The sequence below is a fragment of the Haliotis rufescens genome, unplaced genomic scaffold (assembly GCF_023055435.1).
Source record: "Haliotis rufescens isolate VD_foot unplaced genomic scaffold, xgHalRufe1.0.p SCAF_1, whole genome shotgun sequence".
Lineage (NCBI taxonomy): Eukaryota > Metazoa > Mollusca > Gastropoda > Lepetellida > Haliotidae > Haliotis > Haliotis rufescens.
The window spans coordinates 22,283,993-22,356,081 of record NW_025963779.1 but is presented as its reverse complement, the minus strand read 5'-3'; the positions used below and the strand labels follow the sequence as shown (position 1 = coordinate 22,356,081).

Genomic DNA, 72,089 nt, shown 5'->3' with positions numbered 1-72,089 from the left:
GGGGAGCGGGATCAATCACATGCCCCAGTCCCCAAGCACTCACCTCCCAGGATGGGGCGGGGTTCACACGGGTCGCCGTAGTTACAGACAGAACATACACATCCTCCAGCTTCTTTACAACTATCATCCCGGTTTTAATAACTAAAATATACTTGGAAATTAATACATATAAAACTACATCATTTTGAAAGATTGGCCGTTGCAGAGGATTTCACATTTTACATCAGGCAGACAGTATTATTTGCATAAATCAATGTACGAACTATTAAATCTGTTGAAGATATATTAAATTAAACTATGTGAAAAATTCTATTTGTATTGAATTACAAAAACCCACACAAAAAACAAAACAAAAACAAAGAACATAAACTGAGGTCAGCAGAAACTATAACTCTCAGTTGATTTTATCATATTGTTATTTTCAATTAAAAAATATCGTAAGTTAGCGATATTACATCCAAAATCTGAACTGTACTGGCGCTTAGCTAGCACTTAAAGAATACTTCTCTATGGATTCACTTGAAAAAGTATAATTTGATTTAAAAGTTTTAAAATTAAAAAAGGATTCGCATGAAATAAAACTGATGATGGGTATCTCAGACATTGTTTTCTTTGAAAATCAATTACGTTGCATTTTTAGGCATAAATTTACATTTCAAACATGGCGGGGGTCATGTGGTTACCCTACTCTTCAGTTTTGAACCAATTCATTTTTACACAAAATTACCAAGCCACAAATGATTTTTGTCAAATTTAATAACAATTCTTTCAATTTTCTATTACATAAAAATCAACTCAGTATACCTTCGTTTGCCCCTGACAACGGAATGAGTATTATTAAACAAATAAACGTAACGTACAGTTAGTAAGGTAGCACAGACTAGTATGAAATTTTCGTTCAAACAGTAGGTGGTAACGCTTTTGGTTCAGCATTTGCTTCCATATTTATAATATATAAGTTAAACAAATCAAAAGTATATATAAAACCTGGCTACAAACGGGCCACAGTTTAACGCGAAATAAAGTCTATATTCAGAAATTGAAATAAGGAAAGTTGGTTCTAAAACTGCGAGCACTGTTTCATTACAAAAGTCATGTGTGTGTCGTAGATTATAAACAAACGCTAATTCCAACATTGTGCATGTCAAATACCCAAGATACCAGCTGCAGTACTGTGACACGGTCTCGTTTAGATAACATGAATTACAAATTTAAATCAAATGAATAAATGTCATATTCATTAACACCAAACTTCAGAGGGCAAGTGAAACATTACGAGGTGGAAAATTCAGGTAGTTTTATAAGCCGTCAACATGCATGACACTTTTATGGAAAAAATACATGCATTGTAACAGCGAGTTTAGATATGGCCTGTTGTGCAGGGGAGATAATCAACATTTTAATACCCTATATCCCTTTTCTCTGATACCCTTTCCTGCCCTAAGAGATTGAAGGGGGACGCCTATCTCCACCGTCACTCGTCTCAGGTCGAGGGAGATCGGTAATGCTGCCACGGTAATTGAGGAAACAGGGGGATCCCTCCAATAAAGAAATGATTTTGATATAAAGCCACCGTTTTAAAGATAACTGCATGTCTAAGCTCATTATTTCTATGAAATGTCGCGAGAACGAACGGGAATACAGTAAGGTGGAATTAACCGATACAAATTTTAAAGGGCGTCACCGTAAATGATATCTCCACAGATCACATCAAATGTGCAAGGTTTAATATTAATTAGACATTTAATAACTGCTTCACGAACTGAAACGATAAATATAAAAAAGGCATACTTACATTAACTTCGAAAATAGAAAACAAATTCCCACCATGTACAACCCCATGTGGTCCTATTTTATGTCCTAGGTGATTGGAATATTAATAATGTATTGCTAGTCTCTACAGTTTTTTCACAGACAGTTTTTAAGACAAGTGGAATTAATAACGAAGGGAACACTTCATTCATTGGTCAGGAGAATTTGTTACAAAAGGTAGATATAGTTACATCTCTATCTTCATAGGTTCGGGAATATTTGTCTAAAAAGTTAAAGATGAAATTGTATTGAGAAAATAATTTGTTAAATGCTGGACTTCCTCGTAGATAATTTATATATGAAATATGGTGACAGGACATTCAGGCAAGAAATAGGCATCCCCGTGGACACCAGTTGTGCTTTCCTTCTTGCTGATTTGTTTCTCTATATTATGAATGGAATTTTCTGCTCGGATTGGCAAGCTGAAAGTAAGGACATTTGGCCAAGAAGTTTAATTTATGCTTCAAGTATTTCGATGATCTGATATCGTTTAGTTATGGTTAAATAGCCACTTCCTCACCTGAACTAGAAAAAAATGAGCCCAGTGAAACCGCCTCATCTGTTTCATATCTAGAATTATGCACAAAGATTCAAAGTGACAAAACACTTTCCAAAAAGACTGAATGACTAGAGAGATGACTTCAACTTTCCTTTGGTCAACTATTCCATTATTTCGAGCAATATTTCAGCAGGTCCACATCTTGGTGTCTATATTTTACAACTTGCGTCTACATTTCACGACTTTTGAGGTACGACCAAGCATGATCTTTCCACAAATATTTCACAGAGCGCCATACGTCTCTTGCTCCAAAGCTGTGTGATCATCATCCATGAACTAAGTAAGACTTTCAAAAAGTGCAGGCCATTTCCAAATTTGATGCATCAGTAACCAAAATTATCCCGTGTCTTTTTCAAGTGAGCAGTTGACTTGCCTTCGCATGTGTTTATGACGGGTGTCACCGGTGGAGCAGGATACACTCACCTTTTCACGAACACCTGGTATCATCATTAATTGGTAGTGATTTGTGAATACACGATCTACGAAACCCTTTTCATATTCATACGCTATCTCCGCTAAAAGTCGATTGTATGATTCCGACTATATCAAGGGCACATGCTTATGATAAGCGCATGTTTAGCATAAACACGGAATCGTGCAATGGGCTCTGCGTTTAGCAGAGATTTCACACGATCATGGAAATGGTTTTGTCGCTTTTATTTAACGTTAATACCTACGAGGCTGCACACGTAACCACTGATTGTCGGACCAGGGTGTCAAATGCAGTAATGGAAGTTTTGAAACGCCAACCTAACGTCAATCACACCAAAAACATATATACTTTTGTTAGACATTTCTATTGGTTTTTCGTGAGTTGTAAATGCTTTATAGTGTGCATTATAGCAATCCCTGATCACCCATGTATGCAATGAAGTCTCTCTGGCGCCCACATGGACACGGGTTCAAATACAGAACATGGACAAGACACACATGAATTAGATATGTAGCACATAAGTGTCTCAAGTTACGGTCAGAAGATAGAGTATGTTACTATGAGATTGTGTCACATGTGTGATATGAGATAAGATGATATGTTAACGGGGCATAATATCATATGTTAATGTGAGATATGACGTTAAGATGAGATATTATGATGTGTTAGTGTGAGATACGATGTGTAATGATGAGATAGTATAATTTGTTAATATAACATAGGGCGATATATTGAACGAATTAGTACCATTTATGTTAAGAGCATCACTAGCGTGTAAGAACACTTGGGAGATGATTGGTGTGCCATACATCAACCGACTATTTTGATTTTATTTAGTCTTCGCAGTGAAACTAATCAACAGCTGAAGGATGATGTCACGCGACGACTTCCCCAAAAGAGAACTTTCTGTTATTATCTTAACAAGACATTCATGAAGGAGAATGATATGTTTAAGATGAGGTAGACTGATAGGTCAAAATGAAGAGGAATGAAATGTCAAAATGAGATAGAATGATATGTTAAAAGAGATAGTATGATAGTTTAAAATTAAGTAGGATGCTTTGTTGAAGAGAAAGGAACTGAAACAAGACGATTATAAACACATTAACACATCAACATGTTCGGAGAAAAATATTTTTTATCATGGTTTTATTCAAAAAGTTAAAGTGACAGAGGGCGTAAGGACACTAAATGTATCATGGTCGTCAACAACACAATTGGTCCCTTTATATACTATGGATATACTAACTATGCATAAATGCTAATTATAGGCTTGATATCAATACACTTTTACTTGACAATGGAGGGTTTTATCATTCATAACCTACATTGATCATTATGGAACACCGTTTTTCATGACCAATGACGAGCTACACTTGCACGTTGTTGCAGGTGCGCGCTGTCAGTTTGGTATGTTCTTGTTCGGTATTAAGATGGTTATATTTTTTTTATGATAACTATTGATTCGCTGATTATGCAAATGGTTAAATTGTTAAATATTTAGTTCAAGCAGAGTGAGTGGGTTGACGTGGAATTAACCGAGAGACATGGTGTTATTGTTCAAGTATTTTCAGTGCCTTTAATGAACATATTGGAGTTAACTGGTGAGAGAATGCGTCCTTGTCTTATCCCAAACCGGAAAACTAAATGCTTTTGATCGTTCTGGTGGTGTGTTTACCTTGTATGAATTAACGGAGAACAAAAATGGAATTATATCTTATCTTTACCAAGATCCCTGGGAATGGTAATTTAGATAAAATTAATTTCCTATCCACAGTACCCATCGAACTTTTCTTATCCACAAAACATATAATGACATAGTTGTAATTCAGTGTTAGCAAAGAGTAGATGTATGTTCTACATGATATACAAGTTTGTCTAATAAAGCAGAGACGTGTATCGAAACAGACCAGATGCTATAACATGATTACAGACGTGACAATTTCCAGTTCAATGTACTCAATGGAAGGTATAGTCATATATATTTATATATTGTAGACCTCAACTTGACCTTGCGTCTAAACATTCCCAGAAAAGTGAACCGAAGGCCTTTGAAGGTGACCGGCACCCGTCCATCTAGACGTGTCCGAGAATGTCGCCAAACGTGGGATCCCCACATCGCCTTGTCGCGAGCTGCAGTAAATATTTTGACTTTCTGGCAGATGAAGGATTCCAAAAGGAGGGTAAGGGCAAAAGAGCACGTGCTTTTCACGACCTATGACCTTTGACATTTTTATGAGTCTCGGTGTGAGTTTTCTCCCCCTTGTTAATTAGCCCAGGGTATTGCTGTCCACTTTTATGACCATCGCCGTTTTTATTGGAAGGAGTTATTCTCTAATTGGCATATGCTTCTTGTCACCCGCCAGAAATCAGGGATACAGACGTATTCCCACTGGCGTTACGTCAAATCACTGAAATAGTGCTGCGTTTTAAAATGTTTGTCTTTTTTCTTATCAGTTTCACGTCGACATTAACATCGGCACGTCTTTTGAAGTGTTCCTCCTCTTCTTAAAAGTGACCGAAGTGTGAGAGTATAAGAGAGAGAGAGTATAAAGAAAACGAGATGTGTCAGCACTATACCTGTGGTCAACGTTAAAGACCTGCATCACTTCGGGCTTTCCTCCAACACCAAGCTGTCACGCCGAAATATCTGAAATACTGTTGAAATCGGCGTTAAATCCAAGCCACTCACTTCCTTTGGGTTAACTGGAAATATAATACAACAATTCCTGTCGAAGGTGCAGACTCTCTGCCAATACTGCATCTACAGTTAGTACCTGGCTTTTGATACAATGATAAAAAAATATCGTATTGTAACCCTTTTTGTTCAGGTGCATCTGACTGAAGCCGAATGATATCTGATCGTTGTCTGGACGTCTGTATAGAAAAACAGACCCTACTCTGATTTCCGAACCCATAACAAAGGTATTTCTCTCACAGCGGACCGCGATCCTGAAATGTACAAAAACAGGAATCATGAGATGTTGAATGCGCATTTATTAGGTTTGGGCATATAAAACAATATCACCCGTCGATTGCACATACAATCAAAGAAACGTTTGTCAAAGATCTGTGGCAGACTTTGGAATAAACAAATAATCACTGGCTTTTATCTTCCTTTTTACCCCCATAGGTTTGGCGCTGGGCTCAGCGTGGAAAAGTCTCTCTTTTGTATTAACCGTTATCTGCCATCCGGGTTTCTAAATAAACACAGTTTGACATATTTGACATGAAAGTGTGAAAACTAATGCTTGTGCCCACGGTGGGACTATTTTCCGCGGCGTCAGGTAACAAAACGGCACTGTGTGATATCATAAACAGAAAGTAGTACCAGAATAAGCCCGGATTTGTTTTCCTACACGCAAGATCATGTCATGTGTCAAACGGCACGATAATATTTTGATTTGCGGTCCACGGTCGCAGACAATGGTCTAACCCTTGAAGGAATTCTAGTGGAACAGGGACTTCATTCATCCTATGTGGTGTATACAGGGGCCCTTGACTGGATATCAGTTGGAGAATATACAAGATAGAGCGCTCTAATGCCAATCATGCGTGGAAACGTGATAATCTCATTATTTTGTTAATTTTAGGGATAAAGACAGATCAGGCGACAAAATACACCCCTTCTTGGGTGTGGTTTACTATAGTTGTCACTTATATTCCGTTTAGAATAACATTTTTAGAACGAAAATAAATCCTTGTGTAACTGGTTTGTAAAATAATCCCGCAACATTTTATACACATGTTTGTGGGCGCTGGTTGTGTGTGACGTCAAGACATGTTTAGATGAATGCACATGAAGTAGATATTGACTTAATCATCTTTCGAACAAATTACCTATATTTCACACAAATAAGACATACATTCAAATATGCATTCCGAAGAGTCAAAATGGAACATAAACTCGTTATGTGTGTATGTGTGTTTGTGTGTTTGTGTGCGTATACGTGCGTGCGTATGTGTGTGTGTGTGTGTGTGTGTGTGTGTGTGCGTGCGTGCATGCGTGCGTGCGTGCGTGTGTGTGTGTACGTGCGTATGTGTGCGTTCCCAAAGTTCAGTTCAGTGTACATTAGCGCAACAGTCTTAAAAGTCTTTAATAACCGCCTCTACAACCAAAACCACAACAGCGCAAACCAGAAGAAACAAAAGCGTATAAAATAAACGAAACAAATAAAGATACAAGGTATATGATGAATACAAATTGATCCATTTAAAATAGATGAATAAATTAATTTATGTACGATTTAGTACAAACGGGAGCATAATCTTGCTCGCTTGGCTAGACTTCAAGACGTTGGTAACTTGCCACCATGTGAAACATTCGTTTGGTTGTTGTACAAGAGAGTTATTGTTAACATAGCGCACTTGTATATCAGATGAATTGTCAGCCTATATAGTCTTTGATCACGCGCATGCGTGCTAAGTATCACGCACGTGCAGATCGACCTCATCCAGTAACCATTCACATCACATCACAACCTTCCTTCAGGGTAGAGGTTGATCGTAAATTTGGGAGTGTAGCTTCTAAACGAAACGAAATATTGGCATTAAACACGGCCATGTGAGCCAAAATGGAACGAAAACGAGGGTAGATAATGAGATAAAATTTGATAGCGGTTGTGTACAAGGGTTCCAACATGGCGGAGGATCAGACGACATCCAAATCTTGATAAGACTACGATCTCGAGCTGTAAATAACGGTGGTCTTGATCGGAATAACCTAGCAAGTACCGTTAACTCACGTTTAATGCCACGAGAAGTCCCAGGCTGATATATTCATGTCCAGCGCGGCTGCATCATTAGGTGTAACTCGCCGGCATTGAAGGCTTTTTATGACTTCAAACGAAAAGAAGTAAGACGATCTCGTGCATGCAAGATGATCTCGCGAGATTTGACTCACCACGCTGCTTACGTGTGAGTTTTTGTTCTACAAATTACAATAAAGCAAACAGCACCCACTGTGAGGCATGTTGACGGGAGAGAAATATCCGCGGTGGATTTTAAACTTTGAAAATTGAAACAAAAAAAAGCATGTCTAAAATTTGTTTTCATTTCCGGTAAATGAAGTGCATACTAGATCCTATCAAATCTGTACAAACACATTGCTGTAGAAAGGAAAACATGTTTTTTCTACAACCACATAGTTTTATAATGGACTACATTGCCAAATAACGGTAAACACTGTTTGTGCACCGTCTAGACCATAAGTACAGTAATGAGCATTAAGAGTAAGGATTAACAGGGAAGGTGTTGTCTCCCCTTTCTTGCAGGGTCCATGGGAAATGTTTGGTAAACACGTCCCTGGTATCATCAAATAACAAATTCGTTCACGAACACTTTATTAGCAGTAGACGTGATCATGTAGGTACAGTTAAATTTGAGAGACGACCATGCCGCGATGTAGTAAGCCTTCAAATGAAAGGCCCGTTACATAAATTCGTTTATGCTTAAGACAAATGACAATAATACCTGCATTTTGTTACTTTTAATATCTTATTCTTGTGCATTGTGTTTGCGGACACTGTATATTATTTGAATGGTCAACATTATGTCTTTGTTTAAAGTCTATTCCTGACAATGTCAGAAAATGTTATTTACATGAATTTACTATTGTGTCTCCTCGTGGGGATCCAGAGTGACAATAAGTCCCCAGCAATCTATGCTTGTCGTAACAGGCGACGAAGTGATCAGGTGGACACGCGGGATGACTTGTGTCATCGTACCCCGACAACGTGTGGCCGAGCTCAGTATATCAGTCACTGGTCTGACTGGTCCATTGGTTATTTACCGAACGCCATTAGGTAACTGGATTCTTGCTTAGTTGGGCGATCAACAAAATTAAAACAAACCAACAAATACTAGTGTGTTTTGGTTGGTACAAGTCTATTAAAGCTCTTATCTTGAGATATATTCCAGGGGATCGCAACTGTTTTATCCCTAGTCCGTGAGTCTGTTGTCCAGACCAGTCACCAACCGCTACATACCATAGAAACCGGAAGCGCTGCAGACATATAAAGTGCACAACCAACTCAAACACAAAGCAACACATTAATGTATCTTTCAAACCACGTGTATGAGGTTTGAATCAGTTTACGAAAATAATTCGTCTGCTAAGCTTTTATAATCTTTCGGAACCTCTACCGAATGGCAATCATTTGGCGAGAGAACAATTCACGTTCGGAGGTCGACGTTTTCATGGCAAATATTTGGGAGTGGGGGGTTTGGGAAGGGGAGCACGGGTGATCCATTTGACCTGTGGTACCGCATTTCGCTGTGCAGAATTGTGGCCCTTAGTTGTGCAAGAAAGCTATGATTGTGAATTCATCTCATGTGTTTCGCCATGATTATGTTTCTGGTAACATACACGAGCTCCTGGGTTTTCCCAAAGTGGTACATGTCTAATGTCCCCCAAGGCAAAAATGACGTCACCATCATTTGCATAATGCCTGCAAGACGGATATTTCTTCAAGTATGGAAAGAGGTGGAAATCTGACGGTGCCAAATCCGGGGATTTTGGCGGATGTCAAATGAGTTCTTAGTCACAGTCATACTTTGCAGCCATGGCTTGTGCATAGGTGCATTGTCCTGCGAGAACAACACACCTTTAGGGAGTTGTCCACGTCATATAGCCTGGATATTCTTACGCGGTTGCCTAGCCGATTTGCATAATGTTGGCCGCTAGTGGTCTGACCTTTCTGGAGGTAGTCCACCAGTAGGAGTGCCAGAAAACCGAAGCCATCGCTTTGCCAGCAGATGGAACACGATTTGGACCTTCTTCTTCTTCGGAGAATGTAGATGTTTCCATTTCATTGACTGCTGTTTAGTCTCTGGCTGAAAGTGGCGAACCTGGTCTCATCCATTGTTACAAATCGATCAACAAAATCAGTTGGATCTGCTTCAAAGCGACGTAAATTCTAACGAGAGATGGCGACCCTGGAGCGTTTCTGATCAGGAACACAGCCAGCTGAAACTTTCGTTATTCCAAGATCTATCGGCAATGCGGGAGAATGAGGAAGTGCCCGTGGGGCTGAATAAGGAAGTACGATCTATAGGGTTATCCGGAATGAGGGTGGATGAGGAAGAGTGAGTGAGTAAGTTGGGTTTAACGCCGCTTTTAACAGTATTCCAGTTACATCACGGCGTTTCAGCTTAATGTGGGAGGAAAGCCCGCAGCGATGCAGGTCTCAGACGTTTACCACTTCGGTGAAACCCACGAGCACAGGTATGATGGTGCCGACAAACCTAGAAACATAATCGGGGCGAACCGGGATTCGAACCCACAATCATAGGTCTCTGGCGTGCCCAAGGGACGCAACTCTGCAAAGCGAATCGCGGTGCCTTAGACGACTGGGCCACCCGTGCCCCCGGATGAGGAAGAATACGCGGGTGGATGACAAAGAACGACATAATTGGTCTATCCGTAATGCGGGTAGATGAGGAAGTACAACAGATTAGGTAGATGAGGGAGTACTACACGTTAGGTCTATCCCTAACACGGGTGGATGAGGGAGTACTACACATTAGGTCTATCCCTAACACGGGTGGATGAGGGAGTACTACACGTTAGGTCTATCCCTAACACGGGTGGATGAGGGAGTACTACACATTAGGTCTATCCCTAACACGGGTGGATGAGGGAGTACTACACATTAGGACTATCCCTAACACGGGTGGATGAGGGAGTACTACACATTAGGACTATCCCTAACACGGGTAGATGAGGGAGTACTACACATTAGGTCTATCCCTAACACGGGTGGATGAGGGAGTACTACAAATAAGGTCTATCCCTAGCACGGGTGGATGAGGGGGTACTACACATTAGGTCTATCCCTAACACGGGTGGATGAGGGAGTACTACACATAAGGACTATCCCTAGCACGGGTGGATGAGGAAGTACTACACATAAGGTCTATCCCTAACACGGGGTAGATGAGGAAGTACTATACATTAGGTCTATCCCTAACACGGGTGGATGAGGGAGTACTACACTTTAGGTCTATCCCTAACACAGGTGGATGAGGGAGTAGTACACGTTAGGTCTATCCCTAACGCGGGTAGATGAGGAAGTACTATACATTAGGTCTATCCCTAACACGGGTGGATGAGGGAGTACTACACATAAGGTCTATCCCTAACACGGGTGGATGAGGGAGTACTACACTTTAGGTCTATCCCTAACACAGGTGGATGAGGGAGTAGTACACGTTAGGTCTATCCCTAACGCGGGTAGATGAGGAAGTACTATACATTAGGTCTATCCCTAACACGGTTGGATGAGGGAGTACTACACATAAGGTCTATCCCTAACACGGGTGGATGAGGGAGTACTACACTTTAGGTCTATCCATAACACAGGTGGATGAGGGAGTAGTACACGTTAGGTCTATCCCTAACACGGGTGGATGAGGGAGTACTACACATTAGGACTATCCCTAACACGGGTGGATGAGGGAGTACTACACATTAGGACTATCCCTAACACGGGTAGATGAGGGAGTACTACACATTAGGTCTATCCCTAACACGGGTGGATGAGGGAGTACTACACATTAGGACTATCCCTAACACGGGTGGATGAGGGAGTACTACAAATAAGGTCTATCCCAAGCACGGGTGGATGAGGGGGTACTACACATTAGGTCTATCCCTAACACGGGTGGATGAGGGAGTACTACACATAAGGACTATCCCTAGCACAGGTGGATGAGGAAGTACTACACATAAGGTCTATCCCTAACACGGGGTAGATGAGGAAGTACTATACATTAGGTCTATCCCTAACACGGGTGGATGAGGGAGTACTACACTTTAGGTCTATCCCTAACACAGGTGGATGAGGGAGTAGTACACGTTAGGTCTATCCCTAACGCGGGTAGATGAGGAAGTACTATACATTAGGTCTATCCCTAACACGGGTGGATGAGGGAGTACTACACATAAGGTCTATCCCTAACACGGGTGGATGAGGGAGTACTACACTTTAGGTCTATCCCTAACACAGGTGGATGAGGGAGTAGTACACGTTAGGTCTATCCCTAACGCGGGTAGATGAGGAAGTACTATACATTAGGTCTATCCCTAACACGGTTGGATGAGGGAGTACTACACATAAGGTCTATCCCTAACACGGGTGGATGAGGGAGTACTACACTTTAGGTCTATCCATAACACAGGTGGATGAGGGAGTAGTACACGTTAGGTCTATCCCTAACGCGGGTAGATGAGGAAGTACTATACATTAGGTCTATCCCTAACACGGTAGGATGAGGGAGTACTACACATAAGGTCTATCCCTAACACGGGTGGATGAGGGAGTACTACACTTTAGGTCTATCCCTAACACAGGTGGATGAGGGAGTAGTACACGTTAGGTCTATCCCTAACGCGGGTAGATGAGGAAGTACTATACATTAGGTCTATCCCTAACACGGGTGGATGAGGGAGTACTACACATAAGGTCTATCCCTAACACGGGTGGATGAGGGAGTACTACACATTAGGTCTATCCCTAACACAGGTGGATGAGGGAGTAGTACATGTTAGGTCTATCCCTAACACGGGTGGATGAGGGAGTACAACGCGTTAGGGTCTATCCCTAACACGGGTGGACGAGGAGGTACTACACATTAGGTCTATCCCTAACACGGGTGGATGAGGAGGTATACACATTAGGTCTATCCCTAACACAGGTGGATGAGGAGGTATACACATTAGGTCTATCCCTAACACGGGTGGATGAGGAGGTACTACACATTAGGTCTATCTCTAACACGGGTGGATGAGGGAGTACTACACTTAAGGTCTATCCCTAACACAGGTGGATGAGGAGGTACTACACATTAGGTCTTTCCCTAACACGGGTGGATGAGGGAGTACTACACATAAGGTCTATCCCTAACACGGGTGGATGAGGAGGTACTAAACATTAGGTCTATCCCTAACACGGGTGGATGAGGGAGTACTACACATAAGGTCTATCCCTAACACGGGTGGATGAGGAGGTACTACACATTAGGTCTATCCCTAACACGGGTGGATGAGGGAGTACTACACATAAGGTCTATCCCTAACACGGGTGGATGAGGAGGTACTAAACATTAGGTCTATCCCTAACACGGGTGGATGAGGGAGTACTACACATAAGGTCTATCCCTAACACGGGTGGATGAGGAGGTACTACACATTAGGTCTATCCCTAACACGGGTGGATGAGGGAGTACTACACATAAGGTCTATCCCTAACACGGGTGGATGAGGGAGTACTACACATTAGGACTATCCCTAGCACGGGTGGATGAGGGAGTACTACACATTAGGTCTATCCCTAACACGGGTGGATGAGGGAGTACTACACATAAGGTCTATCCCTAACACGGGTGGATGAGGAGGTACTACACATTAGGTCTATCCCTAACACGGGTGGATGAGGGAGTACTACACATTAGGTCTATCCCTAACACGGTTGGATGAGGGCGTACTACACATTAGATCTATCCCTAACAAGGGTGGATGAGGGAGTACTATACGTGTACATCTTTCAGTAACAAGGGTGAATAAAGAAGGTATGGGTGAACGAGTGGGGAAGTATTTTACATGAAGTCTATCCGTGAAGCTTGGCTGGCTGTGGAAATACCACACATAAGGCATAACCGTTACTGTTAAGTGTTGCCTATGGATACATGTATGTAGCCCTACTCGTAACACGGGTGGGGTGAGGATGTTCTTTACACGTAAATGTATTTGTAACACGGCGGTGAATACTCTTCACTATGCGTTATGTTAACCTTATATTTAACACATTTAATACACTAATAATTGTTAATTATCTCGTTACATGCTGCTTATTCAGATTAGTTGGCATCAACAGTTTGTCTCCATCAGTTCAAAATATTTTTCAGTTCAAGATTAAACCTTTTTCTCATCTGAAACAACTGTAACATGTTTCTCAGAGACGCAATCTTCAAGATTTCGATATATGTTCAAGTATTGGCATTTGCCGAATATGTCGATTATTAGAACGGTTACATAAAGTGTTCAGTCTGGAGTTACCTAATTTCAAGTGTTTGCACAGTTACCATTCATTGAAGTGTGTTTCCCTTCCCACATTTATTGAAGGGGAAGATGGGCGAACCATTGCTTGAGAGGTTTGCACTCCCCACTAAGTGACTAGCACACTGGGTAGAGTTAAATGGAAGGTAGGGTAATCCCCTATGTGGGCTGGGTAGAGTTAAATGGAAGGTAGGGTAATCCCCTATGTGGGCTGGGTAGAGTTAAAAGGAAGGTAGGGTAATCCCCTATGTGGGCTGTGAAATATGGGAAGGAACACCGCAATAACTCCAGGATTGTGGTAGGGGTCCCTGTGACTGTATACCCTATATAAAAGCGCAACAGATAAAACAAACAAAGATTTAGGAAACCACAACGGTTTATTTTATGGGTGAAATGTACATATATAGCAGATGTGTTACTCGTGAACTCAATAAATATATGATGACGATCGCAAAATATACATGATCGTTTGTCTGCTGTAACAACGGCCACCAGATGGAGGGACATGGTAGTAATACTGTCTCGCTTGTACTAGTTCCCGCTGTCTGATGCTCTAAAGCATGTGCAACGCACGGTTGCAGTTTGAGAGTATTCGCAAAAACGGTCGGGAACCAGTTTATCGACGCCATCATTGTAGCGTTATGTGATGGGTCAACATACACCCACATGTACGGTAAATGTGGCAAGTCATAGCTAAAATGCTTTGAATGATTAACTTTAAGATATATTTACCCTTTTGAAAACAAAACGGTGTGATGGCGGACGAATTAAAGAGCGTTTTGTGGTATGAAAGCCCGTTTTGAATAATACAATGAAACAGGCATAAGTGGTTGACATCTGAGAACATTGGTTGGCATATCTGAATATTTGGTTGACATTCTGCTTTCGTCACAACCAGGGTTTACATCGTAAACAACATGTGGTATGGTAAGGCACTGACTTGGGGCATAATTACATTGGAAGATTGGCACATATTTTCGTATGATTGCAAACAAACAAATATCAAAAGAAGAGCACTAATAAATCAACTAACGATTAAAAGATAAAAGTCAGTGACAAAATAACTTTGATTGGCACAAATGACTTATTGGGTGTGGCTCGGAACAATCTATACAAATCACAGATGTACATATTTGGCCGTCGAGACCAGCAACACGATTCTATTTGCGACTAGAGGATTGACTAGACTAGATCCAATAACAAACAAAAGCACTAGCTACAAAATATGGCATAATATTTAACAATATTCTAAACTTATATTACAATATAGTGATCAGGCATCGCCTTCTCCCCTTATAGCGGCGGTTTGAGGTAGTACGAGAAACACAAAATGCTTTCTTCTCATTGCTGGTAATGTCTTTGTGGTCGTCATGGCAATCGTTTTAGTTGCCATGGTAACCAAGCATCAATACTGATAACATAATTCAAACCTTCGTTGAAAACGTTCTCGTATTATCAGCTGCAATAGCGGTAATACTGTATTCCATAGTTTGTGTTAATGTCAGAATGCTTTAACCAAGGCCCGTGAAACAGTTGTCCTATGCGAATGAAAGAACGTCGATCGTCTATCGCAACACAGCAAGGAGACTGTTCGGTGAGAGGCCCGGCCTTCCGTCCTTCATACGGACGTTACTGGATTAAGGCAAAAACAGATCACCATAGTTTTTAGTTGGCACCAACGGACACAGTATTTAGAGACGCGTCGGACCCGTGTAAATTGAGGGTACTGCCGCCGTGAGGGTGACTTGATTCGTTGTCGAGGGAGACAGGGACTGCTTTAGGGGGTGACGGCGCCACCGTGCCGTAATGACCCGGTGACGTCAGCGAGACGGGGCTGCTGAGCGATGTGTTCGATTCTGACTGACTTGGACTAAGTGATGTCAGAGTACCGTTTGGTACAAGGAGATTTGACATTGATCCATTCATTCCGTTAGGTGGCGTTGGTGAGTGGGTGTTCTGGTTGCCATGCATAGACTGAGCAGAAGGTGAGCTGGCAGGTTTAACATCTGGAACAAAATCAATAGAATTAGATATGGCAATGAAAAACATCATACAATATTCAAGTGAAACGGTCGGATCAAAGAAAGTCATTAACTCCAAGTGATAAAACAATATCAACTTATATTACTACATCATTTCCACATGACCTGCTTCTTAAACTATTACACGCGGGGAAAATTGGTACACGCATCCTTGTGGTTTATAAGACGGAGTCGAGTCAGTTGATGAGGAATACAGTTGAAGGGTAGACATGAGAATATCGGACTCTCCATGGGGTTGAGCTAATGCCGCTGCTTTGTCTTGAACCCGAGTGTACATATCGCTACGGGATCTCCAAATATTTACACCTAACCTTTCAGGGCTGTTGCCTCATAACGCCTGGCAACGATGGCCATCAGGAAATGCCACTCAGAAAATCAAATCGCAACGGTGTGGTATCCATGTTGTGTAGCGTTCAAGAGAAACTGTGCAGCTAATTTGGAACATCTACCTTTTGAATATGTTTTTTTCTATTGTTTTCAGAAAGATAGTTTTTAATTTTGAAAGTCTGAAACAATCGGAAGACACATATGTGTTCCTTCGTCATCAATGTAACGAAAAACATCTATTCGCGTGTCTATATAAGTTCATATTGGGCATTCTTCATGAATTTATTTTTGACACCTTAAACATATATTAAAACGTTTCAAACGTGCGTGTTGAAGAATAAGTAATACATCATCCTAAAGGAGCACGTGCCAAGTCGATTAAATTAGTGATTAAGTAGACGAGTCAGAGTAAAGAAAGTAAATAAACAGAAACAAGAAAAAAATGTCCTTCAAATGAAAATAAATATCACATTCCGGTTCATAAAAAATCTGTCTTTTCGATTCCGTTTCAGCCAGACGCTTTAGAAAAAAAGACTGAAAATAGACGCCTCCCAGCGGCAGACTACAGGTCTCCTTCTCAGCAGGGTTAATGGGGTCAATTTACATAGAATAACCCACACACAGAGGGTTAAATCCTGGTTTGCTGGGACAATTGGCTATCTTGAGTCACGGGGGCAAGTTGCGCTGGTGTTTCACTTAGATGGGAGAGAGGCGACACCAGGATATAAAGGGAGTGCTCATATTGAGCAATAGCATGTCACAATAACTTCATTCCTTAGAACATGTAGAGGGTTGCACGAAAAACAGGCCCGAAATAACGGATGTATCATTTATAAGAAGAGCGTTTACCTGATGGTTCGGACTTTATGGGCGTCTTCGTCTTGGCAAGGTTCTTGGGTTTCCTTTTCCGGGTTTGAATCCCGTCTTTCTTCATAGCTAGTGGTCTGTTTACCTGGGGACATTAGATACATTATATTCAATATGGTGGCTATCTACTGAGTCAGCTTAATGCATTAGGGCCCACTTGCACAAAGCAATCTTAGCACTACGACTATCGTAAGTCAATCTTAAAGTATGCCAGTAATAATCGTTGTCGCGCTTAGATCGTCCTGTGCAAGTGGACATGTTCATAAGGTCAATACAAAGGTTAGTTACCGATTGTGAGAATAATTCTCTTTTTATATCCGAGTATTTGTTACGTTTCAAGTCAAGATGAAAGGTAAATTGTCGTCAGTTTCCGTGTTAGTAAAAAGGCAATAATTGAGTGTGAAAAAATAGACAAGGTCAACAACTCACCCCGTGTAGTTTGTAGTAGAGACCACAGGCGTTGCAGACGGGCTCTCCTTCGTTGTTCCGCCTCCACAGTGTCGTTGTAGTGGTGTGACAGTTGGCACAGGAGAGGCCGACTCGTCTAGATGCCGACTGAAAGAAGAAGTAGAGATCTAGAACATGTACAAGTCTTTATGCCGACATTTCTATTGGATATGGAAAGGGTTGTGTCGCTTTACTTCATACGGAGATTTAACATCGACCTAGCTGGACTTTATATAATTGATTCTGTTTTGACTTGATATTATGCAAAGTGGAAAAATCGGTTTGTTTGATCATGATAACACTGATTGGATTTTGTTAAAATACACGTACATCATATTTGAAATATACGATAACTTGTTTAATGAATCTTATGTTTCATTTTAGAGTATAGGAACTGTCCATTTGACAACACCTTCTCACAGTCAACTTAGGCCTGGGAATGGCATGCCATATTTCATATAATGTTATTGTTTTAGGTTTATTTCACATCAACATTACAAAGGTTAGGGTTCATGGCTGTGTGGTTCTGTAACACTAATTGCCACACCCTCAGTCCCCTTTCCCCTACGACTGAATGAGGAACGCGAACCTCACAGGCATGGAACGAAATACTCCCCGCATGCGCTACACGCTGTGAGCACATGAGGCGCCACATCAGGGGTCGGTCTGACCTCTGCGAGTGATCTCCCTTTATCATGCCATCTGGTTTATCTCAAAAGACGGATTCTTCTTCATTTAACAGTAATGTCTTCTTTTCGCCGATAGACCCGCGTCGTGTTTTGACAATAACCGCTTTGGGATCGGTGTTTTAGGGTCGGGCCAAGTGATATAGAACATACGGAGAGTTGGAAGGGGAGGCTTGTTAGCAAAATATTGAGGATTCCATAGTGGAATTACGGCTAAATATTTGTAAATGGACAGTTTGAGACGCGAGGCCTATAACGATTGCTTATAAAACCTAAACAAAACGCTGAATTATACCTTGCCGTCTCAAAGTGCAAGTTAGCAAAAATAAACGTTGCGAAAAGAGTTCTTTATCGGTGTGCGCGTGAATGAATTTATTGCCTTATTCCGCGGAATAAACGCCCAGTGTTTGGAGAGTCCCTCAGGTCCTAAGATGAATGAGCTTGCCAAATTGTGATTTAAATCTCAAGGGTAAAAATAGCCATTATAGTTTCGTCTCGTGCTGAGTTTACGAAATCGGATCCGAATATTGAAAGGAAAAAAATCAAGATGGCAATAAATAAATACAACCGCTTCATTTAGTGCACCTGTAAAACGGATTAATTTCTACATCATTAACTTTAGTTATGTCAAAAAAGGACATTTTCATCTGTTGGTTCCCATATACATCACATGTCTGTACAATGATGATGTTAATTCATCACTGAGCCATTGTTTCATTTTCACTGTTATCATAGTGATATCATCCTCAGATAACGAAAGAATAGGATAAATTTACTGGAAACTTGCTTATAAATATCTTTGGTCAATGATACCAGTAGGAATGAACTTTTACTGAAAGTAACTAACAGTGCTATATAAACTATACTGAAATGAATAAAATCACTATAGTGTGTTTTCATGATTTAAAAAAAAAATGTTTTTTATCTTTATGTGAATCAGTTTTGAACATATCAGGAAAGAATAAGAACAGCATGAAAAAACGGTATTTGTCCAACTCACTTCTAATTTACCTACCAGACGGCGCTGGGGTTTAATCAGGGGGCGGTTGATGCCATTCATCTTATGGTACAGTCCGCATGCATTGCACAGGTAATGGCCTGTTCCATCCCGCCGCCAGAGGGGTGTTGAGATCGCTCCACAGTTGACACATTCTCGGCCCTCCAGATCAGCAAAATAGTCCTGGCCATCTGCAAATGGAAATTCACCTATTTGAGAGGAAGGGGGTCCCCTCCTGTCACGAACATCGTTGCATATTACAATATTTTTAGATATCATTAAGTACAAAGTAATATATAGTGTTACTACAATTTCAGGTAAGAGTTGAATGTGGTGACGGGATAGCAGTATATTTGTATATAATGTCAAGAATACTGTATACATTTCTATTGACAATCAAGAAAAGACGGATAAAGATGTTTTTGAAATGATGATCCGAGCGAGTTACTTTTGACCTAAATGACCAAAGTGCTCTCCCTTTGAAGGAGAGTGACCTCCCTTTAAGCTGACCACATCCTGTTTATGGACTCCGCTGCTGAATCAACGAACGTTTGCTTTCATGTTTATCACGTGATGACAGCCGGTCGGAGGTATCGCATGTGACCTATTTCATCCACATCCTACACTCCTCTGTCAACATTCACTTCGGCCATACGGACAGTGTCCAAAGTAGGTCAGTGCCTTATCTAGGATATCACAATAACACATTTATAATTGTCACTATCTCTGCCCTGGCATTTGTAGAGGGAGGTGTGTGGACATATCCGATATATTATGGTGAAAAACTGGTTATGCCTGACGTTGAATACACAAGTGAGTGGGTGGTTGAATAATAAAGGGTCTTGGTCAACTCTCAAACATGGGTAACACCAAGTTAAGCAAATCTCAACGGCAATGTCACCAGCAATGTGCGTCACACATTGCTCACATATTGGACATTGAACCGTGTCTGCGGCGTGACGAACAAACGATTTTACCACAAGTCTACCCCAAACCAAAGATTCTACTTCATTTAGCTAATACAAATGTAGTTAAAATACAAAAAAAACGTAGATATAGCAGACAATAACACCGGGGAACGTTTGCAATCTTTAGCAAATTAATGTAAAATAGTTTAATTGCTCTAGGGTTTTTTCGATCAGTGTGGTTTTCCTAAGTCAAATGTTCCAAATCAGTATATGGAAAGTCAGTACAATAAATATTATCTAATATTGGCAAATAAAAAAGATGCCAAGCCACTTCAGTAGAACCTATCTAATTCTCTTTAACTTTATTGACAATGACCCGACCACTAACATATTTATGAACAATACACTATCTTAAAATCATATGAATAAGACGCATAGCATATTTATGAGAATACATCCTGTACTACTGAACAAAGCACACAGCATCCTTCCAGGACTTTGAGCTGAAGAAGGAACCTAGTAGATGAGAGGGATACCAGACAGTGTTGCGGCTCGTCACAAACTGTATACACCAGTATATTCACGCCCTCTCATAAAACAAGTAACAAAATTTAACGAACGGGCCGCTTACAGACTTGTCGACAGATATGAAACATGCACATGAAACTCCCCCGTAAAGTAAAAAAGAACCGGAAGTGAACGACAAGAAGCAGACGACACTTTCCTCGACTGTGGACGTACTGAGTCGTCTGGTTGAGACGAAAGTCCTAAGATCAAAGTATATTCCAAAATGGTGTTTTGACAGAAACCTGCTTTCAACGTCAGGCTATAGGATTCAAAGTTTGCAGAAAAATGGTAACACTGAGATTTTGTTGACACTGGTTTGTATACACTGCCAGACACTCTTCCAGCTGACGCGCGTTAACAAACCTGAACGATGTCTGAAGTCTACTCTCATCCTCAAGGAGACAAGGGAACACGACATAACACATATTAACATGAACATACAACATACGATTACACACTGGTCTCATAATCATTTGAGATAAATGGGTTGTGAATATGTTGTTAGAGTAGATGAATTGCTTGTCATCACAACGATGTTTTCTATAGCTGATGCTTTCGGTAAGAATGTTAAATAACGTGTTTGCAATGAACATTTTTTCGGTACCTTAGTCAAGATAATATGGCCATTCTTGAAAGAACGAATTTTTTACGCCTTTGGGGGCTCTTGAACTGTTGCCAAGGGGACTGTTCTGGTTTATTTAGTCGCAGTATTAAAACCCGCAGTGGCTAATTGTAGACGTGTACAGCAAATGATGCAACCAAAATCGCTCGCCATAATTTTAACCTATGACCCAAACTCTCTCGTGAACGTCCATCATTATACTCCCAATTAGCGCGTGATAAGCTTGAACTCTCGCGATCTCTCGTGCGCGAGACGGCGCCAGAAAACGACAGAGGGACACACAGGATTGCCCTTACCACGACAGTTTATGTTTGAAATAATAATTCTCGAGCTATAGTCTCATTCACCGGGCATGTCCTTACATGATGCGGAGGGAGGTATCAGCACTAATGGCGCAAATTACACGTTTATGGCAGGCCAACCGGGACACAATTCACTCAAACTGGCAAAACCCTTAAACTGGAAAGTGTCTGGTCGGGGGATATAATAAATAAGGTTTTGTCAGAGTTTGAAGTATGAACGTAGACGGAGGGCAACTGGCACCCCAACAGGAGGTGAGACCTGTACCCAGTTAATGTGCCAACATAGCAGGAATAATGTGTGAAATTTATAGGAAGTCTCGCGGCATCTCGTGAGAAACAAGAACACAGTGGGATGTGTCAGGTATTATTTATCGTCTGCTTGATGACGTCACACCAGGGTGCATTCTGGGAGGCGTAGTTTAATGTGCCGGGAGACGTAAACGTTTTAATACTGGTGTTTATACAACTGTGTAAATCCATCTCTCATAAGCTGATGTTTACATAATATAACCGCCATAGTTTCTTGAAGTAATGCAATTATTTACATAGTTTGATGTCATAATATTGTGGATTTATTTCTTGCTCTGACACATCTGCGATTGATGACCGTTCATGAGAAAATGTTTGACTTCGAAAAAACGTTAAACTGTAATCAAACTTGATTTAAAAGCGAAATAAAAAAATAACAAGTTCTACAAATATCCAAAGAAAACCACGATGCAACTTAACGTTCAAGTTCACTAGCTTACACAAATAGTGACGAAAGACCCCTCAGTTTACCACTGAATCAAGCAGTGCAACTGTCAAACAGACATCTCAACCTGTCGCTCTATATATGTCAGGATTCCTGCTCAATATGTTTCATAATAGGTACGAAAACAATTTCGTTAAAAGTGTTCACACATGCTAGGCTTGTGAGAGACAGGCTTTAATCCACCTTTAGCAATATTCCAGCGATATCACGGCGGGGAAACATGAAATGCAATACGGCCCTTGGGAATCGAACCACATTTTGTGTGTGTAAGCGAACGCTTTATACACTGGACTACCCAACATGGTTTTGAATACTGAATAGGATATGGCACATTCTCTAAGTTAACTTTGAGGTAACGGTGGAGTAACGGTGGAACTCATCATCTTCGTAATACGCGTGTGGGGTGGGGTAGTGTTGAGGGTGGGGGTGGTGTTATGTCTGTCATCACAGAGTGCAACGATGTGTTTGGTCCATGCTCGCGCGTGCATGTTCTGCGTGTGATTAAAACAAAGATACAGTTATAGCCTCCCTATTTGAATCAATCATATCACTCAGGTGAATGCATGCTTTATGTATGAATTACAAGCATGCAACTGAAATAGCCCCGTGCCATGACTCTGTCAGCACTCGTGGACCTGGATAAGAGATTTATTGTGAGTTTATTTATCTTCTAAGTTTGTTTTAAATCCTGTGTAAACTCACACTTTACGTAATCTGTCGAGGATATCGATATTCGATCCGCTTAGACTACGGCGCGTGACGGGAAGGGTGGAGCACTCACACACAACACTGTCGACAACGACCGGGGATTTGGAGTTTGTTATTGCCCATTCAAGATATCTCCTTTTAAACATTAACCCACCGCATGCATTTTCTTATGCATATATTATATTAATTATATTATATTAATTATATTATATTATATTATATTATATTATATTATATTATATTATATTATATTATATTATATTATATTATATTATATTATATTATATTATATTATATTATATTATCCCTGCCTTCTATGCAAGACCACACACCCTCATATATACTATCACCAATCCTCATATGTACAAGACCAGCCCATCCGTAAACACACGACCACCCACCCATGTATACACAACCATCATACCAAAAGACGTTAAAAGATGGTACTTGTTGTTTCCCTGCCTGACGGTTGGTATTCAGGGGCTAAAACCAGGACCGGTCGGCTCGGAGGCAGTATACTGTGTCTGAATGCACTTTGCTATTAAACCCCAATTCACCTCATCTTGATATACCCGTCCACCCCGTCATTAAATACTAGTATACAATAAGTCAGTCTATATATACACCAGGCAACCCTTACATACACGATCAGACCATCTTCATATCACTCCAATATATGCAATATAGTGTACATCTACAATAGTCTTATCAGAGTACTCACAAGCCACATCAGTCTACAGACACCTTCTGGGTCTGGTGATGAAGTTCTTCATCACCTAAAGTGTAGTGTCTGCTGTTTCAACAACCCAGTTGTTTCACTAGTGTGTATGACATAAACTTAACCACACGAAATTACTTTAATCCCTATTAGTTACACAGGAGCTTCATAAGATTCAAATAGCCACAATTTTCCAGGGTAACACAATTCGTGGAAGACATCGACCCGGTTCTGTGAAGACGATCTGCCAGAGGGACCCCCACGCGGCGATCACGCTCAGACTACGCCTAATTAACCCCAATCAACACATGGTTCCCTGCAAAATTTGGAATCAAAATCATCCGTGAAATGAAACCGCAACAGACACCTTAACTTCTTAAATTGGCGCGGTATTTGATCCTGAACGCAACCCAAGTCATCTGTTGAAGCCGCCCCTGTTGTAGAGGTGGAGATGGTGTGGCGCCCGAGACGTGAGCTGGAGCACTGTCAAGTATTCCAAACTCTCACTCTCATACCAGCCTACCGACAGACAGAAACACGTGGAAAAACTGCAGTGGGGGCATTTTTTAGTTGTGAGTGAGTAAGAAGTGAAAACGGCTTCATCTTCCATGTCGCATCTACTCTTGGCGAATGTGTGACATGTCAGAAAGACAGGTGTCGAGCATAAAAAGAGTGGTGTATTTCATAGTTCAGGGCTAATTAAAAAATGTGATGACATGATTCAAGAACCAAGGAATAAAACTATTTATCACATTCTATCGTCTTAGCAGGCGCTACTAGTAAATGCAGGCATGTTTGCAGCGTTGTGTATGTTTCTGTGCATGTTCATATGCACATGGATGTGCGTCTGAACTCTTGCACTCGTATTCGTACGTGTGCATGCAATATTGAATGGCAGCACAGAGCATGGCTCTCAATGTATACCTGTATGTGTGTATATGTATATGAATGTATAGTGATGCCTGTAAGTAATTGGGTAATCATGACTTATATGTTGTATGTAGTCTGTAACCTATTAGTGCTAAGTTGGTCGTAACTCCCATACTTTATCATAGGATTACGATCAACGTAGCACTAAGATCGCTTTGTGGAACAGGACCCTAGTGTGTATGTCTGACTCATCTTGTTTCACATAAATGCGTGAATGGAATATACATCTGTGATGCGGTTTAATTTAGTTTTAATGTTTTGTTTTAATTTAGTTTCAACTTTGTGTTATGTCAAATTAAGTGCTAGTTTACAATATTTTACTGTAGTATTTAAATGAGAATTGATGTCTCATAGGCCCACGAGGCCAGGGGTTGTTCACCCATTGCACTGAAACCCGAAGCAATTGTATTTGAAAGCACTTGATAAATAAATAAATGTTCTTCTTCATCAAAATTCTCGGAGTCAATTCACCAAATATGTGTATATTGAAAGAATAGGTTTATATGTTCGATGTTCAAAATTTCCAGTAGGTTTGAGGACGTTTCTGTGTTAGATAAATGCGTATTTCAAAATATTGTTTCAGAAAATCATTGTTGTCGCTGAATCGTTTGAGATGGTACTAGAGTTAGATATACTGAGCGATACATTTGTTGTCGCCGCCTAAGCATAAGCCTTATTTGACATCATTTGTCATTAGGACAATATTTATCAGCTTGAGAAAACAATAAAACCCCAGCGTGATGTACGAGAGCCGTGAATCACGTCGATTCCGAAATAAGGGATAGGTCGAGACCAGTAATAGCCATTTTCATGTATGCAATGTAACTCTACAAATCCACAACAATAAATCCAGCCCCTGGAACAATAAATAAGCCCGGTGAATAGGACTATGTTGACCACAACCGCAGCACGACGTTGTGAGGATATCAATCCGCGATCTATCAGGGAGAAGTTATTGTATGAAAATGTAAACGCCTGATGGCGGAGACAATAGCTCCTACCCGAACGCTATTGTAAATGACGCGAGCGAACACACCGGAAAGATATATGTAACGGAATGAGCATGGGTATTTACATACTGGACAGCAGCAATATAAGGAGGACATAATTTACAACAATTATTTCTTGGGGTATCGGGGGACGTACGGCCACTTCAGCCTGCGTAGCAACCCTCAAGTCGCGTTAGCTTGGCCCTTGTCCCTCTCAAAATGGAAGTCGAGCGCGGGGGCTCTACAAAATATTGACTTATCGTCCTGAACACACAAAGGCAGTAAAAAGTAACGCGGGTAGCTAGTAACTGAGGTATTCTACTCTCATCTGGAGTCTTAATCGGGTAGAAAATGTGGCCAAGCGATGTAAGCGGCCGGAGCGAGATCTCGCGAGGTTTGAGAGCTAAGGTCCGTTCCTTATCCTACTACGTCGCTAGCGTTTTAAATCTTGAAATATTATCCTAGCTAAGATTGAGTTTGTATAACTAATACAGGAGTCGCCGTTATCAGAAAATTGCCGATGACACGAAGATACGCAACACCTCGGAATGATAGAGGCTTGATGATTGAATGGCGAATTTGAAACATGGGAGTCTCATCCGACCTGTGGGATAAAGGGATTAACAGTGGTGACCCATACAGAGCTACAGACATACTCCAGATAGGGAAAGTTGTCTTAAGGAATTGCCCCCCATACGTAATAGTGGTTGTTATCGGCATAAACAAGTCTAGTTGACCTAACAAATGCATGACGCCTGCTTCTCCACAGGGGTGCTTCTCTCTGACTATAAACACGATTATAGAATATCACACTACAAAACCATTCATGTTGAATATCACCGAGAACATTAAATATTGCTGATAGATGCATGATGTTGCTCCACAACTGGTGTCGCCGAAGTTATTCGTTTTGTGCTGTAATCTTGAAACATAATTTCAAAAAATATTGACAAATATCCGAAGTTGCTGAGTTGGGAAATTGAAATGTGAATTATATAATAATGCTTGAAGGCAACCTACACAATTCACTGCAGATTACTGCTATCGTAGGCGTCGGTCCAGGTAATTTAGATTGAATAAGTTTAATAATTTCCTCGGGTTTTAAAAAAAAATTGCATTTGATTATCAATTTTCTTTAACATTAGTTCCTGAATGACTTAAAAAATTTACAGTTCAAGTAAGGATTATGTCCATATGAAAAGTATATACAAGATTTTTAATTATATGATTTGTGTTTGTAGTTGTCAACGTCGTTGGATTACAGGAATTCTTGTGACGAGGAAAGTAGAATTACCAAAATCATGTTAATGCTATCAGCTGGAATTAACATTAATCCCCGAGTTTACAGTTAGAAATTATCGAAGAAATTCAGTATTCTTAACAACTAATTAAATCTCAAACCTCGGCAGATGATTGAGGAATTGGCCGAAACGTTGACCCGATGTTTGACGGACTTTACTGAGGCATGGGCGGGAGTGACCGGAGAACGCCGAGACGTGATTGTTTATTCTGCTAAGTGACGGCGTAATTGGCCCCGGTAATTGACGTGTCACCACAAAGCATCGCCGTGTCAATTAGTAACGAAGTGTTAATTACTGTAAACATGCTAAATGAAGACACGCTCGTTCGACATGGTGCTTTGTGGGTTTATCAAATTTATGATCTTTTTACAGTGCTAAACAAACAGTTTTATCTTAATTTGTTGTTAAATATGCTAATGACGGATTTGACACTTGCAAAATGGACGTTACGGAATGGCTTACGAACATTATTTCCAAGAATTAACAGAACTTGACGCATTACAGTTTGAGAAATGATGAGTTTCAGCACATGTTGCTGGTGGTCATGTTCCTACAAGCGAATCCGTTGTTTCGAACTCCTGGAGACCAGAGATATAGTTCGACTTATCCTTTAAATAATGTCTTTCACAAACCTCTGCTAAATTGTTAACGACATTAAATAATAAAACAGAGAATCGTTCAAGGATTAATATTATTCAATAAATTCTGTAAATTATTTTCATGTCGATGCTTTAAATTTAATATAAGCGGCGTGATACCATCTTATATAATTACACCGAAAACGACCGAATATTGACAACGTTTAACGACAAATTTTAAGAGGATACCGCTCCCATAAATAGAGTTATGAAGTTTTCCACCTCTGTTTGTTCCTATCATCACTGCCGGTTTGAAACTTTGACCCTATATCCAATACAATAAAGTTGTTAATAAACAACAGACGCTCGTCTGGACAGAAGTACTGTATTTGAGGATCAGAGTTTGAAAGCTACTTGCCCTCCTGTCACTTCATGTCAATGGTTATTGCATAAGAAGAGAGGGAATACTTCTCAATATCACACGGCCATGACGATATCACTTATATATACGACCTAGCTCCTTCATAATGCAATAAAGTTTATGTTTCTGAGTATCAACTAACGTTTCAAATAATCACATTTTTAGGGTTTTTTACACGGACTGTCTAAAGGAAAAGACTTTTTGAAATGTCTTATTTGGATGAAGCTTGATGTAGATTCAGATTATATGTCATATTGTGATATATTAAATATACAAGCTAACATGATCATGAAAGCACCTGGGTGATGGTTGGGATAAAAAAAAAGGACAAAACTCATGGTTTATCACATTACAACGGGTGCAATTAAAGTACAATTTGTGTTCATCGTCAAGGCAAGGTGGTCAAATGCTATGACACATTGACAAAAACTAAAAATGTGACTCTCATGTAACTTTATACATAAAATCAAGTTTCAGTTGTGAACAATATATTTTAAAATAATATACCATGATTAAAGCGTCCAAAAAAATATCCTATCTGGAACTGACTCAATGATTCCGTCCCTTTTTATTTGTATGGAGCTCTTCGAATGAAAAGAAACTTGCAGACGAAAATATTCTTAAACACAGTGACAAATTAATCCTCTTTTGCGTTATGGTTTCAAGACAAGAATGTTTAAAAAATAGACAGGTATAAAATTAATTCCTTCAACACAATTTTCAATAAAGTACACACCCTTTTTTGTTTAACATGTCCTTCGAGATTAAGCGATTAATTCTACACGACACCATAAACAATCCTTCTTATTTGAAACATAACTGAGTATAAGCGTTTGTGACTTCATTGGTGTTATTAATACGCTACAAAATGACCCTTATACTTAGTCAGGGGAAACCAAAGAGCACACATATTGTTTTAATTTTCCGAGCACAATTATTCTTTGTAACGGCGAGCCGGTGTAGGATTACATGTGAGTATGGGGCAAGACATTTGAGAGTAACGACTCTGATTCTCACCAAGATGGACAAATTTCTCTGAAATTTACACTGGTTTAATTAACACCAGAGCGGGGGATGTATGGGAGAGGGAAAGAGAGTCCCGGGGATAAGTTACACAGCGTGTTGGTTCTCTGAGGGATTGCGTTTCACGTCAATTATAAACTAAATTGTGCAAGTCTCTAATAACCTGTAAAACTGACCTTTGGATAGCAAGACTATTTACCCCACCACTAATTAAGTTTGAAATGGAATAGGCGTTACAAAAGCCTCATTCACCAAGTTGTGTGTGTGTGTAATATCTATTTGTAAATAACATTTCCCAGTTTGAAACGTAACGAAAACATTATCACGTTTATTTTAATTTCCAAAGCAACATCGCAGATATAGGGAAAATATATGCTGACTGTAAACAATATAACTCCTTTTAACACATTTATTCGTTAAATATATCAATAGTCAAGATTTGAAAATTATCATTTTGACTTGTTATTATGGTTAGTGCTGAAAAGTTATAATTATCATACTCATCAACACCATGAAAGATTTATCAAGAAAGGAGGACTTGGTGTATTTATATCCGCTTCTCTATTTTTTTCAGGTTAATTTTAAAACTTGTGACTTTCAAATAGATATAATATTTTGGTTTTTATATGTTCAAGGAACACCCCATAAGGAGATATCCGCGCTGGCCCGTGCTAACGAGCGCGTCGAATGACAAGTAAAATATATACATGCCTTGCAGATAAAACTGGTGTCATATTTCAATCCAGCTGCTCGTTTTATCTTTCATTTATAATAATTTACTCAAATTGTGAGTACAGGAGCCTCGCGTTTATAATTTATCATATTTATTGATGTTTAGATAAGATTACTGGTTTCAATACCGGAATACAATGTTAGCTGTGCTATTGTAACAAACACAATGTACAAACCTGTGTTGTTACATCCTATGGAAAAGGATGTAATGAAATGTAAATCATCAACATTCTTGAAGAATTATACATTGTATTAAACCTATGGAACCATTGGAGATGACAATATCCTTTTAACTTTTCATAAATCTTATTTTTTTGGCAAAAAATCGTTTCGACATGTGCAATAAATTCAACTCTTTCTTTTTGTAATGTTTTGCTTTCTCTCTCCGGTGCAGTGAATATTTCACAAATATTCTGTAATCACAAACCAAGGCTGGCTTGATATTCGCGACATTTCGCCCCCCGGGATATTTACTTCGTTTCAAAATCACCCATGGGGCCACTAGATCCTGCTTTGATTGGAAATGCAGCTGACTTTGAGAAACAAACGAGATTGGCTTTCAATTGAGGTTAAAGGGTCTTGAAAACTTTGCCTAAAGACGTTCAACGAAGTCCAAACTTTTTGCGTTGCTATGAAGACATTATTGTTGAACGTTTTCGTAACGGAAGACATTGTAACAAGCCTTAAATAGAATTTGAAAAGCCCAACTGACAGCTGCAATCTTTAGACTTAGTTATGAAAAAAGTAAGGATTTGGACAAATGTTGAGAACAGCAATGATGACTAACGCGGCGAAATTCACTAATTGAACGAACCGTCTTACGAATGTATTCTCAAAATCGACACTATTAATTAATATATTTTACTTCGCCCGTATATAACTCCTTTTCATTATCCATAATCCTTTTTGAAAACTTATAAACAAATCCATTACAATGCTATTCAAAGCATGAATATGAAAATCAAGTTATAAATAATCGATAGAGGGTCGCATCAACCAGTGATTTCAGAGCTATACACTGACACAGGTAGGTGTGGTTGCTACTACAAGGTCCATGGTTATGATAAATGGTATTTGGGAAAACTAATTCATAGCCTGTACCAATTAAGGCTTTTTAAAGACATTGTATACATTGACAAAGGATAAATAAAATGGACTAACCGTAGAACTCACCGGGTCCCACTCGTCTAAATCCTTGCTGCAGTGCCATGTTGTTGAATGTATTCCACGGAGACAGCTCGGGACTCATGTAGGTAGGGTAGGGATTCAGGCCGCTGGGTCGGGAAAGGGGGGTGCCGAAACTACTGTCTGTCCTCCCCGTGGGGGTAGAGATGGGTGAATTGGCTGATGGACTGAAGGCAAATCTTGGCGACACCTGGGGGTGTGTATTGGCAGTGCTATATGCCATACCGTCCGCTTGCATGCCCCACATGGCAGGTGAGTTGGGGGAGGTTGCTACTTGTCCCGTCCCGTTACTGTACCCCATGGGGGGTAGGACTGCTCGGGTGGTGGGGACATACACGGGGCTGGTGCTGGACTGGAGGTAGGAGTTGGGTGGGTTTTCGTGGGGGTACGGCGGGGCCGACGTTTGCATGGCCATCGAGTGCATGGAGTTCTGGAACATGGCGGCTTGTTGGCGACTGACGACGTTGGGGTCGTGGGATGTGACACTGGTCGTGCCAGGGGCAGGACGGTCGAGGTAGTTGAAGAATACTTCTACGTCTTCACTAGGGAGAAGTGGCCCGCCGGATCCTTGGTAACTGCCGAGGGTGAGGCCAGGCTGCATACCCCGGACACCGAGGGTTCCGTGAGCCGGGCTGTGGGGGGTCGGGGGAGAGATGCCGGAGGGGTGACGAGCGTCGGTACTATCTACAGGTGAATGTTCTTGAGGTTCTTGCTTGACCGTGGGGTAGGAGGGGGGTACCCAGGGAGACTCAATCTGTGCCATGTAACTCCATGCGCGTGTCCCGGGGGCAGGGGTGGAATTCGAGGAAGACAGTTCGTCACACTAGCTCCACAGTGCAGTCAACAAATGTGAACCTCGATGATCTCACGACAAATATGGCGCTCAAATCCAAACAGTCATAAACAACTTGAGTGTACCTGATAAACCTAGAGCGAACCGTGCAGCGGACAACTGATTCCTCGAGTCACCAGTCCCTCAGTATATACCCAGGTAGATGAGGTGAGTAGATGTAAAGGCACTGTCTTCGCAGGGTTACCTGTAATTAAAAGAAAAGCGGTGAACATCAAAGAAAAACAAAGCGGTGAACACCATGTTTTCATAACTTCCGTCTTAGGACGAATGAAGACAGTCAGGTAAACAATAATCGCAATAAAAACTAAGCCAAAGAGGCTTTACCTACTGCTCAGCCGATGTGTGTCCTACCATTGACAACATCAAAGCGTAATGACGGGCTATGATTGGTACTTGATCGTACTTGACCATTGAAACACTGCATTAATTACTGAACACACACTGATTAAGACGCATCAACCGTAAAACACACTGGCGGTGAATCCAGAGAGGTGTCCGTTTTAATCCGCCTCTACTGAAATGATCCGGACATCCTATAAATCACGAAAACATCCACCGCCAGTCATATGGGTGTGTCGAGGGGGTTTGACATCGTTCCATCCTTGTTTCTGCATATCCCCAATGTACAGCAACACAAACGCTCCACGCGTATGCACGTCCAAACACAAGATCGCGCACACGAGAGAAGAGTCCCATCAGAACTTCTTCCCAAATATTTTGAAATGCTATCCACAAGCCAAATAAATTACGGAGTAACAATAACATATTGAGAGAGCGCGCCTCGACTGGCGCAACACCGTAAAGCCAGCATTTTCATACCCACCTCCTATTATCTGTAGCAAAACACTGGAACTTATTGCGATAATATAACGATATGATAAGCTCGATGTAAAATGAAATCCCGACTAGCGGCTTGGCTGAGGACTGGTTCCCGTATCTCGGGTGGAGATACCGACGTTAAACAACACGCTGGTAATTAACTAGTCTCTGATAATGAAACACCCTCTCCTTGACGAGACCTGCCCCTTTCGCAGACCAACTTTATAACTAGATTTCAATAACAGATTTTTCTCTCCTCACCAATTTTTTTATCGTCTTCCTTCGTCAAGGTTCGTTTGCATCCTCCGCAAGTTTTGTTAACAATCGCATCACAACCTCCTTCAACGTTAGTCTCTATTCCTCTTCGTCATTAAACCTTCAAAATATTTGCCATAAGAACGGACTGTCCCATTTCCTGAACAGGGGCGATGAATATAGATGTATAACGTGATTATTCCAAATACAACTTCAAGTTAGCATATCTGTACCAGATAGAAGTATTTGAAAGTAACAGATGCAAACACGAATTGATAAGTGAACTTTGTCCAAGGATTGATATATAAATGTCGACCACACTCCCGCCCATCCCCCTTATCGAGAAAGTAGGCCGGCCCTTATGGAATGCCGCCTCTGATTTGGTGCGCGTATTATCAGATAGCCCAACCCCTAACGCCAGTCAAACGTCACGGTCGGGCCTGGTGTGAGTCGACTGCGCAAGCACAATACACACTCTGCTGTGATACCAGAATGTTTGATATAAAAAGATTGATGAATGTTTTTCTGTTCGTAAATTTCAAGAATCAAAGACATCAGTAATCCTTGATACACCGCTGATGATGTTAAGCTTCTTCGAAAATAGAAGCAAATATAAGAAACATTCTCACTGACTATTCCTCATTTGTCTACGAATCGTCTTCTGACCGACATGCACACAAAGTATCAATACTTATTAATCTTCATCTTTATAAACATACACTATTCTAGATTGGCGTGAACCTATTGGAAAGCACCATGACGATGCAATCTACCCGTCAGCTGACGTTTTTGTGGTATATTTTCGCCGTATTCCCGGAGATCCCCTGGATGTCTATCAACATGTCCTACCCCTACAACACACCAGCGTAATCCATGTAGCTTGTTTATGACGTTACAACCTCGTTGGGTCATAAATATCCCCCATATTAGATAATCAAGTTCCTGATTACATTTATGATATTGGGCAAACGAAGATTAGGGGCTATCCCACCTTTCCATGTGGAGCATAACCCACAAAAGGTTTATTGAATATGTCACAAAGACACAAACATGATACCAATTTAACACGGACAAGTCTTTTGGTACCGATTAAAGCTACAGCAAAAACTTCAAGAAACATTTGAAGCACTAGAATCTACGCAGAAACGCCGCTTCAATTGTAAATAAAAGCGACAAAACCCTTTACATAGTCATAAGAAATCTCCGCTGAAAGCAGATCCCATTGTTCTATTCCGACTGTGTCATTAGTATTTGTGATATGATCATCCATACGTACCATCCATGATCCTCCCTATCTTGTCGTCAGCAACATTTTGATTATCTTTAAAATATTATTATATTTACTGCGTTCAACTGTGAGTGGGTTATGGTGAAATAAAGAACTTGAACTTGATTATATCAGAATTCAGAAGTACACAGACTCTTTGGTTTCGTGTTTGCGCAATGTCTTGAAGATAGTCACTTCGATTTCAGTTTGATGAAACACCGTTGTACAGATTCGCTTCATAATTCCCTGTCGTGATGTTTGGAGGCTGTAACATTGATTCTGCGCATGTTGTACATTTTCCACAGGTGTTGTACATCATTTACATGTAGAAGTAAATGCTAGAAATGTTTTTTTCATTAATTCATTTAGAAACAAATTCAAGAAAAAGCCATCAGCTGTGTCATACACAATTAGCTTTATCAACAGATGTTCTTAAACTCATACTTTTACATATAATTTGATAAACGTCTCGAGACTAAAGAATAACATTGAGCGCAGATTAACTATGTTATTGTTTCACAATCATCTAGGCAAATGGTTAGAGAAAAACCCATATTAAAAAAAATGGGATGTTCATAAAATGTTTTTCTTTAACTTTCTTGCATTGCCTGTTTTGTGGATCTTGACTTTCGTCAAAATATACAAAGTTTGAAAATGAGATAAAAAATCAATTTGTGCACGTGCATATTACAAGCGCGTGGGTCGGAGATAAACGGCGTCAGCACGACGTTTACAAATATTATGATGTGTGTGCTACAACATTGATGCAATATTTGTGACGTTGTCAGATGCAGGGTCTGATGCAGCATGAAGCAGGAAGCGGGTCTCATTAACATCCCCGATAACGCAGATACGAACCGCGGAATACAGATCCAAAGAGATTCCTGGACATAATATTCACAACTGCCTTCACACACGTAAATATTTGAACCTGCTTGTCGACTAATGCCGGTAACATTAATTGCGAATGGAAACTAAAGCTGCGCGCGCATGATGACATTGCGATTCGTGTGTTTGTGAGATATCTTTCTGTTGTAGGTGATAGCAAAATAAACTATCAACTCCTTCCTCCATTAAGCGATATACATTTTCTAGTTTGTTGAAGATTATAACTGCAGATAAATTTATCAGAAAATTCTGTTAAAATTTCCTTATAAACATCCGGACTGGTGTTTTTTGTGTTCTTATTTTACAGATTTTAATTTTAAAAGTTGGTGTAGCTCAAAAGGGGGAGGGGTGTAGCGTTGTTATTCAGCGCTATGTTTATGTATATATCATATTGTGGCGGTGTGTTGTGTAGCTCTATAGCCCATATTCACAAACGTAATACATATATCATGAAGTGTTGCTGTATCTCAATACTGGATATGTACACATTTATGTAAGAAATATTATGTTTGGGATAAAACTTTCTCAGTAAAATACAAATTCTAGTACTTCTGTGGCTGAGTGGGTTAAATCGCTGAATTTGTGTGTGCTGACGTTTAGTGTGTGTTCGAATTCCTACTAGGACTCAGCCCCAAAAGGTATAGAATTTGTATTTTACAAAAGATATCATTTGTTAAATTTGACCACTTTCTAAAAGGCATTATGTATTCCTATAAAACATTAAGGTGTTTCTCTATCTAAATACTGGATATATATCATGAATAGTATATCATGAATAGTATTGCTGTCGTTATCTACACTAGATCTTATATATAAAAGGGATGTACCTGTTTCGTCTGAGTTGCAACTGAGTCTCAGTTGCAACTACTATGGAAAGGTGTATCAACCTGTTCCTTTTGTATCTCTGTGTTTATCACGAGGCACCAACACATGAAGGTACCAATTGAACCACTGCAACTGACACACCCAGACACCAATAATAACCAATGTTCGTACATTAAATAGGACAGGAATGCTGAAATATAGCAAGACGCTTCTAAATGACTTTTGATTGCAGGAGGGCTCTCGTGGCACAACGGAAAGTCCGACTTTCTCCTGCTTCTCCGACCAGCAATCAACACCTTTGAATTCCTGGTCGTTAGTAGATCAGAGATAACTGATGCAGCGATAAATAATCTCCTAGCACTAAGTCTCCTTGGTTAGAGTTTCTTTCGACCACAATAAACTGGTTCGAAAAAAACTAAGAGAAACGTAAATAATACGTCACCACTTTGCCATAAACTAGATTAATCAGACATATGCATGTCAAAACAAGGTTCGTCGGTTATAAAAGTATGTTTTGCGTCGAAACATAAGACCAAAAAAAAGGTTTGCGGACGTGGTGTTGCGAGTGCAAGGCAGGAGAGGTATACGAAATGACCCTTACTGCCCATCCCCGGGTATCGGGGCGAGTCGGCATCTAGGATGCCTGTAGACGCCACCCAGGGCTTCAGTCTGATGGCGGTCTCTGGGTGATAGGAGAAAGGCCCTGGTCCCTGGAGACTATCACGGCACAGAGATATGACGGCGTTTCCATTCTCTGACTATCAAATATTGTGATCAGGATTGAAATAAGTCATGTCGCGAGTGGTCAAATCGCCCCACTTGACCCAAGCCTGGGAACAATGGCCGCGAGGGGAGTAGATTTATAGCGCTGACCACCAACTAAGAAAGCAAACCACCATAGTCCAGCCCACGCCACGGGTTGTAAATCAGTTGTCTCCTTCAGATTCGTGGTGCTGGTGGAAATGGTGGCTCTGACGACAGATCTGATGGTGGACCATGGTCCGGGCCGAGCTGTCATAGACCTCTGCCCTAAACATGAATGTTTTGGCGTTAAGAGATCGTGCAGGGGCGTCGAATAAATAAACAGAATAAAGTCTGAATGCGCGAACTAAGAGTGAGAACATCAAATGTTAATCTTTCTGAAACCCTTCCAGGACTAAGAGAGTCATCAAAGCAGCAACGCAATTGATCGCAAATATTTCACAACACCAGTCCATCTGGGTGTATGTAAGGACTTACATAGAGTCCTTATCACACACAATTCCACCCATCTACGCATATTGCTAAAAGATATATATGATCCAAAACCCCTGAAACATATTTTCCATATGTGGCCTCGTCGTCATAAACAGACTTGGAGGACCATTAATCATGATGAGGACACAATGCGGTTATAGAATACACCAAGTTGATATGTTTCTTTCTGTGGGTTTCACGTTTTTATTTATTACCAAAATGTCTGCAAACCGCTTTGTGGGAATTCCTTCCATTACTTTGGCGGCATTTATGACTGCGAGCATACCAGGGGTACATGACTCTCATTCCACAAACGGTGGTCCGCCATCAATTACAGTCGCCAGACTCAAGGAGACAGTCATCGTCGCACAGCCAATGACAGACAGGCTCTGAACATTTTTCAGCCAATCAGATTCACAGTTAAAAGTCACTATTCCGAATCCAAAGATAACTTTATTTTGCATGGAGAGAAAAGAAAACAGTCATGTAAAATAAGGAATGCACATACATATTCTATTTCTGAACTTAATGCCTCAAAATAGAACTAATTATTTATAAACCATCATGTATAAGGTTTGATTAGCATTAATCTGATCTTGAGCAACGACTCATATGCACTCCTTCCGCCACGTTCGTAAACGTAAGACTATATTTGCTTGCACTGTCTCCGAAGATCATAAACTCTGTGAACGAATTAAGGGAATTCTTTCATGAAATCTTTCTCAAACGCTCAGAAGAAATATGTTTGTTCCCACAAGTTTCTCCACAGAAATAGTTCTATCGGGTATTGTAATAATTATATCATTAGTTACATTTCTACCCTACCCACATTCCTGTAAGAACAGCACTGTGCGTGTGACCAGTCATGAAAGGTTGTAGAGTAGGGAATTCCCCAGTAGTCATCTACGTGTTGTTATGTATATTACTGCTTTTAAGCAGATCTCTAAACATCAAGCTATTCCGAAAACCTAGCAACGGGGTTTTATCTAAAAAGCCCAGTTTTAGGTGGAGGAGAAGCATTATTCTGAAAGTCTGTCAGATAAGACCTTCATTTTCCTAATGTCTAACAGTCAATGCTGACCCCCCTTGTCTTTGGAACTAATGGAGGGCGAGACATCAGGGTGTGAATCAGAGGTGTGTGTGTCGTCAATGTAGATGTGGGCGATGAGGGTGGTAGGGGAGGGGAACGAGTGACGATTGCTCAGAGTCAAAGTGTTTAAAGGCAGAAGGCAATATCTTACGTCAAATATATTTCAAAGTCTTTATTCTCGGCTTTTAGCATTTCATTCACATTGACTAAAGATGCTTTCTTTCAATAATGCTGAGTTGATGTTTGGTAATGGTTTATTTAGTGCCTTCACAATGCGTTTGCACATGTTCTTGTTCACTGAATATATATTACAAACACTATGAATACTATCTACATATAGCTCAGAGAAGTTTAACAACAGTGAATATTGAGAGAAACCAGAAATGTCACCGCGTTTCAGTGCGTAACGCTAACGTCAATGCACCCAACACAGTCGAAAGGACATATATGAATCTGTGCTTATCAGGTCCACCATCAATTTTATTCCACAGGTAATAAATTTATTGTTTGAATACCTGATGTAGAAGACCAATTAACCTCTTTATTGTATATTGTCACCGGAGCTGATTGTTTTAGGGTTGGTGGTGTTTACTTAGCTCTTGAAATGTGTTAAAGTGTCACTGAATGATGCTTTGTTCTACAATAGGCACCTGTTTATTGCCGTGTGGTCGTGTAGTTGCGAATCCCATACTAAAATGTATATCCGGAAAAAATACCACAGAAATAGGAAGATAAAGAACAGTAGTATAATGATAGATTGCTTTTTTCAGATTAATTGTACCTTATATATTAGTTTATGTCATGAAAATAAGTATTTATCTGAAAGCAAACAATCGCTCTTTCTGAATATCGAAGTGGCAATAATTTACAATATATCGCGTAAACCGAAGTGACATTTGGTTATATATTTGTATTATGTATTTTAATTTTATTTTTTTTATAATAATTTTTATTTAATATTGTCCATGCATGTTCACTATAGTGACTCTTCTTCTTCTTCGTTGTATGTACCAAACAATTAATTAAGAAAAGAAAGGAAATGTGATGGTAAGCGTGGTGTAACACTGCGTGCCTAGTGGTGATGCTTGTACAAGGTTGTATTTCGTATTTCACCACAATGTCACCATCACGTATAAACCAATACATTACTGACACATACATATCTTATCAGGGATGAATCTATATCATCGTTACCAGGTGAAAATGACAGCCTTACTTACCTGTATATCTATACATATATATGACTCCTATCTCAACACTATATTGATAACGATGTACGTTTACTCTTACGCTTCCATACAGTATAAACTGTTACACTTACATTTGATGATAATAATAATAATTGATAATAGACCTACTTCTTACTCTTAAACAAATGAGCATATTTCCATATTCTAAAATATCAAACGTTAATATTGTAGCACATGCTGGTATCTTTTATCAACTTCAAAGGACAAAGTGTCCTTGATTCTAATGGGCGTTTTTCGTATCAACACGTCATTACATCTGCATTGTAAACGGTGTGATCATTGTTGCAGTACAATATCGAAATAATTGGAACCTGTTTGAATACTTTTGGCAATTAACCAAAACCACGGATTCGAAAAATGCGCTAAATTAAGTCTTTTCCTCTTTGGTGATTTCAACGGAATGGAATAACTCCTTCCCCATCTGTTTTTGTGGCCCAGGGTGGTTCTAAACGCTCCCCGGACCGCTGTCTGCCCCATGGTGCACCACACGTGCCCAAGCACTACCACACACAGCGCACGTGCTACCCCGACCCACGTTCTGCCTCGTTACTGCCTCCCCCACCCAGTGCCGCTCTATGTGGAGGCCTACACCCCTAAATGTGCCGCTATGGTCAAACGACGAAGACGTTTTTTTCTAAGCCTCATCTGCAAGTCTGCCACAGAAATGCACATTCCTCCACATACGGGGGCACCGACAAAGGGGGAATTTGAGGGTCTGGAAAATTTCACGTATGGTCTCCACTTTTGACTGAAAACTTTCACGATATATAACATATGTCTCGATATATAATATACTTGTGTGACAAATAATGCAGCTTAGTTCTGCTATTATTCGGCTCAGTTCTGCAAATGGCAAGTGGTAAAATATCCTAGAATATGAAGCAGAATAGTCATCATCATCATCATCATCATCATCATTATCTTCCTCCTCCTCCTCATCATTCAATATGGTAACCCACAGCGATACATGGTCCAGTGTAGTTGATAAATGCATATTAATACAATCATGGAAGCTGTTCATGTTTGAAATTTCACAAAATGACACTGGACGATGTTTTACATATTTTATCACCACTGATGACTATTAGGAGGCAGGTGTGGTCACCAGGCGTTATTACCTTTGTGTCGAACGGTAAAATAACTCTGACTGTATTTAGCAATAGATGACGATTGTGATCATTCTGACAATAACTGTTCAACTGAACAAAATACCACACCATAAACATACTTTTTCGTGTTTGAGAGACATCTAAGACACACTGTTACCTGAGAACAAATCAAATCTAACAATGACGTAAGTGTGATACCAGTACAATAAACCAAACACGAGCTGAACTTCCTGAGAAATTACCTGAAGATATTCATTATTCACCAATTTGTACACACAACTCTTCCACTATTTGTATAAAACCAAAAATAACTATTATTGGAATAGTCCGGTATTTCTTCCGTTGCGACAGATTAGATAGCAACATGACAAAAACACCATTGTCAACGATTTCTGTTTCCCATTTCATTTGTCCTGAAGTTTTTATTGCGACTCTAAAACCACTTGAAGTAAACCCTCTTATCTTGAAAGTAACTGTGAGTTTGATCGCATAATACATTATGTCAATTCACCAAATAGCCGCGTAACGTTTAGATCAAACTATTGGCGACCTTTGCTTGAAAATACACGAATGTAGATTGCGGAGTAATATATCAAATGCGAACTTTTTCACTTGGCGGAAGAATACAAATCAAGGTTGGTCGGATCAGTCAAATCTGACAGAAACTGGGAGAGATAAGATAAGAAAATAAACAAAGTTATCGTGGACGGAAAACAATGGACGATGCAAACAACGACTTTCTCAGAAGGTGTTTGATATTCAGACCCAGAGGTTTGAGAGCAATCACACGGCGATATACAAGGTTTAGCAGCTGAATGCCATTACGCAACACTTTATGGGTAAAACAACTAAATGGTGTTTGCAGTGCAGCGTTTATCAAGATTAAGGAGTAGAGATTAAAGATTAATTACTGCTCAAACAATCATACATATTTTCAAGGGCGCAGGGTTATAAAGTCATTATGATGAATACTCCACAAGACAGAGATAAAAATTATAATGACGGCGGTTACGGTGATGATGATGGTGGTTATGATGCTGATGCTGCTGATGATAATATGCAATGTCATTACCAGCTGGCCTTTTTATTTAACACGTTGATTTCATATTGCGGTTCGTCACGATATGGCTGAAATACTGCCGATGTAACGTTAAATCTTAACTCATTCACCCATATTGCGGTATTCAAACCGGTACACGTGTTAACTATAATAGGTTTCTTCTCTCGGCGAAATACCAATGTCGTTATTATTTAAATAACCATCGATTACTAATACCGCAATAACTAAGAATATTTATGACTGTGTGGGCTGTGGGTTTCATTTATATTAATACCTGTACTAAATATCAATATCGACTAAGCGTTCTGTGGCGAGACACCGTGCTGCTAGATGCGAAAGAAGACACTTTGATATAGGAACATGCACTAAATCCCACATTATTACCATAATTTATCGCATGGAATCCGGTTAGCTGGTTTACACAGGAAATAAGGAGGTGTTATCAAGAAACTGATAATACCCGTGTTTCACATCCCACCTGGATGGACGGATAGCTCGCCATATATAACTCTTCTCAAATTGTACCTCGTTCCTAATTCATTCAAACTATCCAACCTCCTGTCATCGTTCTAATCATTATGAACGGAATTACGCAATTTCGTATCAGTTCCCCGATCCAGAAATTGTTGTTCACCTAGTAGCAACTTTTGTTCCACCTGACAACCAAGTGTTTCAGTATTCGCACATTCTGTGTAACCAAACATACGTTATCGCGGCGTTAAAGTCAAGGGATCAGTTATATAATTCCAAGATAATGTCTCAAACACGACGAACCCAGAACGGAAACACATACTGGATCTACTGGACTAAATCTTGACACGAAGGAATTCGGAAAATATGATGTTATCTTGAGCATAGATCCTACATATATACGGCATTATATGGATTATTTAATAAATCATATGTTCGTGCGATGGAAAACATTTACTTGGCTTTAAAACCGAACAAAGAAACTGCCCACTTTTTTCTAGCAGTCCAAGTAAATAATAAATGATAAAGTCGGTCCCAATAAGAATGCTGACACGGCACATACGGACCCATATTCATTTTGTCCCTCTTAAATTTTCCCGATAAATTTATAGTGCAAAACACTTTACGATCATAAGATAATGAGTGTTATTAAAAATGCATTTTCCTTCTCACCGCTAACGTAAACATATTAGCTTTGTTTTAATATCTATTTTATTTACTCAGAGATTATTATAAAGAAATATTAAACATTTTTTAGCCAAGCATTGTTTTCTCATGTGTAACTTAGTTCATGAAAATAAAAACCCACACCCAAGTTTGCAATATCATCCAATTACCTTATTCTGCCGATGTATTTTGAAATAAATTTAATTAATATATAGATTAGATGCGTGGTTTAATAGCTTTGGATATTTTTAAAATGTGTTGAATTCATGGTACGTAGCGATATAAAGAAATTAATACATGCACATGTTTCTAACTGTAACATCTACAGAAATCGAAGTAATTTTTTAACATAAAAAACACAGTTCTATTTCAAAGCATATTCACACACAACAAAAAACGTTAAGTCGCATAGCTTTTCCAGTATTGGTGTCGGCGAAGCTCTGCTTGTATGTACATTGACGGGCAGATACTCTCACTCTATCTAAACTAGCCCTACTCCATTGAGTGAAATTGTTCCATATCAGCGAGAGCCGGACTGAAGGGTCTAATACACACGATTTATCATATCAATTAGATAGGAAATCATTGATATAATATTAATTCAAGATTACGTCCACGAACCTCCCGCTACCCCGTAAAAGGAATGTTTACATCGATGAGTGAAATATACTGTTGCCTTTTGACTTCTGTTGATAATTTATCTACTGAAAATATTTTGTAATCACGGTAGCAAAAACGGGCTCATACGAAAAGCCAGTGCGGAGATGTTCTTACGTGACAATCAATGATGTTCCCGAGGAACTTATCCTTGTGTATATGTAAGCTTGTCTACACAATCACGTGCTACCCAGTTGTTGATCACCTAACGGTAGTTTGAAGGTTCTGAACATTGCGAGACAATACGTAACTGTGTCGCATTGCATGGAAGAAGAAGTTGATATCCATGTCAAACACGTCCTCTTGGAACCGTCCTTTTTGTCTGATGTCAGAAGAGCTATGAGTCGTACCTTCTCATACCTCTAAGATCTTGCATAGAATGAACCTGAATTGTTTGATAGGTATTACGTAGAAGATGACGGATGACAAAGTAGACACAATTTATGGATAACACCTTCTTTAATTACTGTATAATACTGTAAAGTGCGGTAATTAAATAATATCCATAAATTGTGTCTACTTTGTCAAAGAAGGAACCCTTTAAACAAATGTGCTGATAGAAAGGTCGTTGAGCTGCACCTATCACACCTTTTTACTTGCGTTAACACACAGTACATGAATGTAGGTCTATGACTGAGTAAAACATGTACGTGGTATTTACACAAAATATAAATGCAGGTTGGCAATCTTTTACATGTACATACAGCTTGCGTTGATGCTGATAAATTAATTATCAGCTTCCTTCAATAATGGATGGAATGAGGTACTAGTATTCAACCCAAGGACATGAGCGTTTTTACTATATTATAAGTAATTTTGAAGTCGACACCGTGTGCAGAGAAATGAGTAAATACACAATAAGGAAAATACTAAAAAGTATAAGTATATGCATTAAAATACAATTGAGGATGAACTATGTCAACATTTTACCAAAGGACGCTAGATAATATTATCACGTTATTCATTCAGGAACTAAATAATTTATCTTTAAGGCCGAAACCACGTATCATGATTGAGAAACTCATCGCATTGTTTTTGCTTCCATCTTCCGCCTGAAGCTGGACGTCCTCTGTATCAAGAACACCCCATACTGTACGTGCGTTCAGACCACAGGACTGGTTGTTGTCGATAAGCCTACAGCCTGTTACAGACCAGGATGAATGTCGGTGTCGCGCTGTCCTTCCAAGTGTCACCCCAGCTAGGAACGGCGGTGTTATCAACGTGGTGAGATAACCTCACGTCAACCTAATCCCTGTTATCACGGTGTTATCTACCCCGAGTGTCCTCCAGCTCGGAGACAGACTGATACAGGTATGTTCAGGTACCTGGACGGAGAGAAGGAGGAACATAGATGCCCTTTGATGTGCCGACTGTCAATCAAAGACGTGATGTCATCAACTATATCAGCAACACAATATTAAAGGGACATAGGAGTCAAAGGAGTTATCAAGAATGCATACACTGTGACATACAGACCTAGAAGATAAAGCGAGAGTTAAAGATGCTTGCGTGTGCCTTTTCTTTTCCAAGCAAGCGAATAGCTTTATATGCCAACGATAACTGAGTTATGAACGAGAGTACATAGACTTATATAGAGATATAGGTTGTGTGATAAACACGATTTAGATACAATATGGTCGACTATTGCGATGGGCGTTACATACGTGTTTAAGCGGTTACATTGTCAACCAGATTAGCCAACTGGCAATCGTTTCAAGAAAGAAAAGTAAAGGCTTTTAATAAACGCAATATGTTTCAACAGAGGGAGATGTTTTTTTTATAGAAGGTGCGACGTGAGAATAGTTTTCAAACATAAGGTTGTTTTATGTATCAGTTGTGGCAACTAATTAATGCCTCGATAAAAGATTTGTCCAAATTCGTCAGATTTATCAAAACAGTTTTTAATCTGTCGTTGTTTCTAAGACACGAAATGCTTTGATTTTTAACACGAACCAATTTTAAAGTAAAAAATAAACAAGAATCTTGAAGCTCTGACCACGCATCTCTTTTATCATTCGGCGACTGAATTAAACTCGGGTGACAGATGGACCCGATAGAAAGACGGCCACCCAAATCAGACAACATCTTTAAACTTTCTCCTGGTATAGTGACATGTACAATGTCAAGATTAATGCAGAACAACCGTTAGTAGCAGGCAGTGACTGCATCAGAATCTATTTGTTATCACTGGATGATAACGCAGGAGGAAGGCGCACTTCAGACCTCTATCGTACACAGATAAAGTCGGGGGTTGGGACAGAGAGGGGGATGAGGAGGAAGAAAAAGCCGTTGACATCAGTTTAATTTTGATTTTGGTTTCAAAGGTTATAGTAGCCCGAAATGGGCTTAAAATTTAAGATAACAAATGATAGTTAACGGGAGGAAGCCCAACTCAAAGTAAAGAGTGGGAATGAGGTTGAATGTGTTTTGGGCGAGGACGAAGGGGTCGGTGCTACAGCGTGAGAGGGATGTCAATAGGGTTCGGGGGTCGGGGCTTTAAAATGGAGGAGGGAGGGGTTCGGGTGGATGACGATAGGGATCGGGGCTTCAGTGTGAAGGATGGTTGATTCAGTGTGAGGGGTGTCGATGGGAATGGGGCTTCAGTGTAAAGGGTGTCGATGGGTTTGGTGCTTCAGTGGGAGGGGGTGTCGATTGGATGGTGGGTTCAGTGTGAGGGTAGTGGCAATGGGTATGGGGCCTAGGTGCAAGGGTGTGCCAGTGTGAGGGTGGGTGGTTGGTGGCAATGGCAAAGGACACGTGGCTGCATTGTGATGCAGTGTCGGTGGAGTTGGGGCTACACTGTGGGGGGCGTTTTGCCCGACAAAATACCAAGAGGGGTCATGACGTGTTCTTGCTGAACAAGCAGCGACAGTTTGAGCGAGTGTTTTATAGGCTCGTATCGACAGGTGCTGCGGGGTTTAATTAGGTCTGGAGGAGCACAGAGTGGAAATATTTGATGACACCATTGATTTATAAAATTTATTGAGTCATTAAACGAAAGGATTGGGAAGAATGCCACTCGGGAGATGAACGCAGCTGATATACGAAGAGTGATGGAAGTTGTAGACGTGCGTCATAGAGCATGGAACACGTGTATGCACTTTTTAGTGCAACGATATCGTAATGTACACGCAGTAACACCTCATAGGCTTCCGTGAATGACCGGACCTGAAGGACAAGTTTAGGTCGATAACTTCCTCTGACCAAACATGGTTTTAGAGCTTTGTCTCTTCTGGAAATCTTCTTAAATTTAAAATCAGTTAACATTTTGTTTTAACATCAATTCAAAATATTTTAGAACGTTCACACAAAGATTAAAATATGTAATGGACATGGCCTCTAAGTGAGTGAGTGATCTGGGCTTAACGCCGCTTTGAACAGTATTCCAGTTATATCACGTTGTGTCAGCTTGATGTGAGAGGAAAGCCCGAAGTGATGCAGGTCTGAGACATGAAACCCACTAGCACGGGTATGGTGCTAACAAACCTTGAGGGACAGGACAGACACATCTAGATAAGGGTGTATGAAGAAGGTACATGCATGGCATGTGTCCTGCTAAATGAAGAATAGACACTTTAGTTCCATAGTAGAATGTCCGTGAACATATTAACCCAAGAACATCAGCATACATGCAACATTAGAAGGAATAGTTAGCGTGGCTACAACGTGAGTCAGTGAGATGTTCTATTGAACCATGGGTTTCACTTTAGATTCCTTTATTTACGATGTAAGGTAAACAGATATGTACACTGCAAGCCCCGTGGTTCTGGCAGCAAGAGAAGAACCCCAGCCCAGCATGAAGGCACACAGGGAGCGGTTATTGTTACATTTAGTACCACGCTTCAGGGGAGAGGTTATTACATTTTCCGGTCACTTGAAGTCGTGCTATGCTGGGCTTGAAGTCGAGTGGACTCGGAGGGGGGTGATTTATGCTGGTTAGACTGTAGGTCTGGGCCAAGGATCGTTGTGAAAATAATATCTTAGACATTACAGGTATGAAAATAATATTTCCCCCCTTTTTTTGTAATGGATAGGAAAACCACAAAACATATCTTAAAAGCCCAAACAGATTCAAGTAAGTGTGCCCATAAATGACTATTACACATATTTCCTTGATGGATTGGACATATTTAACGGGTTCTAATTAATGAACACCCAGAAAGTATAACCTTTTGATATACACAATACTTGCTGTGGTAATGGTTGTGTCTTACATCCGCCTTAAGGAATTACCTTATACCACAATACAGAAACGGAAGTATTACCATCTTCACATGTACGGACACGAAGCTTTCATTCTTATAATATTGGTGTAAATGTATGAGGACATCCTCTGTACAATTTGACAGTCCCTCGTGAGAATGAGAATAACGTCGACGTGGATTTGGATCGTTCTTTGATTGTACTTCAGCCGTAATTTCAAAGCATTATACAATTCTTAGCATTCACAAACAGACTAACTTCCTCAATAATATAAACGTAAAGCTTACGTGATTGGAAATAATAATGTCATTGAGGATTCATTGGTACGTTTCTATAAGTTTCAAATGATGATTGGTATGTTTACTTGTGTCTGCCATTGTCTGCAGTTACACAGGAAACACACGGCGGTAAAAGCGATCCTTGCAGTCTCCCATATTCAACAACACACTCCAGTAACGAGCGGATGGCAAACGTTAAGGTAAATGCCAAGTTCTGGACAGCTATTGTGAGCAGGACAGTAACACTGAACAGAACCGTCGATGACGTCACATCAGCGTGATTTTCTTCATCTGTCGTCAGTTCCCAGCGAGCGGTCAGTTGTTTCTCATGCCTGAGTTGCACGTTTTGTGACGTCATGACGTAATGATGGTATCCTGGCCAGCACGAGCGACATGATATCCCCCTGCGCTCGTCCAAACGGCGGCAATTTAAGGCTGAGTGAACCCGTGCAAGACCCCTCTCATCTTATCGTACTCATTTCTCTTAATTAACCAACATCAGATAATTAAACTGACGTCGACTGTCGACTGTTTACATAATAGGTCCACGGCAGGTGCGATGAAGCGAGATCCTATGAGAGTTTTGTCGCCCAATTACGGTGTGAGTGATAGTAATAGCGTTATCAGAGTCTTCGATCCCCTGGGGTGCTGGTGCCTGCCCGAGGGTGCGGACAAAGGGCAAGGGAGTTCTTCAAAAGTTGGAACTCAGAACATTAAAAGAAGCTAATTCTGCATGGGTATGTTGCATGAATGCATGGGCAGATATAAAAGTGAATCAAATCCCTTGCCAATAGTTTGATGAAAGTTCAGATTGGCGGTTCCCATGGAACATCAAACTCGCTTCTTTGATTAAGGTTTTGAGAAAGACAAATTGATATTTAATAGTCTTCAAAATAACCCCTAACACCTCTTAGACATTTAGCCGGGACAATTATTGACAAACATGGTGAATAATAAAATCTTGATACAACATTTCCAGAAATATGATCGTTGTAGTAACTATCACCTGTAGTCTTTACATTACAACTGGTTAACATCTGGCATTTGCAGAGGATTATTGAGTCAACGGATAATGTGGTCTAATGTTTCCGTCATCAACCACATTGTCTTTAAGTCGTTTGGCTACTAAGGTGAAATGAGACACAATAAAACAATAAATGCATATATACATAACACATAAAAGGTTACTGTGAGTATGCTGTACAAACAGTATTATACATGGTAATATACATAGTAAATATAATGTTTATGAATTGTTTTCGTTTATACAAGTGTGCTTGCTGATAAGACTTTTTCTGACTAAATATAAATTTGTTAAACTCAGTCAGATATGTAAAGGTGGGATTTAATAACATACAATATTTAAAAAAACCTGCTTGTCTTCAATCTTCATTAAAAGGACATGATATTAAAAAATGTAATTCATCTGCAATAATTCTGTTATTAAACTGTTTAAAACATTGTGGGCAAATTCTATCAAGAAGATGGGTTGGTCGTTATTAAAACGTCCAGTTTCTTTGTCAAGGGGTAAAGATCGACATCAAATCAAAGCTAAAATTCGACTGTGGTCCCTATATTTTATATTAAAAAGATACGATTCAACAACATTCCAAGGTCTAAGCATATTACCATATTGCCATTATTTCGGTCATCCCACAATTCTCTGCTCCATCTTTCATTATCACCTTCAGTGAGAATATCTCTGATATTTTCAACATTTTATATTTCTTGTTTGGGGCGGAGTTAAAATGTGCTTAAGGTTATTATTTCAGGCAATGTTTTATAATTCTATTTCTCCACGTATTTTTTATAATGTTTAGATATATTAACTATTTTCTTGTTTAAACCGTAACGGTATTTCAGTATCATCACTAAGCTTTCTGTAGAGTCTAAAAATGTGTATGTGTTATTCAACATCTGGTGATATGAAACCCATATCTCCGTTCGAAGACACATTAGAAGAACGCTGAGTGACGCCAAGGAAATATTTGCAAGCTTTGTTTTGTAAAAGATTTACTTCTTTATAAGTATTTATATTCCAAATCCCCGATCCATAAAACAAAACTGGTTAACAAGATTTTCATACAGTTTCTTAAAAAACAGGATATGACAAACTTCCAGCTACATTAAATTTTGTAATTAAAGATGACAGGGATTTATACAATTCTCTAACGGTCTTTTTCATGTCTAGGTTCTCATTCAACCATAGTCTAAGGTATCTATAAGATTCAACATAATGAACTACGAATCGATAAAGAATGAAGGGTTTTCGTTGAGAGTAATGTCTCGATGCACCGGTTCATCGTTACCAACCAGACCCATGACACCCTATGCAAACATTCAGGGGTGGTTAACCATTTGAACGATTACACGAATATCGAGGAGATGGTACCAGTCTAAACTGAGCCGACACGCTATAACCACGACTTATCTGGTATCTCCACAATATAAATGCGTCAACACTAACCCCCTCAAATCCACGGGCTATGCGAGCTATCCTGGATGATCCTCCCACTGAAAGGGCACATGATTATGAAGGGGGAAATTGTTATAGAAAACCCTCAAATTATTCCGGCAAGTTGGAATTGAGGAGAGGTAATATAGACAGTATACCAGAAATGAGGGTAACTTTACTCTGCTAATATGACCCTCCCTACCAACGAAATTATCTTAATCTAGGCATTGAGAAGGCGTGAAAGGTTCCCAATGGCGAGATCCCACCAAGAATGACCCCCAACGAACCTGGTTAGAAACTGGGAAAAGCGCATGATGCTAGGATGGCAAAATTTCAAGCCTGATCCGCAGTGGAGTGTCAAATAGCTTAATAAGCTAATCGCTGCAAGCCAATTTCCGTGCCAAATTTTTGTAGTTAACCTGTACGAAACTAAACAAGGCGACAATGCTAATCATCATTCTGTACCGTAGTTTCGTACGCAGTGACCAACTGTTCCCCCCAGCTCGCCGCGAGGGGTAGCGGCATACATGCTCGTCATTAAAATTTACAGGATGGTGTGTGGAAACATAACGTTACTCTACCATATCTAAGTGTAAATTGCGCAACGACTTGTGTTCTTGTTCACATCTTCTGCGAAACTCAAAATTGGTTACAGATTATATTTAAGGACCTCGGTATCACCGTTGAACTGTTTTAAAAGAAGGAATGCATTTTGTGATCACAATAGAGTTGAAGTCGTGGAACAACGGTACAATGGTGTCAATGGCAGTGGTGCTTTTTGTTGTTGAAAAACTATCATGAAATGAGATGGTTATAGTTTTGTAATACGCTTACGGGTAGTATATACGATCACTTATAATATTTTCAAATGTTTAAATGTTTATGCCACAAGAAGGGGACCCGCGAATGATGGTTGAAGGGGAAACATACATTGCTCTGCATAAATAAAGGCTTTGAATCTTGGAATCAGTGCGATAATGACTCGAGATATATTCATCAGCTTCGGTTTTCGGTCCTCGAGGATATGTAGCTTCGAAGAGTCAATTCAAAGGACCTTCTTAGTTACAAAAGAAGTAGTTCTTAACACGATAAATTAACCAAATTAGTATGAAGTGTGAATGTACACAGTTCCCACGTTTTAGCGCCTGTAAATACTGACATTATACAAAGGTGGTATACAATATACATGTTCCCACGAAACTAAAGAGTTAGTAATTCCCTCAACTTCTTGAAACCTCTGGGAGGGGGTCACCTCCCGCCGTGAGTGCAGAAGAACGCTGGTCCCCCCTCCAACCTGTCTTGTGTCAGATAGTTAATTTACACATTCGGTCTACTCTGACACTTCGCAAACAAGTGCACAGAATGTTCAAAATTGTCTCTCTCCTAAACACACTCGCAGACACCTCTTCAGCCTCGGAGGAACGAAATGGTTCAGACTCTCCAACGTCGGGAGGTACAAATGTCTCTTTGTAGAATGATGGGAAGGTCTAAGTGCGTCGGTCTCTCTGTGAGAGGGTAGACAGTTTGGTCTGTGTGGGAACTACCTCCACCACAGCGCGGCGTTATACTGCTGCAACAGCGCACTGACATCCACCTGATAAATTTAGAATTTACCAACTTAACAATCACCGAAGGGAAACAGTTTTAATTTGGTTTGCTTAAGTTGTGTAAATATTGCACAGTGATACAACGGCGGATTATATTTCGTTAATTAGTATTTTGACGAAGCCATTTTGCTGACGTCAATGTGCAAGAAAATAGATTACAACTTTGGCTGCCATTGTGATAGGTGCATCTAAACGAGCGAAGCGTGTTCGCATGAAATAGCTCCATGGTTTTATTCGACAGTAAAACCTTACAGCATGAATATAATACAACAATGAAAACAACAACACATTATCAGTTTTGAGATATCGCAAATAAATAAGACAATCACTGGATTTTTATCAAGCACCCAACTATAAACCTTTATAAATTAAACGCTAGATCGCGTTTATCCAGGTAACGACATGAAATAAGGGTGAGTTCACATTTGACCAAACCAAGGGACATAACTATGACACGACAATCAACAATCCTTCATCCTTCCACTCCCTGAACCAGTTTAAAGAAACTGTATGTACCACAATTAATTCTTGTTTAATATTGAATTGTATTCTCCAGCGTCAAGGGTACAAAGCTAATTCTCACTTGTAAACAAGGTTGAAATAAACGTACTGCACAATGATTGCCTAGACTAACATCTAGTCTCTGAAATGAACATATCGTACAGAAAAAAACAGTAGTTCAGTTATCTTACTAAAAATATAATAAAAAGGAGCCCAGTGACTCTCTTCATTTTCAGATACTGCAGTGATCTAGTCTTGCCAAACATTATAGACTTGCATGGGCTGTATTTGATATATATTTGTATCAGGGACTGTAAGACAAACTAAATGATTGCCGAACATTTCGTATTCTACGTCTCTGAGCAAATCTAGATCGGTTGCTATCAACGTGGAATTTATCTTAAGGACAAGACGGTAACACAATATAACATGTTCCAAAGACTTCATGGCTAATAAAAGATTTCATGGATCAAATTTTAATCTAATACAAGTCACCTCTCATGCGAGTCAGCGCCGTGAGAATCAAGACATCGGGTGGTCAAGGAAAGGGTGGACTTTCTCCAGGACAAAACTCCGGACACCAATTTACTCTAATGGAATGGTGACACCATATGTTTATAAACATTATACAATTGTATATTTATGTTACAATAACAGTGTTAATCCCAAGTATGACTCTACAAGAATTGGCAAAATAAACGGCGAAACGGTCTCCTGCAAAGAAGCGAGTGGCCAAGTCTGTCGCTGTACCTTGAGTGGTCGTCAGACTCTTAGCATGTAATTAGTTACCCAAACTGTCTCCGATACACGTGGTTTCCATTTATTTTCACGCATCCCCCGTCAGTTCGTTATCATGGTTAATTACTGGACCATCGCTGGCCGCTCACAGTGTGTCGGTGAAATAGCAACTGATCATGTCTTGCGTTACTTTACGTCAGCGTTGGCGTTATCTGACGGCAACAAAGAGACCCGTGGAACGTTAAAGCGGAGGTATTTAAAACTTTCTGCATCGTTTTGATCAGGATCTGCAATCAGTAACTCAAACCGAATGTTACACCTATCTAATATTTAACACATGCGTCACACGACGGAAAAATTTCCCTCCCATAACAGTTAAAGAGGCATTATCCCTCACACCGTCGTGAGGAACCACTGGCCCGAATGTCCTAAAGTTGGCGATTTTGGCCTAAACTTATATCGCCTTCAGGCGGGGATAGAATAATTAAAATAACTTTTGAAAAATCAGAATACCTCATACCCGCCTCTAAATATACCTTTTCTTGTCAATGCTTCCCTGTCGACTGCGGCGACTGATGAATACATCTTCTAACGAAATAAAAGTTAACCATGCACGAGAATGTTAACAATATAACAGTGTTACCTATATTATTCCGTTATTTTCCCATTTTTACATAACTTTCTTTTCCATAAGCCAATGTTTATTATCATGTTGGAAATGTTAAAATAATTTCATACATTTGTCAAGTGATATCAAAGAAACAATCTACATGTGTTTGTTAATATGTTCCCACACCCAACCAAAACCGGACCGTCAATATGCCTCTGTAGTTCATCAATGTTCTGCAAAAACACGAGACGTATATGCGTGCTGGCAGTTAGGTGAGAACACGGAGGAGGTCTGTGATGGGCTGTTGTGGTGATACAGGTGCGCAGTGGGTGTGTTTGGGTGACCCGAACATTTCAGACCCAGTCGTGAGAAAATGTGAAATGTTGCCATTCCCATTGAGAAACTGTGACCAAACAGTTCTTGACCCGACATGCGGGTGTATACACCCGTATTACTTCCCCACTTTTACCCATGTGGTGTGTGGAGGTAGAAATAGCAGCGTCTCAACCAAGTTACACGTTAGGTGGACTTGTAACAATTCAAGTCTCTTAGTCCCCCGATCTTGTGACATAGTTCCAATATTTTGAACTTTGTTAAGCAATAAATGAAAATTGTATATCTTCAAAATCGTTCTTATTCCTGTTGCTGATTGAGTGATTATTCGAATCGTATATTCTGTCTGTTTATATATTTTGAAATTTTTCAGCTTAAAAATAAAACAATATACATCATTTAAAATAATATAATCACCTATTCTGTCCTAATACATATCAGTTATTATATTTAGATGGACGAGATCAAATCTAACTAGGCTGTCATGTCTGTCTAGAAATGTTAACACTAAGCTCTGAGGGCAAGTGTGAATATTTTCCATATATCTTTAACTATTTTAGTCACTCTCTCTTGTAATATGGTAAACTTGGAACATTAAAATTGTGTGTTTTTAAACACTGTACTTATTGAAGCTTAACAGAGAGTTGTGATACCCAACATGTTTGAGCTAGAGCTGAGACGAGGATGAAAGATGAATGGGGCGAATGTCATATAAAATATATGCGTTGTGCTCTGTAAGAGAGACTAAGGGTTTCTATGAAGGAAAAGTTATTCAAATGTGATTATATAATACATCGTCTTTACAATTAATAATTTCGTAGCTGTCAATGGTCGACGGTATTGAGATATCGTACGTGAAATAATATCAGCATATCAAAGTAGGAGTGGGATGGGAATACTGACACACTGAGTCATAATGTATGATGCATATATGTAGATCATAGGACATTTTCTACGCAGATTTTTGTTCATTACCGTCACAGATGTGGGAATTTTATTGGAACATCTTGTGATTACACCCAACATCTGTCGTCCGTCTTTGTTTTGCTTGTATTTTATTCATTATGATATTTTTTTAAATGAAAGTCGAAAATATTGTATACTTAAGGCTTTGCGCTATCAGTATCGCAATTGTCGCTGTGAGTAGGTCCATGTCGAGGCATAGGTTTTCGCCCTGAAAACTCCTTGAGCAATGCCGGCAATGTAGCCAATTGTAAAATTGGCGCCGATAAACATGTCTTACTCTATATCTATTTTTCAAATTTTATTAACATATTACTATGAAGGTTGGTGCAGTCATAACATTACGCGCTTACGAACACATGACGCCTAAAAACACAGTGATATGAAGGAGAGGAAATTTGTTTCCATTTCCCTTGGCGATAGATCGCTCGTTTCTTTGCTGACAACTTATATGTCTAAAAGGCGGATATATTTTCCCTCGTTGCATATTTGCTCTACTTATGACCTTTTTATGGTGCATAAAAACGAAGAATTAACTAAAATTTTGACGGTATGACGTTGTTGCGATACTTGCCTGGTGCTTACGCGTTCTCGTTAACAGAGCTTAACCAACCTGTGATGACATCTTTATGGACACTACTTCTATAAATGTGAGCGTTACTTCGTTCTGTACGTCTTCTTCATTCACTACATCGAACTCATCAAAAAGTCCTGCCTCCATTCGCCTGGCATGCACCTGTCATAGCGATCACGTGACTGTTTTAAGTGTAGCAGACGACAGTTTGAAGCATGAGAGATGCACGAGAGAGATCAAAGAGCCGGCGCTGCATGGAGCCGAAATGTCTTCTGGGAAGGCAAATGTATACCAGCGAAGCTATAAACACTCACGATGTGGCAAAGACGAGGTTACTGTCGAAATTACTTAGGCTGGTTTTGTAAAACATCTCTCCGCTGACACGCTCGCCATGCACCCGGAAGTGTTGAACCAGGAGAACATATTGCCCAATTCTCAAACCAGTCATTCCTGCCAAAACCTCTCACGGGATTTTAACGAGAAGTGTTCACGCGCTGCGCGAGATGTTGAGATGAGCCTGCGGCTAAACAGAAATAAATATTTCTCGTCACAAATTATGACACGTCGTAGGTAAAGTAAATATTGACAATATGTGGCATGATATTACAGCGCGAGTCGGAGGCTGTCCGCCTGCTCATAGCGAGCCTACGGAGAAGTCAGGCTCGAGGTAAGATAATCGTTCTACAAGGCGTACGGACAATGTTTTGACTGATTTAATTCCTTGAAATGTGGAGACTTCTCCCCTTTGCCCCTCCTAATCTCGACGGTAATCAGATCCAAGAGAGGGCCGCGGTCAGACATGATAACTCGATATAAGTCGTTCGACGAATATTAGCAACCACAGCAGGTTGTTATAAAGAATTAGCCACACGTATTTACATCCTTGAGACAAAGAAAACGATCCTCTATCATTTTGCAGTAAAGATTCTAATCAAAGATACTTAATCCAAAGAACATGTTGTAGTTTCTTGAGGAATTCGCACATGTTTGCAATTACTAAAGCGGATATGTGGTTCTCTATCATTACAATACTGGAACAAACATAAATCACTGCCTATTCAAGATGACGTTTCCCAAATTGAATTGTACATCTACTGAATTATAATGGAACACTCTATTAACGTGAAAGAATCCCTGCAAAGAAGAAACGTTTATTCTTCCCATGGCCATTGTAATAGAAACAAGAAGCTATAAACAAACTTTGTTCTCTTTCACAGCTAAGTATTATAAGTTTTTGAAATCGGTAAAATGTGATTTTCCTCACATTATCTGTCGTTGATCGAGTGAATATATTACGATTTAACCATATCACGACTCGAACTAGGATAAAAGCATATTCAACTAAGTATTATCATATGTGTATGTATAATATTCTTAGATGAGGTATAAACATATACATAGTCTCTACCCGATATACCATGCCACACAACACAAATGTTCAAGTATACTGGAAATATTCAATAAGTAAAATATATACACAGTAAAACGTATCCATAGTTAATTGTATTTAGCTGTTTGGTGTGTTCAATGGCTTATTACAGACACAGAGGTTTAAATTGCATTTAACTTATTTATTTTAAATGTTAAACATTTATAATGGTGGCATACAACATCAAACGTTTTCATTTAACTACCGTAGGATACATTTTGGTTAAAGCGATAAACACCTTGAGATACATATCTAACTGTTGTTTGTTTATGAACATAAACGTTTCCCAGCCTCAACTGGCGACACGTCATTATGGTGTTATGACTTTGTGCATGACATTATTAACACGGAGTCGTAACATGAATGTGATCCATTTACAAACTGCCTCGAGGGCGGATGGATGGGGATGGGGGGTCGGGCTAGGAGTGAGGGGTCGGGCAAGGGGGTCGGGTGAAGAGCAAAGGGTAAGAGGGATGGGTCGGGCGATTGTGTGTGTGTGTATTGATAGGGTTGGGAAGAAATGGATGACTCCGACTGCAGTAATTGAGGGGGATCGAGAAGTGGAATGGGATAAGGGGCAATGAAGAATTGAAATGGGACGAGGGGGAGAAATGAGTTGGTTAAAGCGAATCAAATCACATCAACCTCATTTCGGAACGCTGGATATGTTTTTGTTTAGTTTCGTTCAGTTTATATTTAACTATATCTCTAACTAAAACATGTTTTCATTCATACGAGTTGATTACGATGACATATTGCATAAGTATAACAATTCTTATTTGTTCTTATTACAAGTACAAACTTATTAATTTATTCAGAAATATGTCTTATACAAGATTCAAGACACTTTCTACCTATAATATTTCAAATATTTGAAATATATACTATAAATATAAATTACTTCGTTCATGATCAAAGTTTCATCGACACAACCATCATTACACCAAACAGATGTAATATATACGAGAAATATGCGCATATGAGAATATGTTAAGCAATTAACACAAGTACTACATATTCTCCTCAAATGTCTGCCGACGGTGAAGCTAAAACCAGCCCAGAGGAAAAACGTCAACATATAATTAATTAATGTAACTCAGACAGACCTGTTACTTCGTGTGTTTTTCCATCCTCCACGTGGGCATACGACATCATCAACAACATCCAACCCGCGAGTATCCACAGTGGGTACAGAAGGTTAAGTCAAACGTAACAACAACGCACTGCCACTGGTTAGTCCATACAAAACATGTTGAATGGCTTGCGAACAGGTTGTAAATACAGGACGTATCACACCACGTTAGTAAACAGATACTGATTATCATTATCGGATAATGTATCTTTGAGAAAGATAATTACTCATGACAAAACCCATCGGTGTTACGATAAGTACACGAATTTGACGAAAGCGCAACGTTAGAAGAAATAAATAATTTACCGATTTCCCATTTCCGTTAAATACGCTGTGCCGGCGCCCTGGATACTTGTTATAAGAGGAATACTTTTAAATCGGAAATAATTAAACAGACTTACTTACACCAACACTACACATTCAGGAAAGGTTACTTGTGGGAGGGAAAAGAGTTTTAAAAATCTTACCTGAAATGTGTCGTCTGCTCCAGTCGTTCCACGTGTTGTGACCAATTGTCGTCTGGTGTTGTCGTCTGCTTGTAACATCTAACGATAACAAACTTGTAGCACTTCTAGATAAATTCTTAAACACGTTCAAGCTTGACTTTATACATATCTATATATACTGATAGTAATTTCTACTGAGAAGTCAGCCATACGCTTAAGCGCTAACAATATCAGAAAGTTACGATAATCAAATCTAAAACTTTCGATAAAAGTCAATTTCAGATAAATATAATCTTCAACAGTGTCGTCTGCTCGTGCCTAGCAGATGTCGCCTGCTTCCAAGACCGTCTCTCGTGCACTTGTTTGTGTTGCGGAATGACACCCGATTGGAACCTGTTTACATCTATCATACACGTGCGTAAGAGCTCATTAATTTCCGTCGAGTGCCTCGTTTTCGTCCTGGAGCCTATCGGTTGAGTTCCTTAATTTATGCCGATCAAGCGGCATACTGGCGCCAAACTGTCACACAAAAGCGTAGCCCCGCCCTCTACCGGCGAGAAACAGCGCTGAGCGTAGTGAAGAGGGAGGGGCGATCCGTGAAACTCGTGATAGCATCACAGTGTTAAGTTGAAGCTTTTAGTGAAAAAAATAGTGTTCGGATAAAACTAAAATTGGAATGTTGAATATCCCACTGGGCTTCGCTATCGGGAAATTGGTATGGTTGAATTTATCTTAATATAACAGGACAGGTATGGGTGTGTTAAACCCCTCACTTATGGCATTAAACAAGCTAATGCCTAACTGGACGGGACACAATTTTCTCAAATTTTAAGAAACACTTTATCGCCAACGTTTATTTTATTGCAGCAAGTGTATCAATAGGGCCACTTTTATACATCTATAAAATATTGTTTAACAAAACGTGGGAAAGGTTCAGTTTGTAATTATTCGTAATTCAAAGATTATCGAGAAATGGGTAAAGTGACTCCATTTAGGGATAATTTAAATGTATGTAAGTGAGTAAGCTTAATTAATGATTAATTATTCATTTAAGGTTGATCATGACTCCAAACTGTGTTAAAGATTATCCAGTTTGTAATCCCGAAAACATTTTATTTCAGAAATTTGAAATGACCTGTTTTTATGTTTCTTGTTTGTTTGTATTTTCAAGTAAACACCAGTCAATTTACATATGGCTATACGCTATGACATATATTAAAATACTCATTGGAGGATATATCGAAATGTATCATTTGCTAAAGATGGTTGGAACCGATGCATTGCTACAACACAATAACGAAAATCCTTGAATCAGATCCCTTGTTGTATCTTGGAGTATGCCGTGGCTGTAAGGTGGTCGATGAGGGTAGCAAACTCCTTTCTCACCATAACCGCTGTACACATGAACACAAAAAACAACTGAACATAGCATCCATTTGCATCATACATAATTTACAAAAAACAATGTAACGATTTGAAAACATTTAAACATTTTATTGTTTTTTTCTGCGATTTTATCTTCGTACATTTAAGTAATCACGGACACTAGTATTGACATATTTTAGCCTGCACACATTTGTTTGTTCCAAATTACATGAAGAAGGCAGTTTATGTGATTATTACTGTTAAAGTCAAGTTATACGTTTGAAGACATGGCTTTATCTGGTTTGTGTGTATATGCTAAATCTGTAGGAACATCCGTTAAGCATAAGACCCGTGAAGATTCCGGGGTAGAATAGGTCTTCAGCAACCCATGCTTGCTGTAAAAGGCGACTATGCTTGTCGTAAAAGGCGACTGACGGGATCGGGTGGTCAGGCTCGCTGACTTGGTTGATGCACGTCATCAATCCCAATTGCATGGATTGATGCTCATAATATTAATCACTGGATTGTCTGGTCCGGGCTCGATTATTTACAGACCGCCGTCATATAGCTGGAATATTGCTGAGTGCGGCGTTAAACAACAAACCAACCAACCAACAACCGTTAAGCATAAAGTGTGGAAAAATACAACCACTTTGGTCAGTGTAGATGAACCCATTATTAATTCAAAACATGAATATTTCCGAGCAAGGTATCACTGTGCAGAAACATTCCGATGATAGAAAGATTTTGTTTGACATTTGTTTGAAAAATAATCACATACATTACAGAGTTATGTTTTGCTGAACCTCTTTTGTTGTAGTGTATGATTCAATCTTGTATCATAACATTTCAAGGCTGCTTTGAAATCGTTGCATTTTGACATTGTGCAGGTTCTGGTTTAATTTGGAAGTTTTTTCAGGAATTGGGTAAGACTTGTGATGAAGACGTGTGACATAACCATGACGACCAGGTGCCATGGCAGCATCGTCTTGTGTCACTCGTCTGTAACAATGCTTAGCTCGTCATATTGAACATGTCACATATTGTATTGTCAGATTCATGGCATCCAAGAAAACGTAGTGGCCAGCTGCCTTTAGTCCTTCAGTTGAAAGGTGTATGTAATAAATACTTCCGGGAATTAATCGAGACTTCAGTGACAACTCGACAATTTCTGGATCAAGGAGGGGCGGTCGGGTAGCCTAGTGGTTAAAGCGTTAGCTCGTCACGCCGAAGACCCGGGTTCGATTCCCGACATGGGTACAATATGTGAAGCCCATTTCTGGTGTCCCCCGCCGTGATATTGCTGGAATATTGCTAAAAGCGGCGTGAAACCATACTCACTCACTCACTCACTCTGGATCAAGGAATCATGTCTACAAATTAATATTACTTTAGCAAAATATGGACGTTTGGAAGAAATAAAAAGCGACGAGAAAACAAGTCCATACTCATAAGCTATCTCTGCTAACAGCAGAGTTCATTGTACAATTCCGACTATACCATAAGCATGTGTTTATGAATCACTATCAAATAGTGAAGACACCAGGTGTTCGTGACATGGCGAGCGTATCCTGCCCCAGAGACACGTTGACACATCTCCAGCATCATAGGTGTATACCGTACATCTCATAAATGTTAAGGGGCGGTCGGGTAGCCTAATGGTTAAAACGTTCGCTCGTCACGTCGAAGACCCAGGTTCGATTCCCGACATGGGTACAATGTGTTAAGCCTATTTCTGGTGTCCCCCGCCGTGATATTGCTGGAATATTGCTAACAGCGGCGTAAAACCATACTCACTCACTCACTCAAATATGTTAAATGAAAGGATATAATGTTTCACAAGGAACATCATCATTCAAGTGCTAAACGTTCCTTAACCAAATAATGTTGTTTTTATATATATAAAAAATACACACTATATAGTCAGCACACCTTGTTTAATTATACGCACAACGATTTGAGCCTTTAAATTTTGTTTCCTTCACTCAGAGGCCCTTGTGTCCCTAAGGGTTTCAAATCACCAACTTTTCTACACGTGTATTCTTTGAAAGACGTTGCGGTTGGTCTTCATATCAAATAGCAAATAGTAAACAGAAAGTATAAAAACCTCAGTTTATTCCCATATCAGTGGCACAAGTACACGTCTTAATTAAGACTGAACTGCCATCACTCGTCTCTTCTCTCAGTTCACAGGGTACTCAGTGGGCCCTCTATTGCTGCGTGTACACGGGCCTACCCTTGAATGTACACGCGGTGCACGGGCCGCACATGTCAATGGCAAAACAATTGCCAGCGACATCTGGATTTAGCTTAGAAACAGGTGAAATACGGCAAACAGCAGCGGTGCCTTTGCCCTGATGGTAAAACCCCCTTCCCCCACACTTGTTACTGAGGGTAATGATGCGGGGAGGGTATTTGAGACGCGCCCCCGAGGTTGAGGGGTCGCAGCCTTACATGAAAAACATAGCTTTTCACTTTCCCGTACAGCATCCCGCGGTAGTAATGAGAGACTGCGATGTAGTTGTCAACGTCGGTGTTCTGAGCTGTCATGTCGCTGTGGACCAGATGAGGGCGTTCACGTGTCTGGTAGACTTTGACGACAATGTCTTACATTGCTATATTTACATTTATGCAAATGCATTCAATGTCGAATTACTTAATGTTAGTTCACGTTGCACATGCTAGTGTTAATAAGGGTGAGCCCAAACCCTTTCCATTGACATACATCTCTGCTAAAAGCAAATGAATCACTGCAAATACTCATGTTGCACATGCTATAACGTCTGCAAATACTGTCATGTTTTGTCGTTGAATATACTGTAAAGTCACGTTGCACAAAGCGTACTGTGACACGTGTTGTGTAGACTATATCGTTTGTCATGCCGCACAGACTATAATAACCATTTAAGAAAACCCTTTCCATAATGATTAGAAATCTTTGCTAAACAGAGATCTCATTGTACGTTTCTGCATATATTATGAGCACGTGTTTTCAGAATCCCTACCAAATACTAATGATATCAGACGTTCGCGAAAAGGTGAGCCTATCCTGCCCCAAAGCTGGCATCCGTCACAAATACATGCAACGGCAAGTCAATTGTTCACGTTTCAGAGGGAGTTGCGTTTATCTATAATTGCCAACACGTTTCATAACGGTTATAAGGATTCAAAATGTACACAGATTAGTAACAATAAAACCGATAAAACCCTTAAAGTTAAAGTTAGTTTCCATATTCATAAGAAACCTTGACTGTACGATTCCGACCATACCATGAGCTTGTGTTTATGAATCGCTATGAAATAGTAATGATACTAGGTGTTCGCGAAAAGGTGTGTAAAATCTGCCCCACTGGTTGTTCCTGTCACAAACACATGCAGAGTCAGTTGTTCACCTAAAAAACCACGGGAACATATGGTACGGGTCAAAATAGGGAATTGCATCAGACATAATTTTTGTCACTGATGCGTTAAATATGGAAATGTCCTCCACATGTCTACCATAAAACTTTTTGAAAGCTTCACTCAGGCCTTGAATGTTGTAACCTTGATTTAACAGCTTCTGAAGAAGAGTCGTATGACGTTCTTTGAAATTTAGGTAGAAAGAGCATGCTCGATTGTACCTCTCAAGTTTTGAAATGTTGAGTCCAAGGGCCGTGGCTGCAGGAGGTTTGGTCGACATGAAGGGAAAGTTGACGATTAGAAAGTTGAAGTCATCTCTCTTGTCATACTGTCTTGTGGAGATCATGTATTGTCACTCTGAATCTGGTCTCCTTTATTTCTAGGTCAGGTAGGTAAGTCAGTGGATGGGAATTGGCTATTTGATGGCTATTGAACGATATCCGATCATAGATATATATGAAGCTTAAGTTAAACTTCTTGGCCAAATTACCTTGTTTCAACTTTGCCAATTCGAACGGAAATTCCGGTTCATGTGCATAACGAAACAGACCAGCAAGAAGGGGAGCACAGTTGGTGCCCATTGGAATGCCAACTTCTTGCCTAAATGTCTCACCCTCAAATTGTACATATATGTTATGAATGAGGAAGTCCAGCATTGCACATATTTCTTTCTCAGTAAACTTCAGATGTCATTTGCTTACAGTTCTTGACAAATTGACCTCAACCTCTGAAGATGGATATCTGTGGTCCCCTCGTTTTGTAAAAAAGCCCCATAGATCAAGGCATGAAGTGGGATAGTGGTGTACCAAGTCAAATGTTTTTACTATGACAGATATTGATCCTGGTTCTTATCTGAGATTGTAAAAAGTCACGAATTCACATGGTATTTATTCCGCTTGTCTCAAATACTTTCTGAGAATATAAAACAAAGTTCTTCCTTGATTGTATTAAGGATTATGGTTAATCGGTGAGACAGGGATTTGGTGGTACATTTGCTGGACCAATCAATATATCTCTCTTATTATGTTTTGTTGTAGCAGATGCAACATGGTGAAGAATACTTGTTATTCTATCTTCCACAACTTCAAATTAAAACCGATTTATTAATGAGTAACTGCATCAGTTGACCCAGGTCTGTGTGAACAATTCCCCACCAGTGAAGTAGACAAACTGACGAGTGGTCAGGAGGGGTCGGTCACGCTTCATTTCCTGAGATAAAACCACTGCCAAGGCGATATCGCATTAAAGGCCATTTCGTTTGCTTTCTGAACAAACTGGTAATTCCTTAAACCCACAAATCGTTAGTTCTTTAAATCGGGTCACGAACTTGCACGTGCCAGTGTTTACCCTATAAAAAGCAACACACTAAAATAAGATCAGTATTGTCTGGCAAACCAGCATGCTGTTGATCGTTTTTTTCAAAGGTCTTTTGAGATGCTGAAGTGTTGAGATTTACATGTGTGGAAATGTTTAGATATTTGGAAAGGCACTTGGTGTCTGGTTACGCTCATTCAACGGGGATTATAATGCGGCCCCCATCATTAAAGAAGAATAAAGTTCGGAAATAAACTGTTATTCAAACCAAGTGAACAATTTGGGTGTCGCTGATTCCCAAGCGATGGTAAATTAGGATGATTTTTTTCAAAGTTTAATAGACATATTTTTTTGTAATAATAGACTGTATATTATATTTAAGAAACTTTAACCTGTTAACATACATATACTGGTTGTGACACGTATCTATATGTAACGGCTGCAGGTTTCCATATGTACCACTCAAAAGAAGTTAAAGAAATATTTCTTTAACGTCTTTTGAGTAGTATACGTTTAAACGCAACAGCATCGAAAGATCCTTTTCTTATTATAGGTGAGGTGAGGTGAAATGGGGTTTAACGTCGCTTCCAAGATTTTTGCACTTATAAAGCGACGTGCATGTATGTGTGTTTGTTTGTGTGGCTGCTTGTACTAGTCCGGACTGATGCCGATTTATAGTGCTAGCTAACTGAGATAACATGCCGCAATTTAACATGAATACCCCACTCAGACACAGTATACTGACTCCGAGCCGACCAGTCCTTGTTTTAGCCCCTTAATGCCGAACGACAGACAGGGTAACAACAAGTACCATCTTTTAACGTCTTTTGGTATGACGCGGCCGGGGATCGAACCCCGGACCTTCCGCTCTCCGGGCGGAAGCTCAACCATTAGACCACGGAGGCGGTCCTTCTTATTATAGCATTACCATAACGACTCTGTGGGTATATGTAATTTCTGTTAATCCAATAAGACAAACGGGACTATAATATTTCAATATTCCTCGTCGTTATAACAATACTCGGTGCATCTGTGGTGACTAGACAATGGAACGTTTATGTTGAGAATGTTTATTTGCAAAACACTCTCTTGGGATCTTGGGACAGGGGACAAACAGCAAAAAAGTTTTTGGTACATTGTTTCTCCACTATTACACAAATACATATACACATGTGATTTTAAAAACATGTCTTCAAAGGCGGATTCATAAATCATTTGTTTAGATAGAAATACAATCTTATGGTATGGCTAATCAATAAATACAAAACGTATCTTCATTATAATAAATTATTTTAACAGTTTCAGATTATTTTGATTCATGTATTTATAATGCCTTTGTGACGTTCCTCCCATTAATCATCACTCAAAGACGAAATAGTTGGGGAGAGTGATATATCAGCACCGTCGCCAAAACAACATAATTGACATTCCAGTCGATTTAGACAAGAAGCAAGAATTTCATTACAGCCTGTCTATCACGTCACCTTTGTCTGTGTACGCCCTCCCCTTTATTCGTCCCTCATTACCCCATAGCCCCTCCGTGTGTCCCCCCTCCCGCTGCATGCAGACGCCCCTCGTAAGTCTGTCCTAACCCAATTAGAGCAACGCCGAAGATGAATAAAACGCATCTAATGGCGAGTAACTTAGTCGCGCTTGTAAGACCAGCAACATTGACGTTCACCTGTTGGTTCTGTTGGGATAATTAGCCGGTCCCCTGGGAGCGTGGAACGGAAGGGAATCTCGACATTCCGACGGTGTGTGATGTTGTACAGCGTTACTGTAGCACGATGCTGTGGGTTGATGGGACGTCATTGGCCGTGGAGTCGAGAAGACATCACCCAGATGAGGAAATAACGTTGTGCGGCAGTTCCTTATAATACTCCTCTTGGACTTAAAGGCAGTCTTTAAAATCTTTATTACACAATCAGTATTTCTCTCTAAGTTGGCTTATGTTTATACTCTTCCGTGCTGGTGGGATGCAAGGGGAGGGTGTAAGACCATGCCCGTTGTGCATGCAAGAGGAGATGTTGAATACTTATGTTATTTTACTCAAAAAAATAAAAGGGACAACTGCCATTTCCATCATAAGAGTTCTCTACTGAAGGGCGGTGGGGTAGCCTAGTGGTTCAAGCGTTCGTTCGTTACGCTGAAGACCCGGGTTCGATTCCTCACATGGGTAAAATGTGTGAAGCCTATTTCTGGTGTCCCCGCCGTGATATTGCTGGAATATTACTAAAAACGGTGTAAAACCATACTCACTCACTCACTCTATTGAAAGCAGAGCCCATTGTATGATTCCGACTATATCCGGCTGTTGCGTTTGTTTAATGTGGATAGTTTTTGGTCTCTCTGACTGTTTATGATAGATCATAATATGAAAAACGTGATATTTGAAAATGTTGAAATATGAAATAAATGTCCACGTGGAATATAATGAACAAGCGTTAAGGTATGTCACGCCACAGTGACGTAAAGTGTATTGTAGTTCGCGAGGTCTCATTCTGCCCCCAGTGCGAATTAAAAGGTATTACGTTAGCACTCCTGTATCAATGTGATCTCATCCAACCAGTTTCTTCTGTACCCGTGAAGATTCCGGGGTAGAATAGGTCTTCAGCAACTCATGCTTGCCGTAAAAGGTGACTATGCTTGTCGTAAAAGGCGACTAACGGGATCGGGTGGTTGATGCATGTCATCGTATCCCAATTGCGTGGGTCGATGCTCATGATATTAATCACTGGATTGTCTGGTCCGGGCTCGATTAGTTACAGACCGCCGTCATATAGCTGGAATATCGCTGAGTGCGGCGTTAAACAACCAACCAACCAACCAACCAACCAGTTTCTGGCTTGTATTCTGAGTACTATCTAACCTGGGGAAAAATAAACCACGGAAGTAGAGACAGCATGTACATATTATATACGTGCATGACATTGACTGGTGCTATTTACCCGAAATAATTTGTTGTTTGCAAGTAAGAGCATCTCTCTTAGATTGAAATATCCCTTTTCGCAGCTGAAATGTTTAAGACAAACGAATTATGTCTAGAACACATCACATATACTATCCTACACCTTACATAATAGCATTTAACTATAAAATATACAGTTCTTGAAACAAAATTGTTTAATTTGCTAAATCCTTTTATAAAACAAATAACAGACCCTTCAACATTATTCAGATCTGAATGTAATTCATGGACAGACTAGTGTGATATTTGTGAACAGCTATATACTTGAAGTATATAGATATTTGTTACAGAGATTTTATATGAATTAAGTCTTTTATTTCGTTGTAATAATCGGTAAAAGGTGTGGCAAAGAAAGACGGCAACAAAACGACTCGTGATTAATAGGACAAAGAAAGATATATCATTTATGTAGGAAAGCCAAACTCTAGCTTCTCGTCATTCAACAGTTTAGAATAAAAGGCGCTTCCATCACCGCACTCTTAATGCGACGGATCCCGACGCGATTTGTGCCAATGATATCTCTTTTTCTGCTGGAACGTCATTTTTCATGATGGCTAGTTTTTTCAGAGCATTGTATTTTTGGCGACTTTGGTTGGTGTTGATTCTTATACTACTTCAGGCTCACGAGGGGATCACGAGGATGCTAAACTAGTCATGCATGTGATGTTCATCATCAATATATATATTAAGTTACATGTTCCAGTCAATACATTTTTAAAAAAGGAATAAACCCTTCCATACTCGACTGTCGACTGTACGCTTCCGACTGTATCACGCGCATGTATTTATGAATCACTATCAAATAGACCCATGCTTGCCGTAAAAGGCGACTATGCTTGTTTTTAGAGGCGACTAACGGGATCGGGTGGTCAGGTTCGCTGACATGGTTCATGCATGTCATCGATTTCAATTGAGTGGATCGATGCTCATGAGGTCAATCACTGGATTGTCAGGTCCAGACTCGATTATTTTACAGACCGCCGCCATATCGCTGGTATATTGCGGCGACGTTAAACAACAAACAAACAAGTATATGATCTTTGAATCAGAACGCCTCTGACATTGTTCCAAACGGAACACGACTATTGTGATGACGCATGTTCGTCTCAGGTTTCTGTTATCAGTGTCATCAGCGTGGTGTGTGGTGAAACCGGGTCAATTTATGTAGTGTGACATGGCAAACGCATACACACACGTGATATGATCGTGACAAGAAAATATATGTAAGGATGATTAGTGTAAATACATTACTGTATAACGGTGTAAATATATCAGTACAAAACGACAACAGCAGAGAATAATCAGTCCAGATTGTCTGCCTCAGTCAACATATTTTTCCATTGAGCGTAAGAGGCGGAATAGTAGTGAAAACCATACAAATAGATCACTGAAAATCAGTGATGACACCAGGCGTCCAAGAAAAGGATAAACATGTCCTGTGCTACCAGTTGCAAACACCAGCAGGACGTGAAAACAAAATAATCGTCTGCCACGATGGGCCCTATTCTGTTACCTCCTCACAAGCATTTTAAGGGGCACGTGTGGCCCAGTCGTCTAAGGCGCCGCGATTCGCTGTGCAGAGTTGCATCCCTTGGACACGCCAGAAACCTGTGATTGTGGGTTCGAATCCCGGTTCGCCCCCATTATGTTTTTAGGTTTGTCAGCTCTATACCCATGCTCGTGGGTTTCACCGAAGTGGTAAACGTCTGAGACCTGCATCACTTCGGGCTTTCCTCCCACATTAAGCTGACACGCCGTGATATAACTGGAATACTGTTAAAAGCGGCGTTAAACTCACTCACTCACAATCATTTCAGCGTAGTCAACATTGTATACAGATAATACTTTGTAAAGGTATCAGAAAGACGAGAAGTGAACATGTGTTGTAGATTGGTTGGGAATCCTCTTGTCATCTCTATTCTGGTATTGTCTCAACGCATTTCAGGTTAGTGACATTTAGCACGGACGTTCGTATTTAGAATAAGTGAATGAGTGGGTATGTTGAAAAGCACTTCTCCACCTAGACCAGGGCGGGGAACATGGAGAATGGCTTCACACGTTATACTCTTCTGGGGAATCGAACCCTGCTTTTCGACACAACAAGCCAACGCTTTAACTACTTGGCTACCCAACTGCCCCGTCGGATTTTAAAGTTGAATTAATAGTTTCAGTTATGTAACCTATACAACAATCTGACAATGTTTGTGGCGATTAACGACTAAACTACCGGTCAGAGGAAAGTATACGCCAATGTTTGATGGTGGCTAAGTATGAAACAAACAAGAAATCGTTTTTTGATGGTGTAGTATTTGATACGGGGATCATGGTTGTGTTTTCGACCTTAAGTTTGCAGTGTTACGGTGACTGTTCTCCGTCTAGTAACGTTTTGATAACGGTGGCATTTTTTCAGTCAAATCCAGTTTTCAATTGTACATTCTTTCTTTTACCCGGCAGTTTATATCAATGCACTTAGTTGCATTCTAGTTGCAGTTATATGGACCAAGAGGCTACATAATTCAAAATAACATTTAACTTGAACATTTTTCTCGATACAGTCTATACCCGCTTCGAAAAATACATATTGTTTATTGTGTCAATCCTCGAACGAATTACACAGAACATAACTGACATATGACATGGACAACGTTGCAAATCATTTCCAGCCTTACTGTGACATATGGAGTTAATGTCTGACACTTAAAACATGTCTCGAGTTAATTGCACATGTATCTATCTGTCGATCACTGTGACACCTGTGTTGACGGCGAGGTACGAGTAGTTCCCAGGCTGAGCACACAAGGCTCAGTGTAGCGCCACTCACAACATGGGGCTTATAAAGGAGGATTCAAGGAGAGAACTGAGCGTCTTTGAACTAAGTGAGTTAATTACTCTGTCAGTGCAATGACGGTGGGAACGTTAGCATCACGATGTGGTGAACATAGGTCGCATATTTAAGATTTTCTATATATCTGTTATAGGTATATATTTTATACTTATTGTCACACACATATTTATTAACATTATCAATTATGCGAAAGAAGATTTTAATACAATAATTATGTTGTATTGACATTTTCTCCTGGTTATGTTCAAACCAAATCATCTCGGAATGTGCATCTCGGTGTTAACTTACCTTCCTCGCAGATTCCCATAAATCCATGGGGTCCAACTGGCCCCCTCTGTCCCTACAGCCACCATGAAAGAGAGTGACTTTACATGGCTTAAAGAACCAGATAAACAACTCAGCGCAGCTTCATTTCAACAGCATCCACACTTATCCAACTCAATGCTTTGTATACCTGAATGCCTTTATCGAATCTACAAGCAATACCACAACGTTACACAGATACGTACACAGGGATCCTTCGCCCGTCCGGACTCACCCAAGGTGTCTATGTATCTGCAAAATAATAATTTACTTCAGTCTAAATATTGTAGAGAGATAGAAAATAATATCCACGCTGCACTTACACATGGAATATAGTGAGGTTGAACTGAAATTGTATATTGTTTACTGACACCATCTGCAACAAGCATCGGCACTACCATGGCGACAGGTTGAAGGAACTTGAATGTATGTTTAGTTCTGGTTGCAGGAAGGCGGAGACCTCTGCCAGGCCACTGTCAATTCCACACATACAAGATGTAGTAGTCCTGGTAGTCCAGTTAGCCTTTGAAAACATTTCTTTAAAATAATAATTATTTTTTTCGTCTTTCCGCATCTGTCCTTTTCATATGAGTCTGATCTAGACTTGCCCAGGCATTTAGTAAAACAATAATATTCGACAGTCATGGCGCAGGACTATAGTTCTGGGTGCCGTTGTGCAAAGGCATCTTAATGCTAAGGTGATCCCAATTGCCAAAATTTATCATAGACTTACGCTAAAGTTGTTTTGTACAACGGCACCCTGGTCTTTAGGTGTCTGTTCTTTGTAGTTATTTAACGGGAAAAAGTGTTCTTGTTATAGCCTCGTATCCATTCAAACATTATAGCGAATGAACAGCATTCAGTGCTTTCTTTCAAAATAAGTCATACGCGGATATCGGTTGACCAAGATCGTTGACCAAGGTATGTGATTCAAATTTGTTAGGATTGCACATCTGCCTCTGTCCAACTTCTCGTTATAGTGTGGTATCTTTGGCAACCTTAAACTCCTATGGTATCAACTTACATTGCTGTTAGCCTCGCTGCTCACATCAAACAGTGACATGAAAAATTATATCTATATGTGGACCGATCCGCAAACTAAAGACAGCCAAATGGTCATTGTCTTTTACGTCTTAAAAATGTGTGTGTGTGTGTGTGTGTAAATATGTTGAATGATTTCCTTCTTCGCAATAAATAAATTATATCTACAAACCAT

At 39.9% G+C, this 72,089-nt stretch overlaps 1 protein-coding gene across 10 annotated transcripts; it reads right to left on the bottom strand.

The window, feature by feature from the left end:
* Positions 1-14,218: 14,218 nt before the first annotated feature.
* Positions 14,219-59,113, bottom strand: LOC124114585 (transcription factor GATA-4-like). 10 transcript variants are annotated; one of them, XM_046475210.2, is made up of 6 exons: positions 58,701-59,113; positions 30,941-32,001; positions 19,230-19,435; positions 17,526-17,651; positions 17,079-17,181; positions 14,219-15,866 (listed from the first exon to the last, which is right to left on the bottom strand). In XM_046475210.2, exons 2-6 carry the CDS (start codon positions 31,725-31,727, stop codon positions 15,526-15,528), a joined length of 1,563 nt encoding a protein of 520 aa, XP_046331166.1. In that variant the 5' UTR covers positions 31,728-32,001; positions 58,701-59,113; the 3' UTR covers positions 14,219-15,525. The 10 variants fall into 10 exon arrangements, with proteins under 10 accessions (XP_046331166.1, XP_046331168.1, XP_046331165.1 ...); XM_046475212.2 differs by lacking the exon at positions 58,701-59,113 and adding an exon at positions 58,208-58,351; XM_046475209.2 differs by lacking the exon at positions 58,701-59,113 and adding an exon at positions 32,898-33,183.
* Between the last annotated feature and the right edge of the window lie 12,976 nt (positions 59,114-72,089).

Coding starts and splice junctions, on each gene's coding strand:
- LOC124114585 (XM_046475210.2), bottom strand. CDS start 31,727: ATGGCACAGATTGAGTCTCCCTGGGTACCCCCCTCCTACCCCACGGTC. Junction 17,182..17,525: donor TCTACTACAAACTACACGGG/GTGAGTTGTTGA, acceptor TAATGTCCCCAG/GTAAACAGACCACTAGCTAT. Junction 15,867..17,078: donor CATAAAGTCCGAACCATCAG/GTAAACGCTCTT, acceptor ATTTTGTTCCAG/ATGTTAAACCTGCCAGCTCA.